The 60,948-nt window shown below is 37.1% G+C and overlaps 2 protein-coding genes across 3 annotated transcripts; one reads left to right on the plus strand and one right to left on the minus strand.

Moving 5' to 3' along the window:
• Positions 1–13,478: 13,478 nt before the first annotated feature.
• LOC149847301 (putative magnesium transporter NIPA4) lies at positions 13,479–30,634 on the plus strand. 2 transcript variants are annotated; one of them, XM_089996919.1, is made up of 9 exons: positions 13,479–14,177; positions 15,632–15,688; positions 17,015–17,105; positions 17,219–17,379; positions 17,544–17,671; positions 17,770–17,907; positions 23,284–23,376; positions 29,873–29,978; positions 30,053–30,634. In XM_089996919.1, exons 1-9 carry the CDS (start codon positions 14,018–14,020, stop codon positions 30,157–30,159), a joined length of 1,041 nt encoding a protein of 346 aa, XP_089853045.1. In that variant the 5' UTR covers positions 13,479–14,017; the 3' UTR covers positions 30,160–30,634. The 2 variants fall into 2 exon arrangements, with proteins under 2 accessions (XP_089853045.1, XP_089853046.1); XM_089996920.1 differs by lacking the exon at positions 23,284–23,376.
• A 15,698-nt stretch (positions 30,635–46,332) lies between these two features.
• Positions 46,333–55,087, minus strand: LOC149847302 (putative membrane protein At4g09580). Its single transcript, XM_089998372.1, has 4 exons — positions 54,546–55,087; positions 52,503–52,773; positions 51,564–51,734; positions 46,333–46,616 (listed from the first exon to the last, which is right to left on the minus strand). The coding sequence occupies exons 1-4, from the start codon at positions 54,809–54,811 to the stop codon at positions 46,485–46,487; spliced, it is 840 nt and encodes a 279-aa protein (XP_089854498.1). The 5' UTR covers positions 54,812–55,087; the 3' UTR covers positions 46,333–46,484.
• Positions 55,088–60,948: the final 5,861 nt, after the last annotated feature.

Raw genomic sequence — 60,948 nt, forward strand, 5'->3', positions numbered from 1 at the left:
GATGCTGTAGAAAACTGTTTGAAAATGCACTTACTGCCCCTATTTCTTTAAGACTGGCTCAACCAATTCGTGCATGATTTTAGCTTTTTGTGTTATTGATACGAGTGGATGAGAGAAGCAATGTGTGAAACCTAAGCGGGGAAAACGAGTAGTATGAAGCGCGATTCATTTTAAAAGTGATTATGGAAGCATGTGAAGTGAAAAAGGAAACGTGAAGGGAACGATGAGGGAAAAGCAAAAAAACAAATAATAACATAAAAAATCAAAACAAAAAGGAAGCAATTGGGAAACGATTACGCTAGTGGAAAGCATGATTTCTGCTTCGGAAGCGGGTTTCTCCCACACTCCCGAAGTGCGTTTCCCCCTTTAGAGATACACTTCCAGTAACTATGGTGAGGCCATTTGTTTGAGCTTCCCATCCCTATTAGCAAATGGGGAAATGCCGCCGCACCCACCTTGCCCTAAAAATAAGGGTGATTACTCCAGACAGGGTTTGGACTCACACTGGAACTGGGACCTTGAAACTTTCCAGGCTCGTCTGTGCATGAAGCCAGTGCTCCATCTCTTAGTGACAAAAGTTTAAAACGGCAAAATCTTGGGAGTTGGGAGATTTTGTAGTTTTTCATAAATCTTGCATTTTTTGGGCAAATTATCGGCAATAAAAAATAAATTTAAAAATATAAAAATAACTTTTATAAGAAAATATATATATAACACATTTAAAAATAAAAATATATGGGGTTTTCATGATAAATATCTGCTAAAATCGTAAATATCGCGATATTTGTCACGGTTTGAAATTCTTGCAAGAAATTACTATTTTAAACTTTTAGGCAATTTCTCGCGATATTATTGTGAGATTTTTATAAATCCTGTGATATTTGTTACAGAGCCAGTCCAATGAGTCCATCTATACGTGATGAGGATGGGTATGCTGGATCCATTGAAAAATGTTTTGGATCCAATGCTAATTATAATTTGCCAGGAGAGACCTAGATTTTGATGGACTTATGCGGCCTGTTTGGAGCCTACAGACAATGTTTTCTTACCGAACATGTCCTATATATTTTTTTTTCTTTTGATAGGCAAGCTGGGGTTAGGCAGACCCCTACCAGATATCTCTTAAGCCCGATGTGGTTGAGGGATTCGAACCTGGGCCTTCAGCTTGGCAGAGGACCCCGCTTACCATAAACTTCTCATTTGTTAGCATATATTTTTTAATGAATAATTGATTATATTAATTTACATATTTTTTTTAATTGACAGGTAATTAGATTTAAAATACCAATCATATCAACACCTGAGCTGAAACCCAAACCCAAACCCAAACCCGTTAAAACCTGATTGGATCATACCCGAACTTGTTAACCCATATAGGTCTACAATTTTTAGCCATACCCAAGCTCAAACTCAGACTTGAATCAAAATGGGTCGGGTCTGGGTTTAATTTTTAGACCCAATTAAAAACAGGTCTATTAAAAACTAGACTTGATACATACTGAAACGCATTAACCTAAGTGGATCTACAATTTTCAGCCGTACCTGGACCCGAATTAGATTGGGTGAGGTTCGGATCTAACTTTTAGATCTGACTCAAAATTGGGTCTGATATGACCCAACCTGGTTACACCTCTGCTACTAAACTAGGCTTTTTTCTCCAAGTGCATTTGTTTCACCCATTTTGGTGAGAAAGTGGGTCATTTTTGTAGGGAAATGGTGCATTTTCTCAGGGTGAAACAAATATGCCTTTTTTTCTTTTTGTGAACAAGCAATCTAAGGAGTAACTGCCACTGAAATCCAACTTGAGACCCTGCAATTAGTATGACATAACCATCCATCTGTCTCATTAAATTCGACCCTACAAACATGCCAATTTTGGTGTATTCTGGTGAGAAGTAGCTTTCTCTTTTACCACATACACCCCCACCCAAAGGGCTTTCCCACTGACTTTTCTCACATGGGGTCCTCTAATAAGTGCAAGAGGTTAACCTTTTGTTTTCTGTGACCCACTTTCTTATGAAAATTGGTTCAAGTGATTCTACTATTGTCTGTTTCTCTTTCTCGTGTCTGAAACAAATGCCCCCAAGTGTTGGGAGGGAGAAGCTAGTTCCCGTCACCTTGTGTTGGGACGTTGCAAGTTCAAATCCCAATGGTATCGTTGTATAACTGTTAAGGGTATGCCTAACCCCAGCTTGCCTTTCAAAAAAAAAATTTTGTTGGGAGGGAGAAATTAAAAAAAGAAAAAGTCTAAAAGACAACCCTTTAATTTTTTTTTTATTTAAAGGCTCCTATCTTATTGTTAAACTAGAGATAGAGATGGATCTGGCCTTCGGATCTTTTTGGATCGCTTTCTAAACATATCCACCATTGCCTTTGATTTTAGCCAGTCCTACTTTAATGCCTTTTCTGATAGCAATACATTCTATAAAAGTTTACTGCACTATACCAAAATTGCAATTTTGGTGTGTTCATCTGAAGTTTGAATTTTTTTTCATTGACAATCAAAACCTTGTCAAATGATACAGATGGATAAGCCCACTAAGTTTTACGCTGCCAAGACAACGAATTGAGTATGGTAGGTAGAGTCTCTCTCTGATCGTGGACAGTTTCTCTGTGTAAATTTCCAAAAAATAATACAGATGGGCATCCTATATTTTTGAATTTAAGTAGGGGGCCATAACATTATTTTTTAATTAATGATAAACTTAGTTTTATCATAAACATGGCGTGTGTCACTTTTTCATTCTTCAACTCAAAAGGCATAACTGTATAACAATAGGTGCAGTTAAGAGTAGGGATGGCAGTGGACCGAGGGCCCTGCCCGGCCTTGCCCCATTTGGACTAGGGATGGAGATAAGGGTGTACGTTAAAATCAAAACCTATGCGAGGATGGAGAGAGGGATAGATTTACTCTTTCTCCTGCCCCAATCTTGATCCCCGTTAGTAAAATAACTAAAATACCTTTAGAGATGGCATTGAACCGGGGAGAAACGAGGCCCCACCTTGCTTCGACTAGGGATGGAGGACATGAAACGGGGATGAAGGCGGAGATGGAGGTTAAAATCAAAACCCATGCGGAGATGAAGGCAGGGTTGGTGGGCAGAATTTTGAGATGGGGCGGGGGTGGAGACCTTATCCCTTGGCCTCCGCCCTGATCCATTGTCATCCCTACTAAGGTGTCTTAATCGTGGTTCTTAGGTATTGAGGGAGTCCGCTTGTGTCATGTCACCTTGTGTTGGGACATTGTAGGTTCAAAACCCAATGATATAGTTGTATAATTGTTAGGAGTTTGCCTAATCCATAAGTGCCTTTTAAAATAAAGTATTGCACTTTTGTTTATATTTGAATTTGTTTGGTTTTATTTGAATATCAAAATAATGTTATTTTTTGTTGTTTACTGTAAATTCTTTATCTCGTTTGGCTTACTTTGATGGTGGTTCACGCATTAAATTTGAAGGAGACTGCTTTAATTTCATGAATCGCTCTCATCGGTGCCTACGATTAAGAAAAAGGCCTAGGCTCAATCCTAAACTTTTGGTGCTTAGGATTTTTTGTGTTATTAATTTTTTAAATATTTAATTTTTGAACTTTCGAATATATTTTTTTGGTAATTTACATATAGGTGATAAATGTATGACAATTCTACATTTAATTAGCCATCTTAAATTTCAAATAATTAGGATAAACACCCATTTTTCTATAAATTTCTAGGTTGTTTTTTTATTTGATTTATAACCCAGAGAAACAGCACCCAGCACGAAGACCTGGTCCTGCTGGCTCAGCATGCCATACCTATTACCTACGGCCATTGTGCCAGAGATGTAAAACTCCGAGGCCAGGATCCCCCACCCTAGGGCCTGCGTAGAGGAGAGACGTCCATGGGAATCGAACCTGGATCGTCCAAGGCCTCATCCCACTAAGCCAACCCCTTTAGGGTTAATTGCTAGATTGGTTGCCTGTGTTACTTTTACCCTCTAAAGTTACTTAGTTGTCTTTTTAACTGTAGCAGCAAAAAAGGGGAGCTATATAAAAGTGACATTCAATATTTTTAACAAAGAAAGGATTAAAATTGTTATTTTAAATAGTCAAGCAGAGTTTGATGATATTAAAAAAAAAAAAACTCAAGCAGTCACATGATCATTTTTCTTAAAATAACAAGCATTTAGCTTAAATATTTGAAAACTGAGGCAACTAAACATAAATTTTCAATATGTTAGGTGTCTATGTGTGGGTTACCTTTTTTTTAAACTTTGATATGTGCATTCCTAAGAAACTAACCCTATGACACTCTAAGAGCTTTTTTTTTGTGCTTTCATTACCTTTTTTAAACTTTGATATGTGCATTCCTATGAAACTAACCCTATGATACTTGAGGGTTTCTTTTTTAGTCATTTCACCACTTTATGAGAAGCCGTGGAAACCAAGTGCAGTCTATGAGAACCAACTCTAACCCGGTTTTTTCATTCCCATGGAAGGGAGGTTCATGGGAAAGACCATGGGTTTTTAAAAACTTGTGCTAGCTCCACTTTCCTATGAAAAAGTTTTTATATAGAGAAAGGAATGAAGGGTGTTACGTATGAAAAGAGGAAGGTGAGAAAAATCGGATACTTGTGCCAACATGATGGTTTCTCAGGGAGTAGATCCAGTGTTTGACCCAACTAGGGGGAACCACTAGTGGCTGCCCCTATAAAAAAGGAGCAGCCACCCTTTTGAAGAAAGGGCCTCAATACAGTGCACCACCCCCGCCATTAAAAGGTTGAGCACTAGTAAGAGTGTTTGGTGTTTTCTCATCATGATGCTTCAATGTTTATCTCATCTATGGTGAAAAAAGGAAAAGATACGGAAAATGACCGTACTGTGTGGTAAATTTGATGTGTTTCTCGAAATGCTCTACAAATTTCAAAATTCGCCAAACGTTCAATTTTGCAGGTCCTCTAGTTTTTTAGACCACTTTATCCTTATAACGTGCAAATATCATCAATTTCATGTGTTACATCGTGATTCTCTTTCGAATGAATTTTGCATGATATTTATGTGAAAAATCATGAATTTTGCACACTACACCTACGAAATTCGCTCCTCCTCCTCACTTTCGCAAAATTCACATGGTTTTTGCAACTATGTTAAGATAATCACTACAACTCTTACGAAAATCCTCTGTGTGAAATTCATCAAGATTTTTGCATATGATAGTTGCGAAAATCAACTTTTAATGCCAAATTAATAAAAAGTTACGAAATTTACAAAATTTTGCACGATATCGACTTTAAAAGATGCAAGATGTTTTACCATGCAAATTTTGTTGTATATATAGGCGATTAGGGTACAAATTTCATCAAGAGTTTCACGTTGGTAGTTGCGAAAGTTGGCTTTCTATGTGAAATTCATGAAAATTTTACTGAATTCAAGAAATTTTGCATGATAGCCACTTTAAGAGATATGAGATTTCATTTTACCTTGCGAATTTATATATATATATATATATATATATATATATATATATATATATATATATATATATATATAGGCGACTGTAGAAAGAGCGGTAACCATTTTCTCTTTAGAACCCTAACCCTTTTGGCTTGTAGTGATTTTTGTAAAAAAAAATTGCTTCAATCTAACACTCATCGACTTCTCTTGACTTCCTCGGTTAGTTTTTTTCACCATTTTGGTGATTACCATTGTTGGTGAAATATTTTCTTTTTTTATAGACATGAGCAGTTAATATTTGTGTAGTGTTTTTGTTTATTTATTGTTGTGGATGTATTTTTGTTTTGTTTTTTTGGTTGTTGTTGTGGATGTATTATGTATCTTTCCTTGTTATGGATGTTTTATTTATGTAACCCTATATTTTATTTAGTATTTGGCACTGAATTTACCTGTTCATTGATCTAATACTTTTGTGGTTGGTCTAGGCAATTCTGATGGCTTCTAAAAGGGTAGGGTTATGTTATTGTAGCATTAATCAACATATTTAGAGATCTATATTGGTCTCTAAAAACAGCAGCTATAAAAAATTTGTAGCATTGATGTCTTACAAAATCAGATATGCAGAAGAGTCAATGATCCTCCATTATAAGTGTTCTAAAAAAGTAGATGACCAATATATATGGATGCATGTCTTGGATGATGATGATGTAGAATCAATGTTATATAATGGTAATGTTTACATAGTTGCGAGTAAAGCTATAAGTGCTAGTAAGGGTAATCAAAAAGGGGTTGTATGCAAAGTTAAACAAGAAGTTGTTAGTTGCAAAGTTACACAAGAAGCAATCGAAAATGATATACAAGAAGCAACTATAAGCGATGCATATGAAGCAGTTGATGAATGGAATGATGGGAATCTTGTGGATAATGTGCAACTATCTCAAGCACATTTATGTATTGAGCTCACTCCTTTAGAGAACATCTCATTGTCCCAAATAGTTAACTATGAAAGGATCAATGTAAAGGATGTAAAACCACATGGGTAAACCAGTGTTGGTGATCCTCATTGCGGTAAGTTGGTTGACAGAGAGCTTTCAAATACAGATGACAAATCTAGGTAAAGGTAGTTGAACTTTCTAATTTATACTTGAGCTTGAGGTATTATATTTTATGTTAATCTTGAAAGTTAGAAATGCAAGAATGTTGCATGCATGGAAGCAAAGGGAGAGATAAATATGATAAATTTTGATTTAGTTTATGCAACCCATTAGTCTATTTAGGGTTGTAGCAATGATGACCATAATAAAGAATTAGATAATAGCGATGATGATGACTATAACCATGTTGGCTGAATAGGAATAAGAAATGATAGGAGAGAACCAAGACAATGATGAAACATTGGGACAAGTAATGGCAGTTGAGAATGATGCATGAATGGCATTTGAGAAGCCAAACCCTTGGTTCTTGTTCAATGGTTTCTCATTCAATGAAGGGAAATTGAAAATCATTTAAACGGAGGCATCTGAGTTGTATGATCAGTTGCGCAACAAAAACTCAATGATTATAAACATTACAAGTAGCTATCAACATACTCAAATGACGAAGGAATTGCTTTCGGTAAAAGGTTTAATGATTTTGTGCACTATTACAAGTATATAAGAGATCATATGATCATAAGTAACTATAAAGCAAAATTTGTTAAGAGTTGCAGTAACAGAGTAACTATCGTATGCACGAGAAAGAACCTATATGCTATGATTGATTGCTCCTAAAAGATCCATTGTACAAAGATGCATAGAACATTGTTCCTTGTAGTGAAGAGGTATCAAAGGGAGCATAAATGTGGTGGAGCAGTAGACAACCTCACAGAGGAAAAAGTGTCTTTCAAGTGGATTTCAGGTGTTATTCATATACACTTGCACGATATAACTCAAAGATGACTCCAAGAGAAATCATGAATAACATAAGTCACAAACAAGATGTTGAGGTTAGTTACAAACAAGCATGGCATGGATAAAAATTGATTAGGGAGTCAATATATGGTTCATTTGAAGAGTCATTCCAGATACTTTTCACCTATTATGATTATTTGATGATGGTTAACCAATGATTGTTAGGCTTCATCAAGACTGATCAGAGTGATCAATTTAAGTAAATGTTCTTATCCTTTCATCCATGTATAAATGGGTTTTTGAAATGATGTCATCTAGTTTTTTGTTAGATGACACATTTTTAAAGAAAATACATACATATATTGTTGACGGCCCCTATAGTATTGATCTTAGAGGTGACATATTTCCTATAACATTTGCAGTTGTAGATAAGGAGTCAAAGGATTTTTGGGCATGGTTGTTTATGATTTTAAAGAGAAAATTATTACACTACAAAAATGATAAATATCAAAAAAAGTACAGTTAACAATTGTCTCAGATAGACATAAAGGTCTAAAGTATGTTGTTCCCTACACATGGCTTAGATGTCATATTGGATTTTGTATGAAGTACTTGACAAAGAACTTTCTAAAAAAAATTTTACCACTTAATGCACTCTAGTAGAGCGCAGCCCAAACAACCATGAGAGAACAGTATAATTATTTTAACTTTAAGATCCGAGAACAAGATAAAGCCACATACAAATATGTAATTCAGGATGTGGTCAAGAAACATTGAGCTAACAATCACTTTCCAACAATATGGTATGGGTGCTTAACCTATAATATAACAAAAAGTTTTGATTCGTAGATTCTCCATGTATGTGACAGCCCCTAATGCCTCTTATTGAGAGAATTTGTCTCATGTTGTTGAAACTTTATGAGAAAAGAAAGATTAGTGGGGAAAAGTTGTTAGGTGTTGTTATGCCTGAAGTAAAAGAGAAGCTAGATGTTCTTAAGATAAAGCCACAACTCTACATGTGTAAGTAGTGTATTGCCCCTGACATCAGTATGAAGCCCACAACCGATTTCATGACTATTGTATTGATCTTGAGAAGCACACATACTCTTGTGTAGAGTAGTAGGTTAGCAGGATTTTACGCTCACATGCGATCTCATGCATTTTGTATGAGGGCAAGCTAATAGAGGATTACTGCGATAAGTTCTTTAAAGTTGAATTGTATCAAGTTGTATATCGTACATATTCATTCTTTTTATGGCGGATAACGTATCACACGTCACTCTTCCGAACCCTTATTCATGTGTATTCACCCAAAGTAAAACGTAAAGCAGGGCAACCTAAGGTTAGGAGACGAAGCACAAAATAAAAGATGTTGTACCTTATAAGTATAGTGTATGTGGTGAGGTTGGCTACAATAAGCAAAAATACTAACAAAAGTATGTATGAGTATTCTATGCATTGAGAAAGTGTTTAGCTATTGGTTTTTAATGAATTGTTTCTTTGTTGGTTTATATTATTTTTCAATGAACAACTCCAATGTCCTATGTTTGTTGTGTATATCTTAGGTTTCTCGCGATGTCTGTTACATATAGACATGATACAAGAAAGGCCAACAATTGCACTTCACTAGCCCAAACACCACCCCTAAGCAAGAACACAATTAAGGCAACTGAGGTATAATTATTAATGTCTCGGGTTATGTATGTATACAACCAATGGTACTTGCATGTATATATTGATATTCAATTTTAAATGGCAATAAAACTAAGGTGATGTGAATGAAGCAAGTATGCAACAACTAAAATATAGTAAAGTTCTTATGTTTAGAAAAGAAACATTGTTGGTGATTGAAATAAGCATCACATGTTGTTTGATTGTTTGTTTGTTATGTTTGCATGCAAACTTATTTAAATCTAACATTAATGTATCACTTATTTTGATAATGAAGCACTTAGAAATATTCATAGAGTAACTCCAAAAGTAACACATACAATAAGAGAAAGCAGGACGCAAAGTGTCAATGACCATTTACTATACCCTGTATTTCTATGTGAGTCTTGCAAGCGATGTTTCTGTTGTTTTTCTACCGTCTAATAAAAACCAATCAGTAAACATTAAAATATTATTAGCAAATGCTTTAATTGCCAAAATATCAAGAAGAGGCTCGCAATTGCTTGAAGACCGATTAGTTGTCGTATCTATTATGTGAATGTGATAAGGTATGTTTAACGTTTATATTTATATAACAGAAATTTTTAATTGCATAACGACCTTAAACATTTATTTTTGTTGCAAACTTGATTCCTGTCAACTGGGGTAATTATTATTGGGTTCTTTGGGTAATGAATATGAATGCAAAGGTGTTTATGTTGTACAATTCCATATGGTCTACAGAGCTTGTTGATCAAAATGTTGTAGATATTGTACGCTAACATTACTTATTCATTTGGAGTGTTCATTTTTCTCAAGTATTCATTAGTTTAAATGTTGTATTGTAGGTTTGTTTTTTTGCAGGGTAGATTGGTTACGACATTTACACCGACTCAAAGACCACTATTGTGCAAGATATTCATAAGCAAACAAATGGGTAATTATTTAATTTCTGTTGTTTTTTTAAATTCGTACATGTACATGTTCTTGACTTGGTATATGATTGTGAGATATTTGTCCTAATATACATGTGATACTTGGGCTTAGGCGAAGAAATAAATTTCATGCAAGTATGTTGTATGAATTGTGTTATTATTTTTTTATGGAAGCTATTGTTAGTTGTTTACTAATAACCCTTTTTAAGGAATATGTATATGTTTATAGAAAGCGTATGATAAAATTCTATAAATGTGAGAGGAAGAAGGTCCATTTGCATTGGGCCAAAGAAATGGTTGAGATGAAGGAAAATAGGGATGAGGTGGAAGAACTTCAGGCTGAGAGAGAGGAAAAGAGGGTTGAGGAAGATGAAGAGAGGGCATCAGAAGATGAGGTGTAGGATGGCGAGGACAAGTTAGCTAAGCTATGGACAATCCTGTGAAGTATATATTGATGGTTATGTAGATGAATGATGAGATTATAGAAAATGAGCTTATTTTGTTCAATCATGATTGTATAAAGTGTTGTAAATTAGTTGTAAAGAGAGACCTTTCATTATAATTTTGTAAAGTCATGGTTGTAAGAATTTGCTTTTGTTCTTTTGGTTGTATACATTGATGGTTACGTTGTTTTGGTTATTGTTTATGTTATGTTCTTTTTAGTGCTCCTCATATTCTTTTAGTTGAATTGCATGTTTACAATGCCAACTTTTATAGGAGTTTTAGTACTATAATTTGGCTTATACATGCTTACTATCATATACAATAATGCAATCATTTTGTTGAATCTTGGTGATCTAAAGATATTATATTTATGTTTGTTTTTTTTACTCGGAATTGCACTTGGAGATTCATGGATCTCTCCTAAAGATTTTGTGGTAACTTGCACAAATGAAGAAACAAAGACAATGAATAGTGGCTCATTTGTATGTCTGCAAAAATTATTAGTAATGGCTTCTGTAACTTTTATGGGGACCGTTTCATCAATAAAAAATTGTTCTGGATATAAGCTTACAGTGAATATATCATGTTTGTTCTTTTCTCTTAAAATTTGTTCTTTTGATTTGTAATACATGCAAATGATTTGGACAATGGTAAAAAGAATAATAACTTTTGATTTGGACAACAAGTGTTGCAATCTTTAGTTCTATACTATGTTTTTAGGAAAATATATAACATGTAATCTTATGCAAAATTTTGCACTTAATAAAGAAATTCACATGTATACTTGCTAATTGTTCTATATATGTGTGTAATGAGGAAATTCACATGTAGTCAACTTTTGCAACTACCAATGTGAAACTCTTGACGAAATTCACACCATAATAACCTATATATACAACAAAATTTGCACGATAAAACAAAATCTTGCATCTCTTAAAGTTAATATCGTGGGAAATTTCATGAATTTCACATCGAAAGTTGACTTTCGCAACTATCACATGGGAAAATCTTGATGAATTTTGCATGTAAGGGATTTTCATAAGAGTTGTAGTGATTATCGTAACATAGCTGCGAAAATCACGAAGAATTTGTGAAAGTGAGGAGGTGGAGCAAATTTTGCAGGTGTAGTGTGTGAAATTCATGATTTTCACATAAATATCATGCAAAATTCATTTTTAGTGATATTTAGCGGGATCGAGAGAGGGCCGTGACGTATCTAAGGATAAAACGGTTCTAAAAAAGTTGGCAACCAACGAAATTGAATACTTGGCAGATTTTGAAATTTGTAGAGCATTTCGAAAAACACATCAAATTTACATATCTTCTCCCTCAAAAATATGCTAACTCCGCAATTTCTCACGAAGACTATTCTACAATGAATTATCTCACACAACCAGTGTGCCTTCTTAAATGGGAGAACTATATATAAAAGCATTCTATTGGTCCATGAGATGATAGACTCGCAATCAAGCAGCAAATCTCCTAGTCGCTTTATCAAGACTGATCTAATCAAGAGCTATGACCAAGTTGACTGAGAATTCCTTGAAGCGACGTTGAAGTTCTTGGCTTTTTGTGATGAATGGATGCATTTATTGATGGTATGTGTAACCACCCTTGTGATGATTTGGAGTGGTTATAAATTGTGAGCCTTGGAAACTTTTAGAGAGCAACAAGGGACTAGGTCAAGGAGATCCCATATCTCCCTATCTTTTCTTCATCTTTAGGAGCAATGTGGCACCATCATCCCTTGTAGAATAAGACATGTTTCTTAGGGTCATACTTTATTTGCAGACGATGCATTGTTTTTCATCCTCAACAAGCATCATTTGGTGGCTAATTTTCTCCAAATAATCCAAGAATTTGAGAGTTCCTTAAGTATGAAAATAAATCCGAGAAAGTTTACTGTAGACTGTAGTTCCTTTCAGCATGCAGCAAAACAGAATTAGCTACATCATCTATCTTTGCAGATAGAGCAAAGGGTGAGCTCCCTCTCAAATACTTGGGTGTTACCTTAGAAGTTAGAACTTAGAAGTATGTTTGATGGCTCATCACGAGACCAAATCATACCCAAAGATCGGGTTTAGGTCTGGTTTCACCTGGGTCTGAACCAAACCCGACCCCTTGACACCCCTAGTTGTAACTGGGAACTCAAAAATGAGGAAATTTTTTAAATTTTGGGTTGACACATGGCATGAAATTTTGGCAAAGCCTCTCATACAGGGGTGTTAATGTGTCCGGTCTACCCGACCCGGACCCGTACCAAACCTTATATGGTCCGGGTATGGTGATAAATAAGAAGACTCGATTAAGACCCGGAACCAGACTAATCTGGTATAGTTTGTGAAATTTTATACCAAACTCGGGCCAGACCCGAGTTTCGATTATTTTTCAATGTAAAAATGATAAAAAATAGTATTTTACTAGATATAACCTGTTCATGTAGTTCTTATTGAGTCTGGGTATGGTTTCTCTTAGGGTGAGTCCTATTAGACTCGGGTCTGAACCCAATACCATACCCAAAAATCAGGGCCTTCCACCTGAGTCCGAACCAAACCCTACCCGTTCACACCCCTACTCTCATACATTTGATTTTCTCTCGCCGATCTTTTCACGAGAATGAGATTTGGGACACTATGACCACCGTGGGGGTTGCTCACGTGGCCAGCAAGGTGGTCATGAGAGTGCTGAGATAAAGGCACCAGATCAAACCCTGCTGGCACAAGGGTGTGTCCATAGTTTTTAGAGGTGAGCCACGTAAGATAGGGTGGTCGTGTGGGGCCGGGGTTTTCCTCGCTTCGGTTTTGGGACACCGTGGCCAGCTGGTCCGGATCGGATGTTGGTCGGACCCATAGCGGTCCGTGTCAGACCAACCCATCAATGAGGTGTCCATGCCGGATTCGTCGGTGGCCCAAAAAGTTTTAAACTCCGAAAATTTTTATTTTATCCACCTTTCTGTGAGAGAGATATAGAGAGAGAGATGTGCGGGTAGTAAAAAAAGCCGTCGACAGTAATCTATTCGTTGCTTGTGTTCCGGGGAAGAGCTGTCAATCGAGAGTGATCCGGTAGGTGCCCCCACCTGCTCTAGTCTTCGTAGAACAGAAGGACGGCAGTGGGAATCCAAATTTTCCTTCCTCACCATCTCAATCAGTAGCAGCAGCAGAAACCGAAGTTTCCAAGAAGACCCAAAAGAGAGAGAGGGGAAGGAAAAAAAAGGGAGAGAGAGAAATGAGAAAAAGCCTTTTGGCAGCAAGCCTTGTACGTACTTCACCCATGTAAAAGAAAAGAAAGAAAACCCACCCACCAGGATCTACCTTTTCCTTCTTTCCTAAATTTGCGATTATTACTGTGATAAATAGCGATTTGGCATGTATTAGCAGCACAAGATAAATCTAGGGCGCTCCCCTTGTGTTCTTTTGCCTTCTGTTTGTTTCCCCGATCGAATCGAAGCATGTTCTTCATCTGTGGTGGTGGACATGGTTAGCAAGAGGAGGAGAAGAAAGCGTGATTCATGGTCTTCCTGAGCGAGAAGCGCTAGTTTGGTTGCAATTAAGGGTGGGAGTGGGAAAACAGGGAGAGTGACAGGAGAAGCAAGCGTGATTCATGGTCGTCTTGTGCGAGAAGCGCTAGTTTGGTTGCAATTAAGGGTGGGAGTGGGAAAACAAGGGGAGAATGGGGGACGCATCGGGGAGTATGCCCTCGTACAAGGGTATGTCTTCCGATAATGTGAAGGGCTTGATCCTGGCCTTGTCCTCCAGCTTCTTCATCGGCGCCAGCTTCATCATCAAGAAGAAGGGATTGAAGAAGGCCGGCGCCTCCGGCGTCCGAGCAGGTTCGGTTTCTGATCCGATTCCCTCCCCTGTTCTAACTTTTTTCTCCTTCTTGGTATTACTATCTCGTGCGAATTCTTCGAATACGTTAAGGGTTGTATTGCTTGGGATAGCTGATTTGGTCGGTGTCACTTGGACTGGAATCCGTTGCGCGGACTGATCAGTCAGTCTATTTTATTGAATTGTTCCGGACCTCTGGCTATTGCTTTTATCAATCATGAAAAGAATTTAAGTTAAATCTCAGATTGTTAGTTGTTCCATTCTCTTCTTAGAGAGGATCCACTTAAGATGTTCCTTTTCGCCCCCATCTGCTGGTGTTTTGTATCTGTGGAAATTTTTCATTTTCTCAGTGTAATAGCTGTGTTCTTCCTTCTCTTCTTGCTACTTTTGGATGCTTTTTTCGACTACTCTGAGTTCTGCTCCAATTCAAAGTTTTTCCATTATAGGTTATAGTGTGAATATCCACCATATTTTCATTGAGATTTGATGCATTGAGAGGTAATGAAAATGTATCGTTTGTTCCAAGATTGATTGATTTTGGCTATTTACCATTTGTTGTTCTTTCAATAGACTTCAGATTAGTCACAAATGCCAGATCTGATTTGTCACTTGCTGGTTGTCGTATATGAGGGAGTGTTAGCGAGAAATTTGTACCGAGACAGTCATACAGATACTCCACTTTTGTTCCTATGTGGATCTCCATTTGTGCTATTCTTAGCAGAGTTTGATTGTGCACTTGATTCGGAAAATCTTGGAATTAAAGTTTGCTAATAATCATGCAAAATATGGCAAGTGAGCCAGACATTGTCATTTGTTAACAATTGATGATGTAGATGTTTGATACTTGCAACCGTTGGTTGTCTTAGGATCTTTAGAAGCAATCAAGAAGTTGTGAATGTAATTGGAACAGTGAGATAGAGTATTTGTGTGCGTCCATCTTTCAGATGATGACCACTTATTTGGAGAGGTAGCAGGCACAAATTGTGGTAATGAATGATTGCATTAATAATCATATGTAAGCACTATGAGAATCTGCATGGTTAATGTGCTTGTGCCAGCTGCATATGCTCTCTGATGCCTTACTCTAGCTGCCGTAATAGTTTTATGGCAGCTGGTAGCTGCTGGAAAGATGTGCACATGTGCCAACTCATGATTTTGATAATGATTTTTGAAATCCACCTTATCATTTTTCAAAATAATGGAGTTTTTTCTTTTTGCATATAGGAATTTGTCACTTTTATTTTGGCAAAAATCATAGATGATGAAAAGATTAAAGAATTTCTGTTTTATGTTTCGTTATAGTAGATTATGAAAAATTTAGAGAATTTTAGTTTTATGTTTTGTTCTTTCATTTCTCATCATGCATACATGCCGTGTTTATCTTGTTGAAGTTTTTTTTTTTTAATTCCAGTAGATCCATCTGTCTGGCTGTAATAATTTATACCATATTTTACAGGTGTTGGTGGCTATTCTTACCTATATGAACCACTCTGGTGGATAGGCATGATAACAAGTGAGTTGGACCACTATGGATCTGATTTTGTTAAGTCATCTTACATGCTTCAAGCTGGTTATTATGTTCTTGTTTTGCTGTGTCTTCATATTTTCAAAGAGTTGTCTTATTCTAAGTTATGAAGAAATAATCTAGTTGTGAAATATCCTCATTTTCAGTAAAATTCTTGTTTATGAATCAAAACATAGGCACTTGGTCATATGTGCTTCATGTTCTCTTCAATAATTGCGTATTAAGGACACCAATTAATCGTCTCATCACTAAGGATGGTCTGTATACAAAGGCTAGGGCTTCAATTGGATATATTGATATGCTTGGAACTATTAGACTTGTTTCTGATCCTATATGCCAAAAATGTTTCACAGAAAATCCCTCTACATATATTTCAAACCTCAACTTATATTTTGGCAGGTTGTTCTACAATTTTTATCCCCGACTTAGAAGCTTTGTCACAAGCTATTCATTGCGAGTTTTTTAGATATATCAACACGTATGTATAGCAGGGAGTGTGACCTTCAGCATGTAACTATATTCTTGTTGACATTGTAAAGTTGATGAAAGTGCATGCTGTTGAAGGCTGCTACTTATATTCTTGTGCTTATCAGGAAACATACTCAAGACGCCCATCATCAGTTTTATTCCAGTAGCGAACTATTTCTTGCTGTGCCAGCAGTAAGGCTGGCAACTGGTGGAGTTATAGGCATGACTTGATTCTAGTGATTGGTCCTACCAACTAGAATTCATACTCTAACAAGGCTGTGTCAGTCAGGTTTAATTGCTAGGTTGGCCAGTATTTAATCTGGGTTTAACTTGGATCTCGAACCCTTTGTATATGAATTCTGTTAAAAAGATATAAATGTTGCTGGATCGACCGTCCATATGTTGAGTTGTTCAGACTCAAGTTTGGACCTTCCTAACCTAGATTCATCTGGATCTGGACCCAGAATCACTGCATCTTTTTATGATCTTGGTTTTTTTTTTCTGGCTAGGCCAAGGGGAAAACCCCCGCTTCACTGGCCGCACAGTGTCCGGCCTCCGGTTGATAAAACCCTTGAGGTCCCCCCTGCCCACCGGGTTGGACACCCAGCTTCCACCTTGCGGCAAGGGATGTTCCCTGTGGGTTTCGAACTCGTGACAACATTCACAAGTCGCCCCTAGCAGATGAGCGGATCCCTTGTGGGATTTATGGTCTTAGCTGTTGAGATAACACTTGACCATGCTTTCGATTTGACAACAAACATGTTTCCAGGAACTTGTTTCTTTGTAATAATCTTAATTTATGCTCTATATAAGATTTTCTAACTAATACTTAGCATTTTGAATCAGTGATTGTTGGAGAAATAGCTAATTTTGCGGCATATGCATTTGCTCCGGCGATTCTTGTGACTCCACTGGGTGCACTTAGTATAATTATTAGGTATGAATTTGATTCATCAACCATAAGTTATGCATGTATTCTTTTAGATAATGGAATATTTTAGATAAGCTCTACTTATGTTTATGTTCAGTTAATGGTATCCCATGTTGCAGTGCTGTGCTTGCTGATATTATTTTACGGGAAAGGCTTCACATTTTTGGAATCCTTGGCTGTGTTCTTTGTGTTGTGGGGTCAATAACCATTGTCCTGCATGCTCCTCCAGAGCGTGAAATTGAATCTGTCAGTCTGGTATGGGACCTTGCTACTGAGCCAGGTAATGTATCCCATCTTACAGTTTTCGTCTGTCTTATATTCTTAATAACTTTTTCTTGTCCTCACACAGTAGAGAACCAGAATGCACACTCTCTTTAATCTAGTTGATCTTGTGTCTCATAAGGTTTCCATTATGCTTACCTTAGTTATTTTCTTCTTTTGCAGCCTTTTTATTTTATGCAATGCTGGTAATAGTGGCAGTCTTTATACTCATATTTCATTTCATCCCAGAGTATGGGCAAACACATATTATGGTGTATATTGGGGTCTGCTCACTTGTTGGTTCCCTGTCGGTATGTTTTTTAGGCAATGATGTCACTAAACATTCCTTCTGCTATTTTACTTTGCTGCAATGGGAGCTTTTTTGATAGTGTTATTCTCTGCTTGGCAGGTAATGAGTGTAAAAGCCCTTGGAATTGCTCTAAAACTAACATTCTCAGGAACAAATCAGCTTATTTATCCTCAGACATGGGCATTCACTTTAATTGTAGTTGTTTGTGTTGTGACTCAGATGAACTATTTGAACAAAGTAAGTGATGTCCTGGCCTCACAATGACGTAGAAGGATGCTTTAATGACGTGATTTCTACTGTATCATTAATCACACTTACAAAATGGAGAATGTTAGCTTTCCACTATGCATTTTTTTTATCTTTGTAGGGCTACATACCTTTGGTTCATGTGGCAGTGACATCTAACTTTTGCACACAAGAAATAACTTCTAAGCATCATTCACAAGTAGTTTTAGAAGGTTTTGGTGTCTTCTAGTTACTCTTTATCCTTTACACACATCTTGATGCAGTGAATAGCATGAGATTTCCCTTCATCATCTGTGTATTGTCTTGTAGGTGGTTAGTTCAGATTTCATTGAACCCAATTATTTGATCTGCCACCGATTCAGATATACTTGTACTACACTTATTCACATGTGTAGACATGCATGTAAATGTGCTTTTGTAGACATTTGAGTGTCGTATGTGTGTGTGTGTGTGGAGCAACTAAACAAATAACTTGATCAACTATTTGTATAGCAGAACACTTTGCATTGTGAAGAGGAGTCTTTTGAGCATTTGAAATGCAGCTTGTCATTCCCTAGAATTGTACCTACTTGTTTATATGTGACTTGTAGAATGGCCATCCTCAACTGTGACGAGCAGTTTTTGGTTAATAGATACCATGAATAGTATTTTAATGTGGAAACTTTTGGTTCGTATATAATGATAGCAGTTTAATGCGTCCTTTGAAGTATACTGCAGGCCGTTTGGGATAAGTAATGCTAAAAGATATAATATTTCATATTTGGTTATCTAATATCTTTGCCAGTGTGTAACTGGTGCTTTTACATTTTTGTATTGTAAGATTTTAAGTTTCCAATCATATAGTAAAACAAGGTTGAGGTATTACGTGTTCTGAGTTGATTCATTTGTGATAATTAATGAGCAACTGTTTTCTTGGTGGGTTAAAGGTTTACCATTAAGACCAACCTATTAATGCTTATGTTTCTCAATAGGACCTTCATGCTACAGTTATGGATCTAGGATTTTTTTTTTGCAGGCTTTTAATTTGGATTCGAAAAGTTTTTATTACTTGTTTAAGGGAAAAAAAGAGAAAAATGTGGGGCTTGGCAATGGCTAACCAACCTACTATAATTTGATTATGAAGTAGTCAGAGTCGCTGAGACTTTATCTAGATAGTCTTAGTTGAGTAACTGATGAACTGATAAAGGTTACAGCATGAGATGCTGTGTTTGCTATGGGAAGATTGCTTGCAATAAAAATTGGCTTTCCAGCCCCTTATGCACAGCTTTGGGTACAGTGCTGAAAAAAATATAACATGAATGCTAGTCTCCTACCTTGTAATCAATAGAGGCAAATTGGTTGTTGGTACTAAACCATGTTATAAAGAGAGGCAAATTGGTTTCCTAGGTGTATGTTTATTGCCAATCTATTACTACAGATGAGATGAGAACTTATAAGAATGTTTTGAACAATATTGTCAACCATTCCATAACTCCAATTATCATGCACAGTTCAGCCCAGATAGTGTTGTGTGCTTCAAGATGCCACAATCATTTTGATTTAAGTGCCTCATCATTGTAATCAAGATGCCTAGCCAGATCCCCTAGAAATTTGAGTTCAAACATCCACCTCTGAAGGCCAAAGAAATTTTGGTTGTCTTGAAATTGAATGCCAGGGATTGGCTTAGGCATCACATATGATGTCAATTGTCAAGAACTATAATGGGAAGCTGATCAAAGTAGCATTCATGAGTGTGTCAATATTTGCCCCTGACATACGCACTCAAAGATCTAAATTTTAGGCCTAGTGAGTATAATGGAGACTTCAAAATATCTTACTTGTGTCCTATGAACTTTGAGGTTTTTAGCCATCTGCACGAGCAGATCTTGGCTGGGATACTAGATATACCTAGATGGAGATGGAGGCCTAAACATTTTATAATGTTCTTATGGAGAGGGAGCCTTAAACATTTTATAATGCCCTTACATAAATTGATGAGTAGAAATTGATGCTAAAGAAGTATCTAAGTCCTTCTCACCTCTATTCACAACCAAGCAGCTTTTGGACTAATTTTTGCTGCTGAAATCCTGCCAAACCCGTGAAGGCTGGTTTTTTTCTCCATGCATCACTGTGAGGCTCTGCAACTATGTCACATGGGTGCGGGTGCGGGTGCGGGGATTCGGCACTTCCAAAAAACCCGGGTGCGGGGGTGCGGCAGCGGCAAAAATGTAAATATATATATATATATATATATATATATATATATATATATATATACCGTAGGTTCCCCCGGCGCGGGTCAGGGGTCCAGTTTTTTTTTTGCTGGTATTTGTTTGAAGACTTGTTACCCACGTTCTGCTTGTTGTGTACTTTGGCGCAACGGGACAAAATTAATGAACCAAAAGGATTGGCAATCTGATCGACCCAGCCTGCTGCGTTCTGATGACTGTCATGATTCAATCATGTCTGAAACTCCAACGAAAAAAAATATTAGCAAAGGTTTGATGTGGTTTGTTGAAGAGAGTCTTCACGAGGCCTACGGCTCCACCGCCACTGCCACGCCACTGCCTAGGGTTCTTCAAATTTTATTTTATATACAGTTGCACACAGATGACAGCTGAAAGAAATTTATTGGATTTGACATGTGGAAAAGACAGGTCTACACAAGGCTACGGCTAGAGCACCCATCTCGTCAGGAGAAAAGTGAATACTAATAGCCACCAAGGCTACCACCACCATTATCATTTATTATGGAGAGAGAAAATCCTTGACGAAGAAGGATCTGGATCGTTGAAGCCTTGAAGGATAAAGACTTCAAAAGGCTCTTGAATTTTGGTTTTAATTTTTGAGGAAGATGGATCATCATTTCCAAGTTAACAGTATGTTTTCCAACGCTGCAAATTAATTGTTTGGAGGCAGGAATAGCATGGGATGCCAACAAAGCTCGTCAGATGTTGTGGACACAAGTGCCTCTTTATAAAACAAGAGCAGCAGCAGCAAGCAGCTGTCAGCAGATTATTTTTTTTAAAATTCCGCAGCCCATTTCGTAGGGAATTTTTTTTTTAAATCCAAAAAAATGGACCGAAATGACCCTGGGTGCTGTCAACTTACCCAGGATCGGGTTGACCGCACCCGCGTCGAGTCGCGTCGACGCGGGTGCGGCACCCTGCTAGCCGAATCCCTGTGACATAGCTCTGCAAGTATCATAGTGCTATCTGCAAACCTAATTAAAGGTGGGAGCCTCTATGGAGCACTTCAAGAAAAAAAATGCAAACCAGTTCATCCACCTGGGAGAACATGTGACAGTTTATATTACTCGACATCTATAGAGATGTAGATGAGGAGGCATTTCCAATTGTTCCATGTAGTAGAAAGCCTATTCTTGGTGATTTTTCAATGCATGGAGGCGAAGTAACTTGCTAAGGTAGTCTGAAGTTTGTGAGCTGCAATAATCAAAGTGAATTCTAAAAAGGTCAAAACCTATGTCACGCGGACTCTTCTAAAAGGGCACCGCATGCGGGTGCGACACTTGGACACAGCTTCCTTTGTGTTAGGTGAAGTCAACCACACTGAGGTCCATTTCTATTCAAAAGTAGATTCAGTTAACCCTAATCAAGTCCATTTTTATCTATATTATATATATAAATACATAAATGCACACAAATACACGTAGTGTTAACTTAAAACTGTTAAAAATTATATATATATATATATATATATATATATATATATATATATATATATATATATATCCTCCCCGCACCCACACCTATGTGACATAGGTCAAAACTTGAAATTGAATTCACTGACCTCAGAAGGGGACGCAGAGGCCATTTTTACACGAGTTTACAATAATAAGGGAGGGGGGGGTACCCTAGGATGAAAGTTCAAAGGACATAAACTGATAAAAAACTAAGATAATAAAGAATGATATGACACATGACTAACTGTACAATGCATTATTTTGAAATTTATGGCTATATGTACTCAGCTTCACAAAGAAGTGTCAAGATGAGCACTATTAGATGCATGGGCAAGGAAAACAACACTGTGTAAGAACTTCTAAACATAACAGCAATTAATTTGATGTGCTTTGTTTTTCATAGAAAAGCATTCCAAGGGATACTACTCTTACTGGACAAAAGTTCAGATGGTAGTTAAGGTAGGCTACCTACATTTGAAAGATGAAGCATGAGAATCTCACTAGTATTGAAGGGCATAGATGATACCCTATCTCTGCATAAAAGAGAGAGAGAGATCCTTTCTCTTCTTTCCTATGAAATCTAGTACATAAAGTTGTAGTATGGCTTCCACTTCTAAGGGGAGGGAAGATTGACATAAAGGCATAGTTGGCAAACTTGTGACTCGGATTCGGATCGCCCAACCTTTGACTCACGAGTCAACGGGTTGACTCGGTAACTTGGACAAGTTAGGACTATGCATTTTCTAGTGTTAAGATATGGAAAAAATCAAAATTCATACTATATAATGACTAAATTTAGCACATGACATCAATGACTAAGTTATATAAGTATTCAACTATACTTAATTGTTAATATTTATGATTTAAAAACATATGATTATTTATAACAAGTATTCTTTTATGGGCATTATACATTAAAACCATAAAATGCATGACCAAAAACACATAAGAAGCTTGTGGATCGGTGGTCCTGAATTGGTGACCCAGTTGGGTCCGATCCGGGTAGACTCGGGTGATTCCCAAGTTGACTCGCCGGGTTTGCCAACTATGCATAAAGGGCCACTTGCTGAAGCTAATTCTCTTGGTGTGATTTGCTATTAGCAACAATATGACATTTTCTGAGAAATCAAGTTTTACATGAAGGAAGCTGAGCATGTTGAAATTCGTGAACATTATATAGGTAAAAGTCAGCCTTTCTATGTGGTACTAACAAAATAGTGAATTTTTTCCATTAGGTCAAGGGAAATTTTATCTAATTTGGGATGGTATGTATCTCAAAGTAAAAAGTCATGTTTCTATGTTTTTCACTTATTCTAGCATGTACTGCAGTAGTTTGCCTTTTCTTTGTATTCATTGGGTTTACTTGCATGAACCTGTAGAATTTATGTCATTTTGTTTGCTTATGTCTTTGCCCATGAATGAGTTCCATAACAAGACAGTCAAAAAGGGAAAATGAATATGTAGTGATATATATTCAAAGAGTTGAATGTTTTTTACAATTCTCTCCCATTAGATATAAGATTAGGAGTGCAGAGCTTCTTCAAGGATGTATTTTTTTTCTTAACTCTATATGCTTATTGCTTAAACATGAAAGTATTTGATAGTATAAGACTGTACTATATAGTTCTCTGTCATACTTTTATTGAACTGAGGTAACTTCTATTGAACTGATGGTTTACTTGCAGGCACTGGATACATTCAACACTGCAGTTGTATCACCAATTTATTATGTCATGTTTACGTCTTTGACGATTTTGGCTAGCGTCATAATGTTTAAGGTAGTTATTGGGGCATGTAAGATTGATATTCTAGTATCTATTTCTCTGCTTCCTTCCCTAATTTAGGACTTTTTATTGCACCAAAAAACAATATTCTAGCCTAATTCTCCAGGTTGTTGCCGTAAGTTGACAAGATTATTTGTGATCAGTGTTCTAACTCTTTAGTTGAGGTGGAGTGCTAACATCAATATTTTCTTGATGTGAGCTACAATTAAATTTTTTATAGATGGATTCCATCTGCAATGGGAAGTTGTGATTTTGATCTATCATTACTATGCTTAACTTTTTGTAATTTGTCACATTGTGAGCTTCAAAAGCTTGACCTCTGTTTTGGCATCCTTTAAAAAAAAAAATTTGAGAGGAACTTGGCATCCTTTAATACTGTCATCATTTAATTAGTTTTATTGCATTTCATCGCTTAATGCTTTTATCCTATTATGCTGAATAGGAACTTGACAAAGACTGTGTGATACATGTTTGTTGGGCTGTCATTTTGCCAATTTCAAGAAAGATTTTAATTATGCCATATGATCTATAAAGTTCTATATTACCAAAAACATCTTTCCACTCCATGTGATAACAAAGAGTGGAAGCTTCTCAACTAAACACTGAGTGGTCTTTTTAGGACTTTGAAATATATTGTAGATTCAAGTGTAATGATCCTAAGCAAGTACCATGGTTAATGAACGATGATAAGCCCATCCACACAGTAACTGTGGAGTGGAAGTTTCTTAACTAAACACTGATTGGTGTGTTTAAGGACTTTGAAATATATTGTAAATTCAAATGTAATGATCATATGCAAGTACCATGGTTAATGAAAGATGATAAGCCTATCCACAGAGTAACTGTTGTGTGTGTCATACTGCAACTCTGAGCAAAAAGTCATAGGTGTGAGCTTATCTGATCAATCTGTTCCCGTAAATGTGTTCAACATGGTCCATTTATTAGGAATAACACTTTGGATTGAGTGGTTTTGACATAAAACATAATTTTTTTTGTTCATGAAATTTTAGTGCATTGCGGGTCATTGATTTTAGAAGCTCTTAAAAAAGCTTGTTTACTTGATCTAATTGGACAATCCTATCAACAAAACATTCAGGAAAATGTTAAAGAAGGGTGGTTTCTACTAAAGAGTATGGTATAGCCAAATGTAGCCAATGTTTTCCCTATATATATAATGATGAGCTAGGAATGATTGACATTCTAACTCTTCTGAACTTAGAACGAGCTTGGCTAGGTCTGACTGACGAAGGGCTAAGGGTAACTTAGGAGTAAAATGGCAATTTTATTGATAAAATGGGGGTAGACTAACCTCTAGACTGGGGTAAACCTAGGGGTGAGATTCTACATCGCCCTGCAAAGGATTGGCATCTGTGAAATAAGGATGTCTGGAATAGACCTGAAAATTTTGGGATGTTTACATGAACTAGATTGGAGAAGGCCATAGTGAGGGAGATCTCTACTATATGGATTAGTAGATTATTCCAAAAGACACCTCTTGTTGCAACGTACAAAACTTAGATATGTTTTGTGGCATCAAAGGCTAGATCATCCTAATATATCTAAATTATCTCATGTATCACATTTGGAAAAAATTTGTAATGAAGATTTTCATTGTACCAATTGCATTCTTGGCAAAATGAAAGTCCTTCCATTTGCTAAAAAGAGTTTTTCTTTATCTAAACCTCTTGAATTGTACTCGGATGTTTGGGGTCCCGCTTTATTGCCACTGAAATGGTTATCTTTATTATGTAATATTTGTGGATGACTTTTCTAGATATACTTGGATTTATTTTCTTAGTCACAAATATGAAGTTCTTAGAATCTTCAAAACCTTTCATAATCTCATTAAGAATCAATTCAAAACCAACGTATATGTTTTTCACTCATAAATAGAATTTCTTCTACCAAACTTCAAAACATCTTTCCCCATTTTGTTCTTATCACCAAAATTACAAACTTTCACCTAGATTCATACCATGTGTATTTCTTGGGTATGGTAAAAATCAGAAAGGATTTAGGTGTTATGATTTCAAAAATGACAAACTTTGTCTAAAGAAATATTTTATTTATATAAAAAGAAAGTTTCTTTGATTAAAATGTTTTAACCTAGAAGGACAACAACAATGTGATTTGAGAAGATCTAACAGAATCTCTAGACTTCATAATAGATTTATGTCATATGAATCATTCTCTCCCTAATATAGAGATTGTCTAGCCAAGATTATGTCATATGTTGAACCAACCACCTATATAACCAAGCCAAAAATTACCCTGAATGGATAGGAGCTATGAATGATGAATTAGAGACACTTGAGAAATCTAAACTTGGTTGATAAAAGATTTACCCAGAAGAAAGAAAACCATAGTCGGTAGATGAGTTTACAAAGTCAAGACTATAAGGCGAGTTTAATGGCTAAAGGTTATTCTCAAAAGTACAGTATAGATTATGATGAAACTTTGCACTGGTAGCCAGTTGTTAGAACTCTTATAGCTATAGTTGTTGTCAAGGGATGGGTTATTTATCAAATGGATGTAAAAAATATCTTTTAATAGGAAACTAAAAGAAGAAGTTTATATGGATTCACCTTCTGAATATAAGATGAGATTACATCCAGAAAGGTCCTTCATTTAAGAAAAAACCTTACATAGGTTAAAATAGGCTCCTAAGTCCTGGTATAATAGATTCAACTTTGTGATGATTAAACTTAGATTTAAATCTTGTTATATTGACACTGCTATGTTTATTAAGAAATTTGATGTAGGTATCATTATTTTGCTTCTTTATGTTGATGGCAGGATCATTACTAGTGGAGACAAACAATGAGTTAGTCGTATCAAAAGTATTCTTAAGGAACATTTTGAAATGACTGGCCTTGGATTTCTTAGATTTTTCCTAGGAATTGAGGTGGCTTATTCTCCACAAGGATATTTGCTAACTCTAACCAAGTTTGCTACTGAAATTATTAACAAGTTAGGGATTACTGACGAGAAGAAGGTGGATATTCTAGAAATAATCAATGCCAACATAAAGAAAGATGATGAATCATCTCTAGAGGATCTCACTCCATTCCACCAGATGATTGGAGCATTGACATATTTGACTATCACTCAACCTGATATAACCCATGCAATCCATACTGCAAGTCAATTTTAACACTCACATACCACAATTCACATGAATGTTGTGATGAAAATTATTAGATATTTACAACATTTTGTTTCTAGGAGCCTTCTATTGTCTTCCTCCTCCTCACTTGAATTAATTGCTTACTTCAATTCAAATTAGGGAGATCCTAATAACACTTAACTACTGGTTTCTATGTCTTTTTAGGTAGTTTTCTAGTGTCTTAGAAGTGCAAAAAGCAACAAAAAGTATCATTGTCGTCTACTTTAGCTGAATATCGTGCTATGACACTACTAAAACATCAAAGATCGTGGTTGAGGAAATTACTTGAAGACATGGGGGTTTACTTGCAGACACCCTCAAGACTATGTTGTGACAACAAGTGTGCAATATACATAGCTGGCAACCATACATTTCACGAAAGAACTAAATATATCGAAATGGATTGTTATTATGTGTGTGAAGAATTTTTGAATAAGACTCACTTTGTCTTATGTCACCTCTGAATACCAGTTGGTTGATTTCTTCACCAAGGCACTTTCGTCACCTCAGTTTCACTTCTTACTTGACAAACTTTCAGTTATTACACCGTAAGTTTGAGGGAGAATGCTAATTTGTATAATAAATATATAATATATATACATTATGTATTGGTATTTATATATGCATTTTATCTTTATTGTGACATATATGTAATAGGTTACGCCTTTTAGGGGTATTTTTGTCCTTTCTCTTATGTAATAGGCTCTTCCCATTAGGGGCAGTTTTGTAATTTCTTTTTCTTTTTGTTTTTTTTATTATGTTGCATTTCTAGGTGTTGGGCTAGTCTATCGGCTAGTTGGACTAGCCCCTTGTTCCCTTCTTTCTCTATATGTATGGGATCTCTCCCATAGTGTATGCTATGCTTCTATTGAGCATTAAATGATAAATAAAATTATTTATTTTTTATGTTTTTTAGCCCTTTGGTGACTTGTGTTTGTACATCCTTTGTGAGTTTGTGTCTTACCTAAGTGTCTTATTATATTTGTGTTGACTTGTGTATCTTTGTCTTTCTTAGAGGCATCTATTTGTGCACTTTTTTATTTCATTACATCAACAACCTTCAACAATTTCCTATCAGAATGCCTATTACACATGGTATTAGTGTGATGGTGGTTGACAACAAATTTTCTAATGTTTTTGACATCTTTTTTTTATTTCTCAATCTATGAACATAGAGCATATGCAGGTGAATCTTCTTTCTCTTTTGGGTTACATGTGCTCTTAAGGGTCAAATTCAAGTTATGTGTTACATTGGGAGTCAAACATGAGGGTATTAACTCTGTAAACTCAATGTTACACTCTTACAAACTTGAGCATTGTTTATGATATTCTGAATGACTTTCTCTCCTCCTACTTCCTTTATCACTTTTTTTAAATAATTTATTTAAATATTCCACAGTTTTATATTGTCCAAATGCATCAACCGTTTTCAAGAACATTGACCCACTAAGCGAAGAAGCAATGGAATTAACTACCGAACGTCTTTGAGTATTAGTTACCCATCAGTGATAATGAAGACTTCATTTTGTTCTCATGAAATTTTTTGAAACTATAGCAGCTTTTCAACATTTACCCTCTCCTCTACAAGAATTGTTGATTGTAGTTTTTCTAAACTTGGAGGTACATAGCTACCCAAATTATAATTTGTCAATGAAGTAATAAGTCCTTCCAACATGGATTTCTAGGCTCTAGTTGCATTAAATGGAAGTGAGCTAAAATAAAGTACCTCCCTATTTTTCTATCCATCTCTTGCATATGTATTGAACAATCTTTGTATTGTTCCTTTACCTCCTACACCACGTTTCTTTTTCTCTGAACATCATTTTCTTTGTGACTTGAAAGGGGTGTATTAATTTCTCAATAATGTGTTGTGTTTTTCCTCTTCTCATATTCATCTTGTATTTTTTGAATTGTTTGTGTGATGCTTCTTCATCAACTTCTTTACATTCCGAAATTTCATGTCCCGCTATCTTTAAAAAATGAGCTTTAACTCACGTGTAAGACCCAACAAATGTTTTATGACAAAGGTTTTCCTGAAAATTCACATTTTCACCACCTCCTCCAGCTTTTCCAATCTTTTTCACATGCATCCATAGTGGCCCATCATCACATGCAACTAAAGGACTAACACCAGCACTAGCAGCAGAACTTGCACACAAACCCGAACATGATACAATTCCTCTCTTTATCTACCATTGTCATTCTTAAAACCAAAAAAATAAAATCTTGCATTAAAATAAAAATCATGAAATAAAAAATAAAAGCAACCCCATGCCCAGTTGTAGCCAGGTCTAGATTCGACCCTAATGAACCCAGGCCTGGTCGTGCCTGGTTTGGGTTCGAGGGCTCAAACCAAAGACCTAGTGCACCAAGCCTGGGTGCAAGGGCTCGAACCCAGGCCTGGCCTACCCATGGCTTTAGGCCTAGGTCTGTATTGAGAGAGAGAGAGGGTTCCTCGTCGGAGGACTGCAATGGAGAGCCACTGGAGAGGTACCTCGTCACTGCTGCTGAATGAATAAAGAGTGCAGCAGGGGTGGGTCAAAATGTGCCCTAAACCCACTTTACCCGCTTTTGATTTATTTTATTCTTTACTTTTCAAAAAAAAATGACAAAAAATAGACTTGGTGAGCCATGACTGAGTCCGTTTCTAGACTTTTTGACCTCAGGTGCATGTTAACTGCACCCTTTGTGGTGAGTCCCGAGTCCTGCTATAGCCGCACTTGCATTGAATATTGTCAACACAGGTACAGAAGGGGGCCAAGAGGGGTCCATGTTACATAGCACCAAGTCATCAAGCAATTGTCACAATAGTATTTGGGACATGGCTCGATGCTCAGCCTTTCTAGTGGATTTGGATGTGTTGCTTTTTCCTCTTCCAAGAGAACAAAGAGTCTCTAAGAAAATGCAAAAACCAGTAGTACATATTTCAATATACACAATGGAACTTAATCAAATAAAAGGTTAAACATGATAATCCTTCAAATAAAATTAAAGCTCTGCCAGTAGCACTCTTATAGAAGAGAATGCAATCAACATAAACCCTATTCTGTAGGTGTAATCTTACAACATTAGAAATTCCCAATGACTAAGCAGAACAAGATGATCGGTCTGGCGACTCTGAGCACATCCAAGTTGTAGCATATATTGGGTCTTCAATACTCGTAAAATGGCACTCCTAGCTTGCACTTGTTCATTTCTTAGAATATGCAAGAAACTGCAATACTGGGATTAGCTACTTTCCTCGTTGCACCAGCGAACTTTTTTCCTAATGTCAAGGATGGATTGCACTTTTCTTATTTTAATGTCATTTATCTTACTGACCAGGATTGGGATCGGCAAGATCCATCACAAATAGTGACGGAGATGTGCGGGTTTGTTACTATCCTCTCAGGCACCTTTTTACTCCACAAAACCAAAGACATGGCTGATGGTATGTACGTGAGTCTGTTTACTTGTATTGAAAGTGTATGTGTGAAAGGTCCAACACTTGATCTCTCTTTTCAGGTTTAGCACCTTCTTTGTCAATGCGCCTCCCAAAATATAGTGAGGAGGATGGGTTTTCTCCCGAAGACGTTCCACTTCGATGTCAAGATTCTTTTCGATCTCCTTGATGCATAGATTCCACATCCTTATGGCTCAGAGAGAAATGCATGTTGTGTGCAACATGGGATGTTGACATTTTTCAGGCATCGCTATTTTTTAGATACAAGGAAATACAGGGCTATGTGGATATTCAGATGACATGGTTGATTTTTTCCATTTCAACTCGAGGCCTTTGTTATGCTCGCATGACTCAAGAGTATGGTTCCCTGTAATATCTAGAACGGCAGATAAAGCAGGTGAAATTCAAGGAGATTTCTTTGTTTGGATATATTTTGTCCATTCTTTTTGCCTTGTTTTACCAGTGATGTTGGAGAAAGAATTGGCAAACTTGTCTATTTATTCAAAATTCAAGTGATTTTTTCTGTATTCATTACCACTGCTTACTGCCGTAGTGCTACATCTTAATCTTGTATTGTAAGAATCTCTGAAAGATACATATAGCAGCAAATTGGGATCACACCACAGTGAGTACTTGAATTGTTTGCATTCCCTTTGTTCGGAGCATTCATTGACGAAGCTTGTTTCTCTTTTTCTTCCTACTTCAGAATCCATTTTCAATACTAGTGGAAGTGGATGCACTTATAACGTGTTCTAACAAACTCGACTTTTTGTGGTTATGAAGGAAGAAACCAAGTCTGAGGCCTGAATTCTCTGAGTTGTGTAATGGAAGGATGAATTGGGGGATGATATGAGGGCACCCTCTACTCTGGCCCGCCCTGGTTCAAACTGTTCACAAGGAAACACATAACGGCTCTCTGATTTTACTCTCTCTCTCTCTCTCTCTGGGGTTTCTCAGTTGAGTAGTAGTGACTTTGTTCTCGTAGGCCTTTTTTTAGCAGATTGGCAAGAGAAGAAGACCGGTTGTGGCTGTCAAAGGCCTGTCCCTTTTTCTTTTTTTTGAAAGTCAAGCTGGGGTTGGGAAACCCCCACAAGTTATTCAACGTACCACTGGGTTTTGAACCTGCAACGTCCCACCAGAAGGAGACGTGCACTGACAGCTCCTACCAACCACGCGGAAGCCCCGTTGGCGCCTGTCCCTACCTTTTACCACATATTACGCGTCCAGTGAGATTTTTAAAACATTCCAATTGGGTCTTGATGCTGTATTGCAACAACCATGATTTAGCAAAAGCAAGTTTTGATGGTGCCCAAACAGATGAATTAGGGGTGTAACCTAACCGGATGCCCAAACTGATTATACCTGACTCAACCCGATTTTAGTAGACCCATGGGTTCAGGTCGGGTCCAAAATATAGGCTGATAATGAAAATGGGTCGGGTTTTGAGTACTGTAAATGAAGACCTGAACCTGTTTGGACCCAACCCGTGTTTTATACTTGATCCAAATGGTTCTGCATAATGCATAACCAAATCAACCCCAACCCGTTTTATTATGGAACTGACTCGAACATGAACTTGTTTCATACTGAACCCAAACCAATTATGTATCCAAACTCATTTTATAAGCGCTGACCCAAGCCAAACCCCTTGAAACCCAACCCACTGTTGGAACCATAACCTGTTTTTAAAAGCTCTGCATTTTAGAAATTGTATTGGGAGAGGAAACCCTTGTTGATTGAGGTTCCCCACAAGATTTTCGTTTCATTTGTTTCCCCAAAAACCATTTGCCATCTATTTTATATTGAGACTTGAGTTGAAACCCGATCCTGTTAAACCATATGGGTCTACATCTTTCAGCCATTCTCAGACCCAAATAGGGACCCAAATGAAAATGAACTGGGTCTGGGTCTAATTCTTAGTCACTTAGATCAAATTAAAAAAATGTTTATTGAAGACCCAACCCAATTATACCTGAACCTGTTAACTTATATGGGTCTACGATTTCCATCAGTACCTGGACCCAAATTTTATTGGGTCGGGTTTGGGTCTAACTTTTAGATCTGAGTTGAAATCAGGTGTGATAAGACCTGACCCAAACCGGACCAGTTACACCCCCAAGATGAATAAACCCAGTTTAGGATTTAAACTTTGCTTTGCCTCAAATGTGAAAGTGAAAAAGATTCACATGGCCAAATGTGGATGGGATTCTCATAACATAAATGGCCCAATGTGAAAGGGATTCTCACAATCAAGTGTGAAAATCTCATTCACACTTTGGGGAAAAACAATATGCTCAAAACCTTCAAGCCAGGTTTTGAGTGTCATCCAAATGCTCTTCTCATCTAAGCAGCAGTTGCAACAACCATGCTTTTTCTCATTGGAGCAAATCGTCAGATTAAAGTTGTGATCCTGCTAGTTTGTGGCGTCAAAACTTGATGACAAAATGGAACTCAGGCATCTTGGAGATAGAATGACTGTAAGATGGAGTTAACTAAGCAGGCTTGTGGGACCATTTTCAACAACCGAATAACCTCATCTTAAATAATTTAAAAAAATAAAAAAGCAATCCTTGATGCATCTCAATTTCAATTGGAAACATATGTAGCTTTGTCCCTGGTCACAACTAAGATTCCCATAACATGGCATCAAATTTGCACTACATCACACTTCAACTTAACGTGTCTGATACATTTATATAATGAAGTTTAAATAAGTTCAAACGGTTTGGGTTTGGTTGGTTTAGGCAAGGGCCATTTTTTTTATATATTTACATGGAGAAACCACCCCCAAGATCAGAGACCTAGTTGTGCGGGCTATGCCTGCCGTATTTACGATCATTGTCCTGGCAGCACAAAACTCCGTGGGCTTAATTACCCCTTGCCCCCAGGGAGTTGTCACTCTTCGGCTTGTGCAAGAAGTGACACCCATGAGATTTGAACCTAGACCACCTGCCTAGCGGCCTATGTCCCATCATGGGATGGTTATACAAAATCAAGCGAGTTTTCATAGCGAATATAGGGGTTCAGATTTTGTGGGCCTAAAGATGTCATACCCAAGAATCAAACTAGTTTACAACTAGGCCTAAACCTTGTACCATGAGCCAATGGATCGGCCAAGGGGGGCTCCTCCGGTTTTTTGGTAGGAGCAGCTAGTGCACGTCACCTTGTGTTGGAACAATGCAAGTTCAAATCCCAATGCTATCGTTGTATAACTGGTAGGGGTCTGCCTAACCCCAGCTTGTCTTTAAAAAAAAAAGAGCCCACAGATCGATTGGCACTGAGTCAAGTGTAGCTAGCTAGCTTCTCGTGGGGGCCTACTCGATGCGTGCAATCCTAAGTGGGCAATATTTACAAGCAGTCTGGATCGAACTGTATTAGGGATGAAAATGGGTTGGATCCAGGATGAAGATTTCGCAAATTATAGTTGTTACGGATCAGACTCCCCAATGCATATAGTTGTTCCGGATCCAAACTGTTTGCATCTAGTGGCGGAGCCAGAAGTTTTTCGTTGGGTGGGCAGACTTCGCGTCTCGGGGACAATGCTATGGTCTTGAAGGATGATCCATTTATTCAAAACAGTGACGGAGCCAAAAAAAAATTGCTGGAGGAATAGTCGTTCATGGAGAGATAGAACTTAAATAAGCCTTTGAATTAAAATAACAATTGTTACAAACACAAACAACTAAATTTATGAACATGATAAGATAAAACTTTAAATTATACTTTTAAACTAAAATAAACATTGTTCACTTAAGAAATACAAACAACTAAATTCATGAAAATTTTACAACGAGCATCTTCTATTTTTCATATTTTGAAAACAATTCATAATTGCATCATCACTGATAGTATCAAATGTCTCCTTCTCTATGTAAGTAACCAAAGCATCATTGATTCATTCATCTCTCATTCTATTACGTAGACGACTTTTGATATTGTTCATAGATGAAAATGCTCTTTCAACACTTGTTGTTGCAACTGGCAAAGGTAATGCCAACTTAATCAATAGATATACATGAGAAAATACAATGTTCTTTTGAGTTGCTACCATCATCTCTACTAGCTCTGCTAAAGATTTTAAACTTGAAAACTGATCACTGTTTTGCATTTCTGCAATATATATTCAATTGATTTTCAAATCTAATTATGTTTACTCTAGAAAAGTCCTTAGGGTAAAGCTCAGCAAGATGAATCAACTTATCTTTATCAAAAGCAGAAAAAGAATTCTTTGGCCTCGAGCATGCCATTGAAAGGAGGAGCTTTGTATTTGCTTCAGTGAAATGATCATTCAACTCTTGAAGTTGCAAATCAATAATAGCATAAAAAACATCAATACGATAATGATGCAATGTGGTGACGTTTTCAACCTTACGACTTGATCGTCCTTGAGGTGTATATGAGTCCCCTAGATCAGGAATCAGAATATCAAATCTCTTATAAAATATGAACATTTTATTTATGAGAAAGTCTCATTCATTGTCTCTCAGATCTTGAAGGCACTATTTTGATGTAGTGACTAAACTCGTAGCATTCACAATGTCTTGATCTTTTCGCTGAAGTGCTTGCAAAAGGTCATCAGTTATTCCCAAAACTTTACACATCAAATGTAAGTAAAAAACAAATTCAAAATCTTGCAACTGATGATATAAAATAATTGCATCTGAACTTTTTCCTGAATATGTATCTTCTGCAATGAAATCTAACACTTGAATAACAAAAGAATACATACTGAGTAAATTAACCAAAGCATCGTAATGAGAACCCCACCGAGTATCACCAGGTCGTTCGAAACTTATTTCTTGATTTAATCCTCATCATGTTTCAAGTTCACCCAATGCAAGTGCTTCAGCAATTTGCATAAATTTTGCTTCTCGAATAAGCTCAGATCTCTTGCATGAAGTGGAGAAAAAAGTTGACAACCTGCCTAATATATTGAAAAATATATCAAGCAATGAACTTTTTTTAGCAACACCAACTAATACCAATTGAAGTTGATGTGCAAAACAATGAATATAATATCCAGATGCATTTTCATGTAATATAAGGCTTTTTAATTCATTAAACTCCCCTCTCATATTACTTGCTCCATCATAACCCTATCCACGCAAACTTGATATGCTTAATTTATTCTTACAAAATGCTTCTTCAACTGCTTGTTTGAGTGACATAAAACTTGTTTCAAGAACATGCACAAGAGTAAGAAATCGCTCAACCACTCGACCTTTTTTACTAACAAACCGTAAAACAATAGCCATGTGTTCTTTAGTTGATACATCACGAGAATCATCAAGTAAAATACAAAAAAAAGTATCTCCAAGTTTCATGATAATAACATTTGTGGTTTGTACAAAAGCAACCTTGACAATATCCTTTTGTATATCAGGAGATATCAATTTGTTATTTTCTAGAGCACTTTTCAATACAACTTTATTTATGTCATCATTGATTTTTGCAAATATCTTCAACAACTCAATAAAATTTCCTCTATTAAGAGATTCTTCAACTTCGTCATGCCCTCGAAATGTCAATCCTTGACTTAACAAGTATCTGATTGCATTAACAGTTGCCCAAAGGCGAAGTCTATATTCATCTTTCTGTCGAACACTTTGTTTATAAAGTATAACATCAATATGTTGTTTTTGTTGCATTAAATTTTGACACTTCATTTGTGCTAAATTGTGAAAATTGCTAGAACTTTCAACATGTTTATCAAACCTCTTTGTGTCTTTCCAGTTATCAAATCTTTCATATATGAATGCCTCTGCACTAATCTTCTTTGTGCTTTTTGGCCTGAAAAGATAACACTACAAACAATATGCTTTATGTTTACTTATACTATACTCCAACCAGTCCTTATACTCATCATACCAAGCTGGAATGAACCTTTATTTTTTGTGGTTTAGTTGAAACGTACAATCTTAAGGTTGACAAGGACCTCGAATCATATATGCTCTACGAACATTATCTTGGATATTAGGATGATAACTAGAAATAGAAGGACGAAGTGCAGGGTCTGCAGGTAACTCTGATTCATCAATTTCTGTTTTGCTTATTTTCTAACTTGGTTCTCCTTCTCGAGTTACAGAAGATTTATCAAAGATTGGCCTTTTCATTATAAACTTATTCATTCCTATGCAACGAAAAAAAATAAGACAATGTTCTATGAGCCAAATCTCATTGCAAAAAAGGATCGAGCAAAATGAAAATGACAATCTTCTATGAAGCTAGGTATCAAACTATGTTTTGTAACTAAGCAATGAGTATCAACAACATGATATGAACTGGATCTAAAGCTCTGAATCATCAAGTGAAAGTAAAATTCTAGAAAAGGTGGCAAAACGTACCGTAAAATTCTCCAAAGTCCAAACCCGATGTGATCTCCGGATCTTCTTCTTACATGAAATAATCAGTTTACCTCATCTAAAGTAATGCCAAGTAAGTCCAAACCCGATTTTTGCACGTTTCAAGAAAATCACATAAGAGAAGCATTCAGCATGTGACTACAGGGGCTTTGCCCCTGCCGACGATCAAAACGACATGCGGTGGAGCCCCCTGTCCTACCAGAAAGATCAAAGGGGTAGGAGGCAAAGCCCCCTACCAGCAGCTCGAGGACAGGGGCAAGGCCCCCTGTCCTGTTGGAAAGATAAAAGGGGTAGGGGTTGCCGACAGGCAAGAGTTCAAGGGCGGAGCCCCCCCCCCCCCCCCCGTCCTGCCGAAAAGAACAAAGGGACAGGAGGCTTGCCCCCTGCCAGCAGGGACGGAGCCCCCCCCCCCCCCCAATTCTGTCGGAGAGACCAAAGGGGCAAGGGAGGCCTGGCACTTGCATCCCATGGTAAGAAATCCAGCCAAACTTTTGAGGCCCACCTAAGCGATAAGAAATCCAGTCATGGTGCTTGATTGCCATTCTCCTAGGCTGTCAATTGGTCTGATTTGTGACTATCGCGTGAGCGGACCAAACCCATATATTCATGTATGGGCACAAAATTGCCGACCTGAGACTTGTTCAGTCAAGTCAAACTTGACCAGAGTAATATTTGAACCAGGTTTGAGCTAATGTACGACCCAACCTGACCTGGCTATTTTGTGCAACTTTTTTTAAGTTCATATATATATATATATATATATATACTGTAGGGCCACTAGAATATAGGGGTGGCAGTGGGGCGGGGCGGGGGACAAGGTCTTCACCCTCGCCCCGCCTCAAGATTAGAACCTCCATCCCCGGCGGGGATGAATTTTAACCTCCACCCCCGCCTTCATCCCCCTTTCATGTCCTCCATCCTCGGTTCAAACGGGGATGAGGCGGGGCGGGGAAAAGGGTACCTCCATCCCCGAACGGGGATGGATTTTAACCTTCGTCCCCGCCTCCATCCCTGTTTCATACCCTTCATCCCCGGTCCAAACGGGGCGAGGTGGGGCGGGGCCCCGCTTTCCCCCGGCCCACTGCCATCCCTACTAGAATATGAGAAAATGAAAATATGATAACTAGAGTATGAACTGAGATTTTTATGGGGGGTTTTCCCTTAAATCTGCCTATGGGTATCAAAAAAGAATGATTTGGGGAATCAGAAATCTGATTATATTTGAAGGGAAGAGCTTTAGTGAGAATCAGATTATGAAGATATTCTTTCATGCTGTAAAGGAACACATTTTGTGCAATTTGGAGATGGCGCTACGCTGGCCATTGGATTAAACTTAACATTTTCAGCATATACTGGCAAAGATGGCAAGTAGGGTCTGTTACTCGGGATCCTCAGGCTCGATACACAGCAGCGGTTTGGATAATAGAGAGATCTATCATAGGTGAAGGAGCATACAGTACTTTTTTTTTATATTTACATGAAGAAACCACCCCCAGGATCAGAGACCTAATCCCGCTGGTTTTGCCTGTCATACTTACGGTCGCTGTCCTTGCAGTGCAAAACTCGGCTTACCCTTGCCTTCAGGGAGTCACCACGCATACGGTAGTTGGAAGAGAATTCTGAACATTATTCTGGAAACGTCAAGGAGGGATCAAGTTACCACCACTAACAGATGCTTAGAAGGCAGGGGCAGAATTAATAACCAGATTAGTCACCTGCTTCAAATACTTCAATCGTTTGAAAGAAGCATTATCAGGTTTGTTCCAAAGGATCTCAATGTGCCTGCGAGATCTTTGGCGAGTCTAGCAATCACGGAACAGGGCAAAATATGGCGTGATATGAACCCTGAATGGGTTCCCTCAATGTAAATATGTATATAATCTTCCTTGAATAAACAGGTAGGGGTCTGTCTAACCAACCCCAGCTTTCCTTTGTCTAAAAAAAAAAAAAAGAATGATCCAACAGTCAAATCGTAGCAAATGAACCATGCTGAATACTTCTACAGGGTCAGATTTGCACACAAAAAAATCAAAAAATACCTAGTTCACACTCATTCTCATATTCTACTGGCCCATATACTTGACTTTCAAATTATATGGTTCAGCTTTAATACAAACCTGAACCCAACGAGATATTATTTCATTAGGTTCAAGCACACATGACGAGTCAAATACCCATCCTGTTACTGCCCCACATTCATACAACCTTAATCCTCAGGTTCTACTTATTTCAAACATGTCGAACAATTCAAATATTGCATTTTTATCGATATGGTATTTTCAAAGGATAATATATACTAAAAATGTGATATTTGCAAGGTACCATTTATTTTGAAATTATCTTTTTTTAACCCAAAATTGAAGCAATCGAACACTTTTGCCTAGTTATTATATTATTTACATTTATTTTTTATATTTATATATGCTGATATTCTTTTAAGAGTTTCTCAAGAAAACCTGTTTGTCTCAAAATATTGCTAGATTATCTCAAGAATGAGATTTGTGACTATGGATTCAAGCCGCTTGGCATATGGTGCTTTGTGAGGCTTCCAAACCACATTTTCAACCTAAAATCTGGTCTAACATGAATTCATCAATGCTGTTGTTCATGTGCTTTAATTTAATACCTCCACAAGTAATGAAATTCAAATTAAAAAAAGACCAAAAAAAGAAAAGTAACATTGTCAAGATTTTCTCCAACAAATACACAATATTATTGGTTACAATTAATTACACCAATAAACTACATGAATATCTTACATTAACTATTAGTACTCACTCTCAGCTCTTCTCCTTCAACCCATAAGATAGCATCATCAAACATTTACCTCAAGAATCCTTCCCCAATTGTCTTGCACGGGTGGTTTCTTTCGTTATCCAAAAAAAAAAAAATCATTTGCATAGAGAAGAACGAGGAGGAGCATGAAGCAAGAAGAGCTTCTTCAACACCTTGAATATCACATTCAAACCCGGCCTTTTGAGCGGCATCACTGCGGTGCCACTCTTTGCCATTCGGATCACTTGAACGCAGCAAAGCTGAGCCATCTGATCAGGTGTGGAGGCAGGAGACTCGCCCATCCATTGCTTCTCCATGCACTGCTTCATCTCCTTCACCCACAACTCCTCGTTGTACTCCTCCCACAGCATGTCCATCCTCTCTTCCTCGTCAGCATCGTCCCCACTGAAGGATCTACGGCCGGCGAAGCTCCCCATCGGAATCGTTAACCCACTGCCGCGCCGATCGTACCACAGGTTGTTCATTGAACCAAAGGTTCTTGGGGTGGTCGGTGATCTTGATGGTGTCAAGGTGCTGCTCGATCTCTCTTCTTCTTCTTCTTCTTCTTCTTGGGTGGAGCGGTTGGCTGCTCCCCCGTGAAAATAGGTGGGAAAAGAGCAGCATTGAGATACCCTCGTGTTAAGATACCAAATTGTGTCGCTAATACTTTCACTGTCGTCATCTTCTTCGTCGTGATCAATTCTTGGGAAACTAAACTCCTCACTATTTGATTCATCACCCATCTCTCTCTCTCCTATTTTTAGGTTTGTTGTTTTGGCCTATGCCTTGGGAGCAGTTTCATTCAATAAATATTAGAATGAATTTTGTGATGAAGGCTTAACTTTGTTGGTATTTACAAATACAGGGATAACTTATTGTATATTATGAGTCAATGGTCCCTAAAAATAATATCACAGTTCAACCATTAACCTTTCTCTCTCTAGATTTTCACCTTTTGTACTTTAGATCACTTCAGCCTGTCTCCCAACTTTCCTCTTATCCTCTTGCCCATGCCACAGTTTAAAAAAAAAAATCAATTAATTTTTTTTTTCAAATAAGTCTTTGAAAACTTTAAAACAAATTTAAGCTCTGTCTTTGAGAGAAGCATTTAGAACATGAAAATTTAGATCTAGAACAATTACTTTTCAAAAGAACTCAACTATGGATATCCACTTTTATCGAACCTCGAGTTCGAATCACATTGAGCCTTGAAGGCTCAAAGCAAGAGTCTCGCATTTTATAAAATCAAAACCAAATTAAACCCACATATGCTATTTTTCAACTCATGATATCTTCTATAATGTTCTCTCATCCAGTTTTTCTAATGAGAAAGAAAGAAAGAAGAGTATATCTGACATAAAAAAAAAAGGCATAGAAATAAGTTACAAAAAGGATCCATCTCAAAGCGATGCTATAAGCTCTACAGTTTCACAGATTGGCCTAAAGGTGTTTTGCTTAACATATTAACATATAAGGATCAAATAGTAAATCCATCCAATACTTTGATTAGAAGTAGTAGTTTGAAACCATCTTTATTAATTTAGGCGGTGATTTGTAATATACCATGAGTTTGACTTCTATTTGAGAATACCTAAGAATTTGGACACGTATTTGCAATTTAGTATATTATTATTTGGGTCAACCAATAGAAGCCTCTAATAGAACAAGGGTTGCCTAGACCTTGACTTAGTGTGTTTGTGGCTCATCTTGCGCCGGATTCGTCGGGAGATTAGTTGGGGCTTTAGTCTTAGTGGGCCCTTCTTTATTTGTTGGCATTGTGAGTAAAGGAACTTCAAAAGAAACTAGCCCTTAAAAGCCCCAAGGGGTGTTGGCGTAGTGGGGTGGGGCCTTGGCTACTAGAGAGGCAGTCAAGGTTCTATTCTCATGGGTGTAGTCCCTCTAAGCAAGCCAATGCATAACATAAGCAATGGGGACAGGGATTCTAGCCTCGGAGTCTTAGGCTGCCGGCATGACGGCCGTAGGTATGGCAGGTTGGGTGTCGGGTTATAAATTCAAAAAAACTAACCCTTAAAATATATTTATAAGGGAAAAAATTCCAATCTAGAACCAAACATTTTTACATAATTTAAAATTTGCATTTAATATTTTTAAAAAGCACCAAAGTTTTGGTTATGCAGATTAAGCAAAAAAATTTGTCTTAGGTTAGTGTGAGATATATTATCATTTTACCTCCCAACAAATTAGAATATCCTCTCTGCCCACCTGGATTTTCAAGGCTTATGAAATCGATGGGTTTTGATTTGATACCTTTCTTCAGTCAGTTTTTTATTTTATTGTTTTTAATTTATTCTTAAATTGTACTGATATTTAGATCATCGAGATACCACGAGAAAATTGGTTCGACCAATAACAAGATAGTTTCAAGTTTGAAGAAGAAGAGAAAAAAGTGCTTGATAAATTTCTGAGTCATATTTGAGATTGAATGTCAAAACTATTCTTGGAGACTTTTTTATTAACCATAACAAAGTTTTTTATAGGGACCGACTATAACAAAGTTGTGGTGCATTTTAAGCTCTTTTTTGAATTATGCTGAAAACTGTGGTGCCAATTTGCAAAATTGCCTCTTTTTAAAGTCTCAATCCTGGTAAACAACAGGTATGTTTTTTGGAAAAGTTCAATTGGGAGACTGACATTTTTTTAGAGAGAGAGAGACTTTTGGTGCTTCATTTCTGATTTTTCTCGTCTTTGTATTTTTTTCATAATGGAAACCGTAACTAATCATTGGAAAAAAGATACCCACTTTGTCTTTAATCCCGAGGGTGGTTTGTCCATACTTCATATTATATATATATATAGGAAAATGGGTCCATGCTAAACGAATTTAGTGCTAAACGGCGTGTTAAATGGGTTTTTTGGACTTCTCCAGTGCTTTTTATGCCGTTCTGGCCCCATAAATGTGTTGGGAATGGTCTATTTACTAAGAATCCACAACTGGATCATGTGTTTTTGATGAAAAAAATGATGTTTGGAGCATCAAAAATTTACAAAGATTTTGGACAATTGATTTTTTGAACTTTATAAAAACCTACCCATGTGTTAGAATCAAAAGTTTCAAGAGCTGATCCCTATAAAATCATGTATGTAGATCACATCTGTACGGTTACAATTTAAAAATAAAATGAAAAAAGCTCAAAAAACTTATTTAGCACCGACCCATCTCTCTCTCTCTCTCTCTCTCTCTCTCTCTCTCTCTCTCTCTCTCTCTCTCTCTATATATATATATATATATATATATATATATATATATATATTAGCCAAACTCATCCTTGGCAATTACTCTGAGCTTAAAATCTATAAATAGCTAAATTTTAAAATATAAGTAACAAAAATTTATCTAATTACACTCCAAAACTTGATGGCATGTTAATTTTTAATTATAAAATAATATTATGTCAAATTGTGCTATTTTAAATGCGTTCCCATTGAAAAAAACAAAACTAAATATGTAAAATCCATGGCAGTAAAATGTTGAAATTAACAAAATCTAAAGAAAATATATAATATACTTGATTTTAAAATAGTTAGTTTTAAGTTTGTTATTAAACCTATTAGATTAATTAATATTCTTAATGTGCATAAATATTATTATTTTTAAATTTGTATTTATTAAAGTTATTATATTAATATTACTAAACATACTTGAAATACTGTTAGGTTTTATATATTTATATTCATTTTTAGTTTTTATATTTATCTTCACAATACCTTCTCTCTATATATATGTGTGTGTGTGTGTATGCGGGCAATTGGCGATACATTGCCACTACTGGTCGAGATTTATCGGCAACTTGGCTGAACATTTAACCATTTTTCATGCTTATATTTAACCATTTTTTGTTTTACGAAAAAAACCACTATTGCTCATCTAGTAGCGGCAATTCATGAATATCACTGATCGGACATCACGAGTTCAAAACCCATAGATGCAGATCTTTTGCCGCCATACTGAAGCCAGGATCTGGAGTTGGCCACTGAACTCATTGAGAGACAGTTTTTCCCTGGTTTAAAAAAAAAAGAATAAAAAAGTACCATTTGTTTTATGCTGATCTATCGAACAAACCAACTAAACAGCTCTTACCATGTATTGTATTTGAAAAAAAAAGAATTATTAGGATAGTTGTTTCACTATTAAAAGATTTAAAAACAAAAAAGAATCAGCTTATGACTGATTAAAAATTTTAGGCAGATAAAATGTAATGACAGATAAAAGCTAGGCGGCTATAAATAAATGATGGCACTTGGAATTTCTCTTTAAACAAATGGTAAGGCTTGAGTGCATCAGCAATCACCTATTCAAGTCTATGCACCCTCAATTTGTTTAGAGATGGGATCAGGCCATTGATCTCAAGATGAATTCATGGCATCCATACCTGTACGAATGAGATGCCCATCACTTGGATGGATGGGGCCCACTCTTTTTCTCGATGTCGATTGTGTTTATGATGGACGGCATCTGAATGGTTTAAAATGAATGGCTCACAATGAGCCTTATTCATTGTTTATCTTTTAAGATGAATGACATCCAAGGCACCTCCGACGGTGTTACCGGTGCCTCTGACCTGGTCCTTTCTTATTTGTTTATGTTTTTTCCTTTTCCTTAATGGCACTGTCACTATTGACATGCAGAAGTAAGCCAAACCAATTGTGAAGTCATAATGCCTGAAGAATTTTCAATGGTAATGACGTTGAGTTGTTTGACATACAAAAGTTTGTTGGCTTGTGGCAGCTGGTGAAGCCCAAACTTATATGTTACATTTTAATAAATCAATGGGCATTGAATTGACCACCACAATTCATAGAAAAATATTTGATGGGACTTCCTAATCTCATCTCAATTCCTTTATGATGAGGAACCCTCACAGAGAACCTAATGACTTAACGGGCCCACCGCTCGGAAGGGATGGCAGTGGACCGGGGGACAACGGGGCTCCGCCCCGCCTTGCCCCATTTGGACCGGGGATGAAGAGCATGAAACGGGGATGGAGGCGGGGACGAAGGTTAAAATCTATCCCCATGCGGGGATGAACTTACGTTTTTCCCCGCCCCGTCCCCGTCTCAATCCCCTCTTAGCCCCGCCCCCAAATCCTTTAAAGGATGACTATAGACTAAGGGGAAACGCCCCCCACCCCCCCTCGACATGAAACCGGGATGGAGGCGGGGGGGGGGTCGAGGTTAAAATTCATCCCCGTGCGCCGTGCGGGGATGAAGGTTCGGATTTTGAAACGGGGCATGGGTGGAGATCTTGTCCCCAACCCCAGTCCACTGCCATCCCTAATCACAATTCTGAATGACCTTTTATTTGCACCAAGCAAGTTCCTCCTAATGGCCCTTGTGGGTAGCAGTACTCGTGGAATTTCACACTGTAAACACCGGCTTCATTCCACGGTTAATGTGACATATGTTGGCCCATATGGGACGTCAGGTGCAATATGATGGCACAAATATTTGTGCATTAAGCATCTTGAGAACAGGGCCTGTCAGGTGTGGGGCCCAAGACCTCATGCATGGCGATCGGGTGTTTAATGCACAATTTTTGTACAATCGTATTACCCCAGATCCTCTCTCCGAACCATAACAGTGGTTTCTCCTCAAACATCCCCCAAACAAAAAGGGTTCCTCCTAATGGGCTGAGTTTTTTCAATATGGGAAGAGTAATCAAGCAATTTATCAACGGAGGCTCCACTTGTCTGGTAGGAGCAGTCAGTGCATGTCACTTTGTGTTGGGACGTTGCAAGTTCAAAACCCATTGGTACAACCGTTGTAGAACTTGTGGAGGTCTGCCTAATCTCAGCTTGCCTACCCAAAAAAAAAAAGTAATTAAGCAATTTGCTGGCCAAGTCAAGCACTTCATGCTGGGGCTAAGCGCTCCAAGGTTGAAATTTTGTCTCATCTGCAGCCATTTTCTTATCAATCTTTGATCCAAAATTTCCCTAGAGCATCTACATGAGAAGACTCGAGACTTTCTTGCTACATGGTGAAGTTATGAAAGACTTACCATAATGTTTCTCTCACTAAAAAAGCACAGGATTTGAGAGAGGATTGGACTCAAAAATTATATTGCAAACAGAGAATGGAGTTACATAATCAATCTTACTAAATATTATGGCTGGTTGTTTATCGTTTATAAGATATGGACTTGCCGAATAGTGTGAAAATGTCAAAGTACTCCTTTTTTGTGGCCATTTTTGTTTGTTCAGACCTTTTTCTAGATCTCCGAGTTGCCTACGGTTTAACCTAAGACATGTAGACAGGTACTAATTGGAGTGATGAGAATATGCCAACAAGAAATATCAGATTTATTTAAAAAAAAAACTCAAAAATCCAGTACTCGCAGAAGTTTGCATGTTCCATTCTCCCCTATTCGAAGATCGTTTTTACTAGATCATTAAAAAATGTCATTAATATTTAGCTTCAGTGATGCTCGACCTGAGCTTGTGCCTAGTTCACCTAAATTGAACCAAGCTCAAACATGGACTCAGAGTCAGATAGCCTATGATCATGCTTTGGATGGACTAGATTCGAACATAGACTGCCGTAATACTTTGAGCGTTCTTGAAACCCTCTGTTTAGTTGTTCTTGTCAGTTCCACCACTTTAGAGCTGAACATCCTGTATGCATCTACCAACTTTTCAATGTACATTTTTTGTTTAAAAAAATTTTACACCATTCTTATATTTCAATCAAGAGAACTTATTGCATATAATTTGCAACTATACTTCTGATGAGAAAGACGCAAATATAAACTGATAGTCTTAATCTATATTAAGAGAATTTTTCTTGCATTATTTGCAAAATTTAGCTTTTAAGATAAATATAGCAAAAAAAGGTAGCAAGAATTTTACATAAAAACAAGCGTTAGTGCACCAGTTAATCACTACTAGTTGCAAAATATTTGAATGCAATTGATTGTGAGTTCCATAAGAATCGACCAATGTCTCAATATTTTTTTTTTAGTTAAAAAAAAAAATCTAAGTATTCTTTTTGCATTGATGGACTTTCTCCCTAATGCAATCACCCAAGAACAGGTGAATGTGCTATAGATCTGAATCTTAATAGGTTTGGGATAGGAGAGGAGAAATGGAACCAAACCATCAAGCCTTTTCTGAAAAGAATCTGTGCCAAATAACATGAATTCAATAACGCGTGCACAACCATACAGAAATTTAGAAAAAAAAAAAAGAATGTTACAAATGAAGATGCACACATTATCATTTATAAAATTCCGGGCTCTTTGGAATACCTGATAATTGAGAATTTTAACTTGATAAACAAGGGTAAAAATTCATTGGCTAACAGCCTTTGACAACATAATCCATGTATTAAGACAACAAAAGCTTCATTCATATGTCCGCTTCCGTTTCAAGATGGTGGGAAATATAGAGATCAAACCGATGAGAAACAGAACAACCAAAGTCTTCAAGTCGTACAAATCCCTCATAGACTTCAGCTCCCCCAGGGCAAGGCCAGCCTGTTCAAAGCGAAGCATTATTTTCAGTAAAAAATGAACAAAAATTAAAATATCTTCTAATGTCATAAAAACAATTCATCCGATATAAATCATTTTATTAATTTCAAGAGCGCTTTAAAGGTAAAGATCCATCGCAAATACAAAGTAAAGAAATTGAATGCTGCCACCTATACAAGGACAAATGGGGTAATGAACTATCACGGCATTTTTTGGAGAATAACTTTAGTTGTGCAGGTAGCACAAAGTGATTACTGAGCAGGTAGCACAAAAACGGGGAAATGAACTATCACAGCATTTTTTGGAGTATAACTTTAGTTGGTGATTACTGAGCAGGGAGCGTCTATGTGCCAGGGCTAAGTGACATAGTCAATCACGTGACACCATTTTATGTGGGGCCTGCACTCTGAAACTGTGGGCCCCATGTAATGCTGGCATGTGATTGGCTATGGCACTTAGCCATGTCACTTGATCGTTCCTTTGATCTCAACTCGTGATTACTGCACTATCCAGAAAATAAGCAGGATCATCAGCCAAACATTTCATTATTCTATGATCCGAGGTGCCAACCTAGCTGAAAAATATCAACCCCCCCCCCCCCAATTCTACAAAATATGTCATTTGTAGAATGTGTCCATCTCTTATCACATGATAAGTTGTCAAGCAAAGTTGCCACATCAAGAAGAGATACAAGGGAAGAAAGGAGCAAGCCGTTTAAAATACTCTAAAGAAGAAGCAGAAAGTGGAACAGACGGCAACTTGAAGCGAAATGAGAATCAAAGCAAAAGCAAGATAAGAATCCTACCAGAAGCAAATGTGTTACGCTTTCTTTAACTAATAACAAGGATCTCTATGTTGTAGAATTGAAACATCATAACACTGAAACTAAATAATATGCAATATGCGAAATAAATAAAGATATTAAATCTTCACATAACCAACATAGAAAGGTTCCAATTAGACATTATCAATGGAAAAATAATCATTAATTTTAACAATATAAATAATAAAATAACATAATCTCCTTGATGATTTTGCAAAAAGATGAAAATAAATGACAGGTTTTTAAATGTGATTCTCATGTCTGGGAATTTTGATTCTTGGGATTCTCAAACACAGGAATATTCTTATAATTGGGGAATTGTGTTTCTCATATTAAAAAAAAAATGCCCGTCCAAATGCTTCAAAAGCAAGGCACTGTAATTGCCCTTTTTATGGGTCTTCACTGGCATCAGGAAATGACCTAAGATGCATACATATACCTTTGACATTGTTCGACTCATTCCCCCCAAACTTTTTCTTACTGATGGTCACTGGCCCACAAACAATAGTACAAAGAAAGGGCAACATTCAAAACCATTTTTTTACCACATTAGGAAATGAGATAACTCTGAATTTGAAGCAAATGCCCTCCTACCTTTACTTCCAAATTACAATGATACCACCAAATTTAGCCCTTGACGCTTTTGCAATACAGTCACATCCCCTCCAGATTTCACCAATAGTGTACAACTTTCTCCATTTTCATCTACATGTTGCCCATGTTAAATCCATGTTTTTAATGAAATTTTTCAATATATGTTATCATTTTGACACAGCTTAGATATTTGTCTGTGATTAGTAGATCTTAGAGAATCTACTGCCACAAATTGACACACAACAGGGGTTTTAAGTTCATTTATACATGTGTTTTTCTTCTAGTGTTAATTTGATGAGAGATGGAGGTCTTTACATCACAACAAAAATCCAAGATGTCAAAAAATCTTGGTCCAACTCCATATCAAGACATTCCATAATCCTCCCATTATCCACTGAGCACAAAGTTGGAAGCATCAACATATCAAACCCTGTATCATCCTTACAAAATAAACACTCACACCCTACCTAGGGGCCATGTTTATACGGTTTAACATCTTCCCTTTAGCTTCCAAAACCCTTCTAAATAAACCATAAAAAGTATGGTTGCTGTAGTTCCCACTACCTCTTCTAATGGCTCCAACAGGCCTCATAGATATCAGTCAGTGAAGAAAAAACTGCCTTTTTCTCTCATGAGAAAAGAATAGTTAAAGGCATATACATAAAGGATATCCATATATCCTCTTTAATATGATCAGTGAGGATTGTTTACTCCCCCATACTTCTGGTCATTATGCACTGAAACACCATCATCAACCCACTCTTTTTACCCTAAGCTTCTAGCTTTCATGTCAAAATAGATGAAAATTTGCCATTTTTCTTACAAACAATGATTTTCGAGGCTTACATACTTGCTTGGAATTAGGACTGCATGTTTTGGTCATCACAATAAATCGCCTAGCATTACTAGAGATGAAATTGCAATATGCATCCATATTCATCTTCATGTACTTGTTTCCTTCATCCCATTTATAAAGTGTTCCTGTTCTCATTCCAAGGAATCAGGTTTGCATTCTCTGCAACTTTACCAAGCATCCTACTCAATTCCTCTCATGCTTTTGTTTTGAACCTTAAATTAACATTTGATTTTCCAGCAAACCAACCTCTATCTTGTCGGTCTTTCCCTCCACGGCTCCATCAACCTTGTCTAATCTCAATTCTTCCACTTTAACCTTGTTTCAACTGATTATTCTTCCCATCATTTTTGTCCCATCTCTCTCTTAAAAATATAAAATGTGCAATATTAAGTAATAATACAAACATTGTAGCTAACTAGTCAACTAAGCTTAAGAAAAATCATACCCTTACTAGAAAACTAGGGGCAGATTATATTATGTAGTCCTATGAAAATCAGTATGATGGAAACCAAGGGGGAAAATCACACCACACCACATACAAAAACTATTATTGTTATGAATTTTCTTTGGCAACTAGGAAAAGCAACTGCCTGCACATATGTTTGATAAAATGGAGAGCAGATCTTGGCCTTGTTGGGGAACGACTCAACACCCTATCGATAGATCGCACTATTGATAGATCGAAGAAGCAAAAACGGGAAGAAGAGGAGAAAATCAACCATACAAAGAACAAAGATTTTACATGGTTCGACAAGAGTTGCCAAAGTCCACAGCCGCACTGAGATCCTCTATTAAGATTAAGATACACACACATCTTACAAAAGACGGATTGTTCTCTTTAAATACAAGGACTATAGGGCAACCTATTTAAGGTAAAATTACAAAACTACCCTCCAACAATTCTTGCCTCTGGGAGAACCCCCACCTTACAGGAAAGAGGATGCTGCCCCGTGTAATCGCCCTCCAACTTACCACGAAATTGGATCCGCGGAAAGTAGGGATTTATATCAAGGTAGAAATCAGGCTCCACACTCCTCCAACAGACCTGAAAGGGTATTTTACCCATAGATGAACAAGCCTTATTTGCTAGAAAAGGATTGATGGAAAATCTGCAAAATTCTGACTGCCTTAGTGTAATCAAGAGCCTTGTTATTTCCACATTTGATACCTCTATTCATGAAGTCCGCAAAATTGAGAAGAACACAAAGTGAAAGGGTTTAGGGCTTAGACAATGGACCTCAAAACTAGAAAGTGAAAGGGTTTAGGAAAATCCAAAAAGTGCAAGGACTTCAAATAAACCCATGTCTTTCCATACTAATGTATTCACATTTCCCTACTTTATTTTATGTGTGTGTGTGTGTGTGTGTGTGTCCAACAGCAACAATGAAAGATGGCTTTGTGTGTAAAGTACCTATGACTCTGTCACTAGCTTCAATTATGTTAAAGGACGTAACTTCTTTTTATGCTAATTGGGTTTGCCAAATTTAATGCTAGAAGGTCAATGTCAGGCTGTTGTATGTGTTTGGGCAATCACTTATTTCATGTAGTAGTAAGAAGCAAAGAAAAGTTCCTAGTTCTAATACAGAAGTGGAATATAGACCTATGGCAATGGTAACAATAAAGAACTCACTCACAATTCTTGGACTGCTTATTTCAAAATCAATTCTATATTCCAACAATAAAAGTGTAGTAGCTACCTCCATAAATCGAGTTTTGCACAATAAAGATAAGCATATTGAATCCAGTCATTTTGTTCATGATAAGATTGAAGCCCAAGAGTTAGATACTCAATTTATGTATAGAAGAGATCAAGGTACAGATTAATTTACAAGGGTGTTGAAAAAAGCGAGGGGCTAGGTGTTAAAGAGCAAGCTATTCATGATTCTCACTCATGCGTATCTTAAGAGGCTGTCGAATGGTGACTAGTAGTCCTAATGTCTTTTATGTATATGAAGTGGCATACCTGTAATATATGTACAATCTTAACGTATTAGTGTCGCATTACCAATTAACGACAAATATATAATTTCTGAATCAATTAGCTATTATAAATATCTATTGAAAGATGATAGCCCTAACCCATCATTAGAGCAGGATGGTTTGACTGCAAGGATCCTTTTCTTCCACCTATACATCTCCTCCTCTTTTTCTCTTTCTCTTCTTTGTTCACAGTAACTACTCTCTCTCCTATCATAGAATGACATATAAACAGATGGATTACAGACAAGTCTCAATGTTCACACATGGCCTTAAGAGGCATGGATTACAATACATGGAGCACCTAGGTGCTCTTTTAATGATTTCAGTTTTCTATATCAAATGAAATCTTTGAGAAGAATGGCTGCAGCCTAGCTGTAACCCTTTTCGTTATCAGGCATCAAGTAAACAGTGGGTAATATTGGGGATAGCAAAGGTGGATGTGTGTGTTTATCATTTTCTGGCATCTCTGTACTTTACCAAGAAACTAACTAAAGTGGCAAGAATAAATCAATAATAAGCAAGTGTTCAAAGATCATCAATTAGTTAGAAAAAACTCTCAATATCAAAACAAGTATCATAAGATAGAATTATTACAACTTAGAGTCAAGATAAACTTCATACTATATGAGATAAATAAAGAAGAGAAATGGGTCAGAAAGAAAGCTAATATTAAGAAAAGTGTACAGAATGAACTTACTCTAACAGTAATATAAGAAGCTGGGATAAGACCAACCAATGTTGCAAGGAAGAATACGTGGAAAGGTATGTCAACAATTGGAGAAGCTACATTGATAAATGTATTAGGAAGTGTTGGTGTTATCCTCAGAAAAAGCATATAGTTGAGTAGTTTATCTCTTCGCTTTGCTATCTGGAAAATAGCCAGAATTGTAAATGTTTGAAAGAACATAGAAAAGTTATCACCAAGATGTGCACAAAATAGTTAAATTTAAGGAACAGGCAGTGAGAATTCTCTCTTCAGGCCCAAATCCCAGTTTAGATTCCAGCAGAATGGAGTTCTTATAGGGACCCATTTTCCTATGTTAAAGTGGGGGATCCAGTAAAAAAGTGGTTTCGCCCAAGTGGTTAGGGCTCTGTGCACTTAGCCCCAAGGGGGCTTGGCATAGTGGGGTGGGGCCTTGGCTGCTAGACAGGCAGTCAAGGTTCGATTCTCATGGCGTCACTCCTCTGTGCAAGCCAATGCATAGCATAGGCCTGGGGGGCAGGGGTCCTAGCCTCGGAGTTTTACGTTGTCGGCACAACGACCGTGGGTATGGCAGGCTGAGCCAGTGCAACCAGGTCTTCATGCCGGTAGCGGTTTCTTCGGGTTATAAATTCAAAAACAAAAAAAAAGTGGAGGATCCAGTAGAACGAATCCTGCTAGTTTTGCACAGCCAAGGATGAAAAAGGCAGAAATTTTCACTTCAACACCAGGAGAGGTTGTGATGAATTCCCATTGAAAGTGGGAACTTAGGACCCATGTTTCATAAAACAGCCTGGTAAATAGAATTATATCCCTGTGGTACAGTTCTATTTACCGAGTCAAAGTAAAACAAGCACACCCAAAATAAAAGTCTGAAAACATCATAAAGAATGACACAACCAAGCTGGTATAAGTTGGTGAGGGTCTCAGAAATACCTCAGATTGGAAAAACCTCAACTTTTCAGGCCATAACCAGAAGATGATAGGTCTGCCAATTAATTTAGAGAGGAAATAGCAGGATGATGCCCCAGAAGTGGCAGTAAAGACAACTAAGGCTACACCTCTGGCCACACCAAAAAGAGCGCCAGCAAGCAATGACATGAATATGGTTCCGGGAATCATAAATGTTTGCATGAAAATATAGATAGAACAGTAACCCAGTATGAACCGCAGTTGATAGTCCCTTGCATATAAAGCAAGATGCCCTCTGAAGACACAGTTCAAAAGTAGAAAGTTAGACACAGAGCATGAGTAATGGCAAATATGTGAGAACAATATACAAAATATAACTAGTGGCAAATATGTGAGAACAATATACTAGTCATAAATGTTTAATTCAAATAAATGTTGTTATTCATTCATGCATGCTCACGCCTCATGGCAATTAATAACTGAAATATGTGAGATAAAGAATCCAACAACTGAAGAACAATGGAGCATTTACAAAGTAGTAAAGGACCATAAAGATTTGAAAGTGTGACGAAAAACATGGATTAACTAAGATCAACTTAAAAAAATAAACAAAGAAAAAGAAAAAGAAAATCTACTAAGTGCTGGAAGAGTGGCATACATCTAGTATTGCACATTCATGTACTGTTGCATGATTTTTAAATAATGTTGATTAACACCATAAAGTTTAGTTTAATGCTTGAAGACTATTTTCGCTGACTAGATCATGTTCTTTATAAGTACTTTAATGGGTCAAGTTTGCGACAATTTGTTTGTACTTATATATGGCTTAGAAAACTCCTTTTTTTTATTTTTTCTGTTTTTTTAGTCAATCTGACCCCATGGATGTGATCTACATGCTCCAGTGGGATCAGCATTTGGATCGCTGGACTCCGACACCAGTGCAGGATTTCCCAGCGATTAAAAAATCAACAGCAGTAACATTTGAGCATGTTGAACGCATCTACAACATCAAATTGAACCAAAACAACTTGCATCATCAGACTCCAACTAGGTTGTACATAACAAACAATTGTACCAAATATGTATCCTACTTCAATATACCAAGTTTACTCAGTAAATTAATATCATATGATAGTGATTCTGTCACACATTCACATGTTTCTTGATTCATCATGCTCCTACCACATTACCCTTATCTCAAGCACTCTCTTTTAGTGGGTCGTAGAGCCTCTCTTAGGCCTACGCTAATACAGAGCTCAAGAATGTTGAGTAAAATTTTGTACCAACATGTTATCTACGTTATCAAACAAAAGAAACCCCCACAAAAGGATCTCCTACCTCAGACTACTGCACGGAAAAATATCCAAAGAAGATGTCCATTGTCCTCCTACAGTTCAAGTTATTGTGCTAAGTCAAGTTTGACAAAAATGACTCCTCAAAATCAGGAAGGAACAAATTCCTCGGCTATGAGACTCCAATAATAAGACACTTACCAATCTGACATATATTGTACAATTGACATATTTCGCACAAAAATCCTCATTGTACAAGTGGTTGATACTTGCTGGTGATAAATTGCAAAATCCTAGAAAAGAGGAAAAGGTTTTGGAGTACTCTCTTTATAAGGCACGTCGCTTAGTACGGAAACCCATCTCAACATCAGGGCAAAAATGAACAATTCAATCTGGGAAACAACACTAGGGCTGAGCAAAATATAGACATCTTGACCTCTGTGAAACTTTTTTTCCCACACAACCACAAGGAGAGACAGGGAAAGATCATTCAAGCAACATCACAAGCAACAATTATAAGTTTAAAGCAGAAGCAGCAGAGAAATCAACAAAAATAACAAAGAATAAAACAGAACAACAACAACAACAAAAGAAAAAACTCAAAAAGAGAAACTGGCATTCATCACATCGCGTTGCTGCTTGTGAATCAATTGACGAGATCGAACGCAATATGAATATGAAATCAGAGCACGAAAGGAAGTCAGAAGGAAAGGCAAATGAGAAAACACAAAAGGGAAATGCAGAGAAAACAAATCAGCTAATCAGACGACATTACTTCAGGATTCGAAGATCCGACAACGTGCGCGGAAGCCTGATGATCTTATCGTACTCGGCGGCCGGCATCGTCAGGTAGATGCAAGACAACCCCACGACGAAGAGCAAGAAAACGCAGACGGCGGCCGTCATCTCCCATTGAGTTAATTGGTATCGAGCGTCCGGCTGCGACGATTTCTTGCCAGTCGGGGACTCGACGTCGGCGGCGTTCTCTTCGTCCCGCTGCCTCCCCGCCGATTCGCTAGAGAAAATCCTCGGACCAGCCATTCTGACGCAGAAAACAACGACCAAAAAGAACGAATCTCATCCACCGTCATGGTGAACCTCGATCCTCCATCGACGGCTCCAATTTCACCTCAAAGAACGCCATTTAACCGCGATGGAGAGATTCCGGAGCTCCGGTGCATCAAAATTTGGGGCTTTTTTCCTGATTTTGAGGTGATTGGAGCGGTTTTCTCGACCAAATAGGAGGAAACAAAAGGGGGACCCCCAAAACAAAATCTGAAGAAACAAAGGGACCGGATCGAGGACTAGGGACGGAGGATCGAAAGATCGAAGGATGAGTTATGTTTGAATCTGAGCGAAGTATGAAGGAAGGGGGGGAACGAATAATCGATGGAGGCCTCTATTTTTCTTTCTTTCAAAATAGTCGGTCAGTTTTTCTATAATTAAGGAACACTCCTAATATTTATAAATTTTCGAAAAGTGCGATCTGTTCACGAAAATTTTCATTTAGATGGGCAAATTTTTGCCTTAATTACGAAAATAAGCCTCACGTTTGGAGGACATGAAAGAGGGATGGAGCTTAAAATCAAAACCCGTGCGGGATGAACTTATGTTTTTCTCCGCCGCACCTTGCCGTGCCCCGTTCCCGATTCCCGTTTCTAACGCCTAAAATTTTCAACTTAAAAATATAAAATTTTAGTCTTAATTTTTTTTTTTAAATAGCACGGCAAAAATAGTTTGGGTTTTGAAAAATCGAACAATTTTGATAGATTACAAAAAGTGAAAAAAAGACTCAATCCCACCAGTAAGAAAATGGCAAGGATGGTACCATACATGGGTGGTTGGTGGGGATGGGGTGGTAGAGAGAAGAAGTCCCCTGCCCCCCCTTCTTCACTGATAAACCAGGTTATGTCTCCTTGCTCAATAAACTAGGCCATGTCTGGTGAAAAAAGAAGGGGGACCAAGTGTTTACAAGCCTGGGTTTCGACAAAAGATCAGGTGTGTGAAGCCCAGTTTTTGTGTCACCTCAGTGTCATAGAAAACAATTTTTGGACCCTTAACGTGGTTCGACACTCCAAACCTGGTTGTAGCTTTTCCTTTTTTAGCTTCTCTTCAGAAACTTTTGTTAATCTTATCATGATTTACAGAGGAAGGTGTAAGTATTCATTGTTGAATTTTAGCTTTACTTGTTTTAGTTCTTTTTTATATATTATATCTGACATTCTATTTTTTTTTTTTGCATTGATCATGTTGCTCAAAAGAGTTCATTCAAACCCTTCGTGTTCTTCCCCAACAAATGTTTGAATCTACTTTCTTACTCTAGCATAATAATGATGTATCTGTCAATCTATTTTTCTCACTTCAGGTAAGAGATGTTATTTCCTTTATTTTTGTGACAACCAAATGCACCTTTGGATTAGTATATTTTAAGAATGTGTTCCTACATTACTCTTTAGTTTTGCAGTTTCATGGGTACAGAGATATCTTTCATAATTATTTTTCTAGTTCCTTTGCCTTCTAAACTTTATGTGTTCTCCAAAGGAGATCTTTTATTTCTTCTATTGGTGTTAGGATCACATTGCAACTGCATAAAAGTCTTTCCATCTTAAGTAATTGCAGGTATAAATGTGCATATGAGAGTGATTAAGTCTGCTTTATATTCTCTGATTTTTATATGAATCTAAAGTTTGTTTTGGGTATTTATAAGTGCCTGCTACACTTGGAGACACGTTTTTCTTTGTTCATGATGAATGTTGCCCACAGAATTAATAGCTGCCTATGTCACACGGACTTGGCTAGGGGGCCGGACACGGTCAACCAAGTGTTGGACTCGGTCAACGCATCGGGGTCGAGTTTGTTCATATTTTGGATTCGGTCAATTTTGATCAAGTCTATTTTTGTTCATTTTTAAGGCAAAAAATTAAAAAGAAATTTGCTTTTTTATATATTTTAAATATATATATAGCTGAGTCTTATATATATATATATATATATTTAAAAATATATATACAAATATATATAACCGAGTCCCCGTGTCCAAAAATTTTAAAATTGGGTCCCACCCGCACCCATGTGACATAGATAGCTGCCTAATCTAACATTTAAATTTTCTCTTCAGGTCTCCCATTTGTCCAAAGCATGACTGCTGGTTCAAATTTCACTGAGAAGCTCATGCCTGAAGAATTTCAGCAGCTGCCTCGGTTGAACACAAAATCAAAGGAACCAGTGGTCTTTAAAGATACTGAAATGCAAGTGCAAGTCGCAGTGACAGTGAGAGCGATGGCTCGTCTAGTAGTCGAGAGGGATCTGATGTTCATGTAGATATCATGAAAAGTGATGATGGAAATGATGAAGGTCTGCACGGATCTCAATTCCCTGATCCAAGGTTATCGTCCTCACCTTTTGCTTGCAGACAGAGTGATAATTATTATGGACAACATGATGAGCATGGATTCATTTGTCAATTTCCCACTTCTGGTCGAACCTCAGAGGAGGTTGGAACTCACAATGATATGGTTAATGTAGTTGAACCTGCAGGTGTTTCTTCTGTTGCAGACAGAATGAAAGGAAGTTTAGGTGACAAATTAGAATTGGTTTCCAAGGAAGTGCCGGTCTCATACACAAAGGATCAATCATTAGAAGAGCTAACTCCTGATTCCTCAGACAACTATGAGAATAAATTGAGTCAAAAGGAAATATGTGGTGAGAATGCTAATACTAATATCAATGAGCAGATTGCAGAGCAGGGTATTAAGGATGGAAAATTTGACGTGGTTGAATTAGTTCCTGCTGCCAACTCAAAGACACTTACAGACAGTGTGTGCCCTCAAGATTATGCACCGAGTGCTAAGAGGGAAGGCCTGAAAATAAATGGCAAAACTGTACCATCGGCACATTCGAAAGGTAGCGATGCTGCTTCCTCTTTGGGTTCACATTTTAGTTCTCCTGATAGATTGATCGAAGACCCCACAATGCGTCCTATTGGGGATGTGGATAACGTCTCTGAGAAGGTAGTTGACCCCCTAACTAAGTCAAGAGGCAGCAACTTGCAACAAAAGAAACATAATGGGCAAAGTAGAAAATTTTCAGAGGAAAGGTTCATGGCAACCCCACATACATTGAATATGCCCAATGATATTAAGCATGCAGTTAGTAACGAGAAGAAAGGAAAACTGAAAAGAGAGTACTCTGATCTAGAACTTGGTGAATTTCGAGAGACTTTGTCCAGTGAGGTTGCTCAGGATCTCAAGAAACAGTTGGAGAGAAAAAATTCTTTTAATAGGGTGGAGAATAAAGTAGATTCTTCAGAGAATATGTATTCAGATTCTGGTTATCAAAAGCAATGGAAAAAGGGTGTCCTGGACTCCACAAAGCCATCTCCACAATTTTCCGATCCTGGTGTTCAAGGGTTTGTAGGTAGCCAGTTCGGGACAAGGTTGCCTGAATCTGACTCTCTTAATTTTATGAGGCAGCAGCAAAATGTCACTATAACTCATCATCCTACATCCGCAGATCTAGTTGATGTTGATTATTCATCTCAATTAGGAAGATCATCATTTACAAGAGCTGGCAGAAATGATGTGAAAGCAAGCTATAGGGTATTATTACCTGGAGATCATGGAAGTTCTGATAAAAAGAACTCAGCCAACACATTACATCAGCAAGATACAAAAAATCATAAAACTTCTACAGGAACTAAACCACAAAAGTCAAATCAATTTGCTGATTCAGTTGCCAGTAAACAGGATATTTCCCAAACTGAGAACATGACATGTGGCAAGAAGAGAACAAGTGTTTCCATTGATGAACATTCACTCTATGCGATTTATGATAAAGATAGACCAGAAGTTAAGGAACCAATCCAAAATGATTCCCAGTAAGTTACTACTCTTTGGGGTACCTACTGATATGCCCATGTATTTAGCTCTGTAGATTCTTTGGACATGCATGCCAAATGCATGGATATCCACAATGATGTTGCAGGAATAAGCATATTACTTATATGCAGATTCATGTGTGTATCCAATCGACAGGGCTTCAATGATGTTGTCTTAAAATTAATATGTGCATTGGATATAGGAAGAGTGTGACTGACAGAATTGCCTGAAAATTAGTTGATGTTGGCAATTCATTGTGTTAAGTTTTTGGTTATAAACTACTTATGTCTTAATATTTTGGTTTGATTAACAGATATAAAGATTACGCAAGGGAATATTGTGAGAAGCATAGTTGTTACTGCTCTTTGAATAGGGCATTGGAGGATGACCGGTAATATGTTCCAAGTTTATTTCTGTGGAATTTGTTCTGGTCTTGTATCTATAGATTTTAAGTTTGTGTACTTAAAGGAATTGCATACTGTGTTTTATCTGCCAATAGTCTCAAGTCCTGATATTTTTTTGTATGTACTGAAACTTTTATTTGTAGGACACACTTTCAGAAGCTTGGCCGTGACCTTGAACTTGTGAAAGGTAGAGATGCAGATGCATATGCTAATGTCCTTGGCCAATTACGAAGAGCATATCATCAATGTGCAGAGGTATAAACTTCTCTTATTCTATTCCTTAAGAAATGCAGTCTCTGAGCGAGTACCTTAGTGTGAAAAGCCCCTCATCCTGTCAAGACCAATTAATTCAACTTCTGCTTTTGTTGATGATAGACCCTTCTCATATGTAGTGATTCCTTTTTTATGTTTAACTTCATCCAGTTTTTGTTATCATGAAGTCACTGTTGATAGAATGTCTTTGAGACACTATAGGAATGAGGATTGGTTGAGTTGTTTAAATCTTTACCAAGTAAAAATCTCAAATATTTCTCATTTTTCATATCCTTATTAAGGTTATGTTGAACGTCTTATGAATATTAATTGATGGAATGTCAAACTGGCTCTGTTAAAAGTGGAATCATCTTGTCTTTTGATATTTTACTGTCACGAGTCTGAATTAATATCACTATGGCTGCAGGTTTGATTTGTTACTTTTTGGTTATCCAAGGAATTAAGTTATGCAGTCTTTTACTTGGGTCCTGGTTGCTCATGGTTCTTTCAAGCTTTCCAAATAGTTTATCCTGTCAAATTTATGCTTTTTTCATTAATTTTTATTTTTGGCTTCTGTGATCTCTCTTTTAGATAAATTCAGCTTATGATTGAGAAGCACAATGTTGTTATGTCAAAGCAGTTATTTCCTTTGTAGGAACAGTGGTGATGTTTGAATCCTATTCAAAAATTTTGCAGATGTTCTTGCAGAAAGCAGAAAAAATGCAGCTATTAGGAATATATGTCATGCTTTTCCTTGCATCTTAGGTTATATTAGACGATGTAAGCATTTTGCATATTCACGATGACCAGATAGCCTTAGTTTAGAAGTGCATAAGTGAACTCTAAGCAGCAAAGTGAGCTTTTCCATTTTTGTAAGAAGGTTTATTTATATTGCTATGTGGTTAGAGAGTGTCTGTAGTCAATTCTTAGTCAAATCCAATTCCAAGAAATGTTGATGGTGGAATAGAACTTCTGAAATGGAGAGAGACTGTGCCGAATAAGATAGAGGCACTATACATCAATCATGGACATTTTGGTATTGAAGTATTTGTAGATGCAGATTGAGCATATCCTTTAGAAGAGAGGTCTACTTCAAGGTGTTCTATTGCATATGGTTGTAAATTTGTTGGAGGAAAACTATTATCCTGAAAGAGTAAGCGAGAAATGGTTGTGGATGGATCTAATGCTGCAGCCAAGTATAGAGCCATGACATGAGGAATTTGTGGCGGTTTGTGACTAAAATCTGTGCTCATAGAATTTGAAGTTGGAAGTGAAGGCTCTTAATTCCTTCTATTTTGAGAATACAACAGCCATTCAAATAGCATCAGATCTTTTCTATCATGAGAACATGAAACACATAAATATCGATTATCACTTTCCAAAGAAAAAGATTGAAGCTAGACAGTTTCAGATTACTCATGTTTGCACACTTTGAACTAGCCAACATTTTGACTAAGAGAATGAATAGATTAAGGCTCAAACAAATTGTAGGCAAGTTAGGGATGGTCGATATCCTCTCTCTAACTTAAGGGGGAGCATTAGAGGGTATTGGAGTTATATGCCATCACTTCTGTTGTTTAGGGGCATTTTCATCTTTTATCTTTTTTCTTTTATGTGTATGTCTTTGTTGTATTTTATGAAAGTA

Source organism: Nuphar pumila, chromosome 2 (assembly GCF_984573655.1).
Source record: "Nuphar pumila chromosome 2, dmNupPumi1.hap1.1, whole genome shotgun sequence".
In the NCBI taxonomy this organism is placed as follows: domain Eukaryota; kingdom Viridiplantae; phylum Streptophyta; class Magnoliopsida; order Nymphaeales; family Nymphaeaceae; genus Nuphar; species Nuphar pumila.

Excerpts from the sequence above, each read along its gene's own strand:
- LOC149847301 (XM_089996919.1), top strand. The coding sequence starts at position 14,018 with ATGGGGGACGCATCGGGGAGTATGCCCTCGTACAAGGGTATGTCTTCC. Across the intron at positions 14,178-15,631 it reads CGCCTCCGGCGTCCGAGCAG|GTGTTGGTGGCTATTCTTAC; the intron begins GTTCGGTTTCTG and ends CATATTTTACAG. Across the intron at positions 29,979-30,052 it reads AACCAAAGACATGGCTGATG|GTTTAGCACCTTCTTTGTCA; the intron begins GTATGTACGTGA and ends CTCTCTTTTCAG.
- LOC149847302 (XM_089998372.1), bottom strand. The coding sequence starts at position 54,811 with ATGGCTGGTCCGAGGATTTTCTCTAGCGAATCGGCGGGGAGGCAGCGG. Across the intron at positions 52,774-54,545 it reads TCGGATCTTCGAATCCTGAA|AGGGCATCTTGCTTTATATG; the intron begins GTAATGTCGTCT and ends CTGTGTCTTCAG. Across the intron at positions 46,617-51,563 it reads CTTCTTATATTACTGTTAGA|GCTGGCCTTGCCCTGGGGGA; the intron begins GTAAGTTCATTC and ends CGCTTTGAACAG.